The 72,089-nt window shown below is 35.0% G+C and overlaps 3 protein-coding genes across 3 annotated transcripts; all 3 read right to left on the bottom strand.

The window, feature by feature from the left end:
* Positions 1-4,417: 4,417 nt before the first annotated feature.
* Positions 4,418-7,401, bottom strand: LOC109111411 (carboxypeptidase N subunit 2-like). Its single transcript, XM_042726090.1, has 2 exons — positions 7,249-7,401; positions 4,418-6,693 (listed from the first exon to the last, which is right to left on the bottom strand). Exons 1-2 carry the CDS (start codon positions 7,254-7,256, stop codon positions 4,629-4,631), a joined length of 2,073 nt encoding a protein of 690 aa, XP_042582024.1. The 5' UTR covers positions 7,257-7,401; the 3' UTR covers positions 4,418-4,628.
* A 407-nt stretch (positions 7,402-7,808) lies between these two features.
* On the bottom strand, positions 7,809-11,390 carry LOC109111408 (leucine-rich repeat-containing protein 15-like). Its single transcript, XM_019124344.2, has 2 exons — positions 11,143-11,390; positions 7,809-9,922 (listed from the first exon to the last, which is right to left on the bottom strand). Exon 2 carries the CDS (start codon positions 9,914-9,916, stop codon positions 8,189-8,191), a length of 1,728 nt encoding a protein of 575 aa, XP_018979889.1. The 5' UTR covers positions 9,917-9,922; positions 11,143-11,390; the 3' UTR covers positions 7,809-8,188.
* A 23,263-nt stretch (positions 11,391-34,653) lies between these two features.
* Positions 34,654-38,381, bottom strand: rhcgl1 (Rh family, C glycoprotein, like 1). Its single transcript, XM_042726089.1, has 11 exons — positions 37,996-38,381; positions 37,689-37,878; positions 37,321-37,471; positions 37,092-37,239; positions 36,576-36,742; positions 36,361-36,498; positions 35,985-36,121; positions 35,644-35,768; positions 35,479-35,552; positions 35,274-35,347; positions 34,654-35,129 (listed from the first exon to the last, which is right to left on the bottom strand). The coding sequence occupies exons 1-11, from the start codon at positions 38,180-38,182 to the stop codon at positions 35,108-35,110; spliced, it is 1,413 nt and encodes a 470-aa protein (XP_042582023.1). The 5' UTR covers positions 38,183-38,381; the 3' UTR covers positions 34,654-35,107.
* Between the last annotated feature and the right edge of the window lie 33,708 nt (positions 38,382-72,089).

The raw sequence follows: 72,089 nt of genomic DNA, 5'->3' as shown, positions 1-72,089 counted from the left end.
CAATGCACTTAAAAGTTTGAAAATACAACTAAAATTACCTTTTAATTAATTTTTGGTGGGAAAAAACGAAATAACTTAGAATAACTGACTTTATCTTAACTATACATTCAGTTTTTCAGGACTTTATTTTATAAAAAGGAAATAACTTATCGTAATAACTTTTATCACGGCACATTCAACTGTGAAGCAAAGAAGTCGTTTATTGTGAAACTGATCAAAATGAAGTAAGCTTATGAATAAAACTAGGGCAAATATTTGCTAATAAGTTCAGAATAACTGACTTTTGCTTAACCATACATTCAGTTTTTTCAGTTGTGAAACTTTTTATATTGAGTTAATATTTTTTTTTATTTAGTTGTTTTTTTTTTTGTATTGGAAAACAAAAATACTAAGAATATTTTTTTTTTGTTCAATGCATGCAACATTTAATGCCATGACTTTATGAATTTAAGACTTCCGCTCTGATTTATAACCTTTTTAAGGGTTAAATTGTGGAAGGGTGAATTAAGACTTTTTAAGACCTGACCTGCAGAAACCCTCATTACAGGTTATTATCAAGTCTGCCAGTGCCATTTCCATCTTCTTCATCTTATTCTACCCCATGAAATCATTCTGACCACACACTTTATGATCTGACCCCAGAGTTACAATATAATAGACTTCAAAACGAGCCTTCTTACCCCAGATCAGAGCCTTCTGCTTCAGTCATGGCTCTGAGGGGCTGTCACTGGTGATGTACTGCCGTGAAGCCTGCACCCTGACCCCACATAACAAGTACATTAACCTCTTCAGAGATGCACCACTCCAGCCCTAAAACCTCTGACCCTAAAGCCCCTCTTGTGGCCACAGGAGGTCCTTCGGTATCCCTCCACACTCTGCATGATCACTGCATTGTCTGCCCCTGTTCTTTGTGTACGTTGCCAAATAATGTTCCTTTAGCTCTCTATGATGCTGCTACCCCCTTCCAGTCGGGACACAGGGAGAGAGTGCTCTGTTGTGCCCAGCGTGAGTGCTCTCCCTGCGGGATGGTGAGGGCAGCTCGACTGGGGTCTGCAGGTACTTTTCATCCCGCCTGGCAGGCGAGTCCCAGCGCCCTGCTGCTGGAAATTAGTCGTCGACTGGCCTCTCTTTCTGCTGTTGTCAGACATGGGCCCCTGATGAGAGATTTGTTGATATGATAACTTGATTAGGTCTCGGGAATGGTTGTTGAGAATGAGAGAGACACTGCTCTTTTTCCTTAACCTCTCCTCAGGAGACTGCAATTAGGCCTGGTAATTGGTTAATTGGGTATAGTGTTTCAAATACACTTCTTTTTAATTTTTTTCTTCTTTTGGCCTTGGTAAACAAATGCTAAATTTTTGGTGTTCAATGATATATTTTATTTATTCAACATGCTTTTGTTTTATATGAATATATATATATTTTTCCAGTTGTTCAATGTTCTTTTTTAAAGCCCGTTCACACTAAGCATGGTAACTATAAAGTTTTAATAATCATTCTAATTCTATGGGACTAAAGAAGGCCACACCACAATGATACCTACAATTACACAGAGGAACAATGTTGTTGGAATCACTGTCAAAACTTTTTTTGTTCAGCTGAAAATTAGGTAAAAGCACTGACAGCCAATCAGAATCCATCCTACTTTAAAGAGATTGAGCATTTACAGTGGAAGATGAGATAAATGCAGCGCGTGCCTATAATTAACAGAACATTATTGTGCGTTGGCATGCTAATCATTATAGTAGTTATTGTTCTTGATGTGAATGGACTAAATGATCAAGATATTGTTGGAAATAAATTCTTAATTTTACTAAATTAAAAAAAGGAGAACACAAAAATTGAAGCAAATAAAAAAAGTCTTTAAAATCCTAGTTATCACAAGGTTCTTCTCTGACTATGTAGAAGTCCTCCTGAGAGATTCTGAAGGCTTCATTCCTTTCCTTTAAATCTAAACCTCAGAAATAATTCAATTAATCAATTTATGCTTTGCCTCTGAAATACTTCTTTGTCAATGTGATTTGCATCATAAAAAAACTAAACTCTGGTGCAGCTGAGACTTTAAAGCTTTTTTTTCTTTTCATTTCATTTCACCATGGCTAGATAAAATATATGCATTATATAGCCATCACCATGGCTGCAAAATACCACCATACATCACCATGGCAATTCTATATGGTCTCTCTGGAACTGGAACTGGAACAGCGTCACTGAATGTAATGTTCCCCCTCTCAGTCTATGAGAACTCATGGCTGTGATTACACCCTCAAATATCTAACTTTTCATTTTAGTACCATCCCAGAAGACAGACAACTGCCTTAAGCACAGTACAAATCTACATTAAAAATATTTTGGTTTTGTGTATCATGGGCAAGCCACAAAAATAATTAGAAAAAATTATTTAAGGCACTTAAACAGCTCAAAACAAGTCACCAGTTAAATAGGCAATTCAAGTATAAACAGAACAGTACAAAGACCAAATATGCATGTTCATTATGCAATGAATCACTGAAAATCCCATATTGGTAAAACACTTTTCTATAATATAGCTATATATTTGGGGGTTCCTAGTTATGTGTTTTATACAGTTCATACCTTTTTATATCTTCAGCTTTTTTCTTTTTTAAACACTTTTATTAATAGTTATTATGAAATCAATGTTCTTAACATTTCTGACATGAGGCAGAAAATCACTGGCTTAAAATATGAAACATTCAGTCATGATAAATAGTGCATTTGCAAGCAAGTTTTGTTGTAATTGTATGAATACTCACCAGTCTCACATCCAAAGAATCACTTTTTTATATAGCCTATTTCAGAAGTTCAATCATGCAGGTGTTGAGTTTGCTTTGTAAACAATGATAGCATCATGGCCTTTTCTCTCTTAGATTCTTTACTTTTTCCCCCTATAATTTGAGGAGGGTTTAGCTTTAAATAACTGGATTAAAGAAACGAATAAAAGATGTGATGGCAGTCGTGGTGCCGAAGCTGTGGTGAATGGCTGAGCATTTACAAACCAATGTTTTCAGTCCACCATACACAAATTTTGCTCTGTATGTCACGTCACTCACTCACAAATGGACATTTGGTCAGATCGCCATCTAGTGGTGCGTTTGATAAAACATTATAAGAATATACTTTGACCACAGATATACCTCTCTATTTCCTTTGCATTAAGTCTTCTTTGGTCTTAAAATTATCGCAATGATGACGACGACGACATAGGCTAGAATATAGGTTAACATCGAAAACGTCTTACACAGAAACAAACTATTTATTTTTTTCGTTGTGTTTAGGTCGACGTTTTGTACGTGTTTGTGGGTTTTCTATTTGTGTTCCACTGTCAAATATGTACACTACACTTAGGTCAATAGTTCTTAGGTCAATAGGTCATTTTTTTAAAGGACATTGTGTGCAGGTTGTTATGTATGCGAGTTTATAAATCACTGTTTGGACAAGAGGTACTGGAAATAATTGGACAAAACAAAATAAATGCGCCTACACTGACACCTAGTGCTTGACATTGGGAAAGACATGCACTCATATCAGTTTTGAAGAATAACATTTTGCTTCCTGACTAAAAATTCGCCCCAGAAAATATTTACATGCTAAAAAAATAAAAATAAAATAAAAATAATAAATAAATAAATAAATATAAAGCTAGATGAATATTTAAATTCTGTGTAAATGAGGCCTATGGCAACTCTTTGATTAGCCTCTTGTTTTTATGACCCATTCCAAAAGCACCTGGTCACAATAGCATTATTTTTCTCTCTAATACTATGTGACCAAGAACTTACGCCTACACAGCTTTTCTTCAAAGGATAATTCATCAAGACTGCTGACATTTGATAAATGAATTGCACATAATTGTTTATAGTAGCCAGCAGATGCCCCAACCTGCAGTTCAAGAGTTGTGACCGAATTCACAAGAAACCTTTTTCAAATGACCCGTTCCAAACAAACAAACAAACAAACAAACAAAAAATGTAAACATGCTACATCACATGATTATTGCTAGATAAATTTTCAATGATTTTGAGTAGATAAAAAATACAAACATGAAACCACTTGAAATGTATGTTTGTGCTCTGTTTTAAAATATGTAGGCTGAAAGTTAAAGGTTTGGACATACGTTAAGGGATAGTTCATCCAAAAATGAAAACTCTTTCTTTGTTTACGGACGCTTATAAGACTTTGGTATAATCTTCACAACACACATTAACATATATTTAATGGAATCTGAGAAGTTTCTGAAAATGCAAAAAGGTTTAATCCAATTCTTGTGCATATGATCTCTTAATATGATGAACAGATTTAATTTAAGAATTGTTATGCCAATATATATATATATATATATAGGCTATATATATATATTCCAATATATATATAATAGGCTATATATTATGTAATTATATAACATAGAAGTATTTTATTAGAAAAACACAAACAGTGGATTCAGACTTGTGGACCCTACTGTACATGGTCATGAAATGAAAGCATAAAGCGCCATTGAGCATCAATTATATATGCAGTTTGGAAAATCATTCCTTTAAGGAAGAGTCAACTCTTATAAGTGACCACCACCAGGTGCTACTCAAAGTTTCAGGAGAAAAAAAAAAAAGCCATCAAAGAGCTACAGACTCTGTCTCATCAAATGGTCTGAATTCAAAGGACTTATTATAGGAGAAGTTAGTCAAGTTGACCTGGATGTGCAGTCTCTCCCTTTGCTCCTTTGAGCAGTATAATGCATATGTGAATTTGGCCAGCACCAGAGTACAACAGATTTCCACCAGCAGCATTGTAGTATAATATATCATCAATTCCTTGCATGATGAATACTTGTTAGTGCTAGTGGGTGTTGAGAAAGTTGGTTGAGGAGAGCCAGCACAGATGAAACTATGTGTGGTGAGAAAAGGTGTTGTTGTAGTCATGCTGGGAGGTAAGGTAGTTGATGTTGTCTCTTGACTTGTAATAGGAGCGGGGGTTAATATAGTTGTAGTCTCTAAAGTAGTTGCAGTTGTTGTTTGTACTGTCGTTGTTGGTGTGGTGGAAATCATTGTAGTTGTCAGGAGGACAGTTGTTGGTTGTAGTGTAGTTGTTGATACCTTGGTTGGGACTGTTGTGGTTGTTGGAGCTGTAGTTGTAGCAGTGGTGGTAGGCAGTCTGGTTGTGGTTAATAGCAAGGTTGTGAGATGAGTAGTTGGTGCTGTGGTGATGACTTGTGTGCTTGTCTGTGCTGTAGGTAGTTGAGTTGTTGTTCGAGTAGTTGTGGTTGCCGTTGTTGTGTGTAGTGTGGTCATGGGAAGGGTACTTGTAAGGAGAGGGGTGGAAGTTGGTGAAGTTGTGAGGCATAGTTGTTCTTCTGTTAAAGAGATGATTGATTGATTTTGCAGATTTTTCGGAGACTCACAAACTTCTGGAGGTTTTGATTTAATCTTTTCCTCATTGTTCTTCATCCATTCAAAGAATGACAACAGGTTACAGTCACACCGCCATGGGTTCTTGTTCAGGTAGAGTTTACTGAGTTTTGGAAGAGCATCAAAAACATCACCAGGAAGGCTTTGTAGTTTATTTTTTCCCAGTTTGAGTGATGAAAGAGACTGAAGTTTTTCAAAGTCCTCTTGTTTTATTGACTCTATATTGTTATCTTGAAGATTCAGATCAGTCAGTTTCTCAAGACCATCAAAAAATTCTGCAGATATCGTTGAAAACTGGTTTGAGGAAAGGTCTAACTTATTGAGCTTCTTAAGTGGACCAAAAACTCCAGTTGGTATGTGAGTGAGATTGTTATGGCTTAGACTTAATTGGGTTATTTTAGGCGTTTCTCCAAAAAGGATGTCAGGAAGACTGATGAGTTGATTGTTGTGCAGAGTTAGAGTTGTTAATGAAGAGAAACCAACAAATAGATCTTGCTGCAGTTCTGTCAAAAGATTATGGTCCAAAGAGAGTTTTGTTAATTTACTTTTGTGTGGAAATAAATTTGGCTGTATAAGGGAGATTTGGTTGTCATGCAAGGCTATCTCTGCCAAATCAGGAAGATGATCAAAAATCCCATCAGGTAGAGCAGTCAGCTGGTTCCCATAAAGCCTGAAAATGGTCAAGCCCTTAAGTTTAGAAAAAAGAGATGTCGATACAGAAATAAGGTTGTTTTTTCCAAGATGAAGAAGTGAGAGTTTCTCTAAATTGTCAAACGTCCCCTCCTCAATAGAGCTGATCTCATTCATATGTAGATGTAATTCTTGAAGTTTTTTTAAATCATCGAATAACCCGTTTTCAAGGTTATGGATTTTGTTGCTTTTTAGAACAAGTTTTTGAAGGTTGTGGAGATCCTTAAAAACACCCACAGGTAATGACGTCACGTTTGTGCCAGATATCTCAATGGTCGTGATATCAGGCAAACCCTCAAAGGCTCCAACCTCTACAGAGTGAGTAGAAGTACTGAGAAATTCAATTTTCTTTATTTGAGGGTTTTTAGAAAGAACCCCTTTTGGTATCACAGGAATCTGACTGTTTACAAAAAATATTTCATTGGCTCCATCTTTGAATTTTTTAGGGATTGCTGTCACAGATCTGTCATACACGTCTTGATTTTTGCAGTCATCACTTGGTTGACATATATCTACAGTGCAACTCCAGTGCAAGTGCACAAGAATGAAAATTAATACAAGTGCAATTTTTAAATGTATATGCCTGTTGAAGAATAAAACAATAAAAGCAAATTGAGTTCCCATGACTTTCTAATATTAAAAGACTTTAATAATAAATAATACTAAAAATATAAATAAATAAATGTCTTTATATCTTGTGCATACCACACAGTGCAAGTAATTGTATTTACACAAAATCTAAATGATTGATAAATGAATAATAATTCATGAACAATGGTGGAAAAAATGAAGAGTTCAGATGCAAAAGCCTCTAAGTACCATTTGAAATTTTCTTATAAAATGAGCATTTTTGTCAGGCTCCTATGTTTATTTTCAGTTATTTCACTTTAATGGCAATGAAAAGAACCTTTTAATTGCCATTAAAGTGAAATCACTGAACTTACACATAGGAGCCTGAGAAAAAAAAAAAATGCTAATTTTAGAAGAAAATTTCAAATGGCACTTTGAGGCTTTCGAATCTGAACTCTTCAAATATTTGTAATATCTCCTCCACAATACTGAAAACAAGCAAACAGTTGTTTTCCTTGTATGTTCCTGACCTGCATTTGTCTCATTAAATGTCAATAATTACTCTTACCTGCTCATCTCAGTCGCAGCTTAATGACCATTTAGAATGATGTTCCTAAAAGCAAATGTAAGGATGTATGTAGTGCAAATGTGGAGGAACATACGTAGTGCACTACTCTTATCTACATATCCCAAGTGTTTACTGCATGTACGTAAGGCATTAGAAAGGGTGTGGACAGTTTGTTTTCTGTTTGAAGAGATAAAAAATTGCCGACTCACTTTAAAAAATGTCTTATGTACACATATTTAGGGATTCTTTAAGTTTAATTAATTCTTTTCTAGTTTTTTTTTTTTTTGTCTTTAATACATAATAATTTTGTGAGCAGTTAGGCTGTTCTAGTTTTCTCGTTTATGTCTCTGTTAAGTGTGTGTAGAGTGTTTTAAAAGGTGAAATACAGAGTACAGGTCCCCTAGTAGTATTTTACAAACAAAAACATTTTAAAGAACTAAATTAATAGGCGGACTCATAATGTCATGTTGTTAATGCCTGAATTAGACACATTGATTGGAATATATGCAAAGCAGATGTAGCTGTGTAGTAGATATTGAAAAAAACACAAGCACTGAAAATACTTTGAAATGGAACCAAGGTGCCAAAATATATCATATAACACCTTGTTGGTCCATGGTTTATTGTTAATATAGAAGGTCTTGCTTACTATATAAAAGTGGTTTTGCTATGAGGAAAAAAATGTTTAACACAGAACTGCAGAAAGTGTATAACCATTGACAGTGGCAAGAAATCAAAATACAGTACATTTCTTCATATGTGACAACATTCAAATCATATATAATTAGCAATGATTTTTCTATTTTAATACATCAGCAACTAAGAAAGAAAGAAAGAAAATATCAATAACAATCCTTTGTTAAAATAAATTTGCCAAATAAAAAAAGAATGTTCTTCATAAATCCATTGAAGACTGTTAAATGTGGAATTAATAGACATTTTAGATAACTGAGTTTGTTTTTCTTTTTCTTTGACGTCCCAAGTCTTGACTTCCTCGCTTATTCCTCCTCCATAACACACAAGTAATGATACCCACAATGACAGCAGTACAGACAATGGCTAGAATGATAATGAGTTTGTCTTTGGACAGCCCTTGACCAACAGCATTACCTCCACTTGTGTCCTCTATCTCCTTTGAGACTGTTGTAGAGTCTGAAGGTTTGGTTGGGGAAGTGTGCGGTAGATGTCTTTCTGTAGGTTCACTGTACGCCTGTGTACTTTCTGGTGAAATATCAACCGTTGTCTCAGCTGCTGTTTGGCTGACCATGAGGTCATCCTCCTTCAGCTCTCTTATATTTCTACCATTCAAGGCCGGAGGAGCATAGCACATCAGAGAAGTAATGTTCTTCACTTTCTCTGAATACTGTCCAAGCCAATCCCGAAAAGGTATTATGTTATGGTCACACCTCCAGGGATTTTGATGAACCATAATATTATCGACTATGGACAAAGAGTCTAGAAATTGTTTCGGCAAGTTTGGTAGGGAATTGTTTTGAAGCTCCAGGAGATGTAAACGGGACACACCATCCAAGAGTTGTATGGGTATGTGCTGTATTAGATTGTTCTCTATAGATATGTTAGCTAACTTTGGAAGACCTTTAAATATCCCTGCCTCAATACTGGTGAGCCGATTAGTGTGAAGAGAGATCTCCTCTAGTTCCATCAAGCCATTGAAAGCACCTGGAGAAATGTGCTGAATCCGGTTCCTACTAAGCACCAAAAGGCGAATCTCAGTTAAGTTGTGAAACACATTCTCCTCGAGGTGGGTTAACATGTTGTCGTATAGCCAGAGCTCCTGGAGGGCCATTGGACCAAAAGTCCCAGGCATTAACCTACTGAGTTGGTTCTCATACAATGAAATATGAGTAAGGTTGGGAAGATTTAAAAAGATTGCACTGGGAAGCAATGATAACCTGTTATTGGAGAGGTAGAGTTTCTTCAGCATTGGCAAGTTTGAGAAGAGATTTGCTGGTAGCTGTGTGATTTTGTTGTCTTGAAGATGCAATACCTCAAGATTTACCAGGTCATCAAAGATGCCTGCTGGTATATCTGTTAGATTATTTTGCTGCAGAAACAGGGATTTGAGATGACTGAGTCCTTGAAAAGTACTGCTGTAAAGCTTTCTGATTGCGTTTCTCTGCAACATGAGCTGCCCCAGCTTTTCTAAACCCTGAAAAGCATCTTCTGGCAGAGAGGTTAGAAGGTTTCTGCTTAGGTCTAATGTGTACAAATCTACAAGAGGGGTTAGAAGAGATGGTTGGAGAACTTCTAGTTTGTTGTTAGTCAGCGTTAGAGTTGATAATGCTTTTAGATTTTGAAACAGATCCTGTGGCAGAGAGGTTAGCATTGTCCCACTGAAACCTAAGGCAACGAGATTTCTGGTTTGGTCAAATGTATGAGGTTCCACCACAGCTATTCTTGAATTCTTGGCTACAAACATAGTGAGGGTCTCTGAGAAAGTCTCAAAATCAGCTGGTTTTAATGATTCTATGCTGGTGTTGGAGATAAAGAGGGTTTTGGTGGTTGCTGGGATGGAGGGTGGAAATTCTTTTATTATAAAGCCTTGGCAAATGATTTTGCTTGGCTTACACTGGCAGTTCTCTGGACACGCAGAGGCAATGTCGTTCATGGCACACATGCCAATAATTATGAACCACACCAGATCCATTGACTCCTACAAAGAAAGCACAAACAATGCCATTATTCTCGACACTACTAAGAAGAGCCTTGTCAAATTCTGTTCTTTTTATTATTACTTTTTTGTTACCTCATTTTCACCAAAAAATAGGACTCATGAAAACTCAAAGCCACACAAAAAGCCTGACTGCAAAAAATGACTGCAAATCTGTCATATAGAAACGAGAGAGAGAGAGAGAGAGAGAGAGAGAGAGAGAGAGAGAGAGAAAGCGGATGGTCACTAATTGTGACAAAGCCTCTTGGGTAACCTTCCTGTTGTGACATAAATCATTCCTCCACCCATATGACACAAATATTTGGTTCTGTAAAAGGCATACAGTGGTTGTAACTACACTTTAGGCTTTACTCACACCTCACACTTACATCACAACAAATACTTTTCTAAAGGTTGTTTTCTCTTCTCTCTTTATCTACACATACACCCCCCCACAGCCACACCCACACACCCCCACACACACACACACACACACACACACACACACATATATTTCTCTTCTTTGTTTTAAAAACAGATTACCACATTTGCAGTATTCACAGCATTGTACTTCAAAATGTATTAAAAACAGAAATAATAATAATAATAATAATAATAATAATAACAATAATAATAAATACTCATTTTAAAGAAAATGCTTTTTAAAGAAATGTCTCCTTGCACAGACATTTAATGGAAACAAGTATTCATGCAAGCATGCAATTTTCAGTCAGGACAAAGTTGAAAAGCACATGGAAAATGTTTTGTGACCAAAACCAAAAACCAAGCCACACTCTGCGAGAGCTGGAACATTTAACTGTGTAGTCTTTCAAATAAATCCAGCTATTATTTGCTGTAATTTCTCTTGTTTTATCCAAAAGTTTGTCTAATTAGTTTTTGTCTCTTTATATTCTAACTTTGTAGACTGGTGAATTTGTTATCGAATGTATTTAAAAAAAAAAAAAAAAAAAACAGGAAATTTGATTTTAAAATTAGGCATTTACTACCCATTTATTTTTGAAAGTGTATGTTTTAGCCAAATATGTTGTAAAGGCATGACTGTCAGTTATTTAAAATTAAGTACATTCATTATTATTACTAACTATAGTTTACTTCACTATACTCTTTTTCTTCTTTCTTTCTTTTTTCTTTTTATTTTTTTACCCTTTATAAAATCAGTTTAAACTAACAGCCAGATCAAATGACTTAACAAAGTATCTTACCCTTGAAGTAGAAGATGAATTGTCAGAGATATCGGTGCTTTGCTCTCCCCGTTGCACAAGAGCGTTTCCAGTTCTCTTTTAAACAGCTGCAATGTTTTCTTTGTCAGATTCCTTTCTGTCTCCTCATGTCTTTCTGGTTATCCTCTTTACAGTCAACCGTTGACTTCACTGCTTTGTACAAAAGCTCTCATATACTCACCCACATTTTTGGAAATGAGTTGGTGGGGAAATGCTGGTTTGGGGCCACACCCTTGTGCTGCTCTTTAAAGGGGCAGGAAGCTTGTGGGTATTCAAGTACATAAACCGTTTTTTTTTTTTTGATGGTGTGACTTTAGAATGAATTAACTCTTATTACATTGTTTTAGCTATATTTATGAAGTTGGGCACACAATATGTAGAAAATGTCTTTCTTGGGCATATCATATATGCACGGGACCAGATTTTAGACATATTGCTCCAATTACAGATCACACTAATAAAAGTCAAAGGACACATGTTACCAATTACAAAAGGTGTTCAGTTCAGTTAAAGTTCTGCTGTTCCAAGGCCAAGGATGATAAGAAGTGACTTTATTAAAGCAACAACTATATAGAAAATTATCATGAATTATCATGAATGTGGGGCCCACCCTTCCTTTTTTTTTTTTTGCAAGTGCTGCTCAAGTGCTGCTCATTTTGCTGAAGTGAAACGTCCTCCATCTATGGTTAATATATACATATGAATCACTGTCTGTGTGTGCATGCTGTCTAATCTCCCATATTATATGCCAATAGACTGATTACATTTATCCAATAAAGTAGCCCTTTTAACAGTGCTTTATACAACAGGTTGTTTCAAAGCGGCTTCACAGAATTAAATATAGGAAAATAACAGAATTTGTGATTTTGCTGTAAAGCAGCTCTAACACAACAACTGTGTCATTATTTGTCATCAGTCAGTTCAGTGTTCCGTTCAATAACTGTGTAAAGTTCATAAATTATGAAACCAGTTCAATTCAGGAATAAGCAGCTCAACTGAAGAAAAAAGTGTTGTTATTCAGCTTGAGCCAGTTCAATGTTGATTCAGTTTAGTTCATTTATGAACAAATTTGATTCAGCTATAAAGCAGTTCTACAAAAGACAATATTCAATTCAAGAAAATGGAGGGAAAAAGAAACCAGGTTCATGCACTCATATACTCAAAACCAAAATATAAGAAGTCACCACCACTACAGTGTATTTATCACACCTCTCGTTTCTGTCTGTTCTCTGTTGCAAATCAACTCTTTGCATCCACAGGAGGAGAAGAACTCGTCAACTGGATTCAGAATTTAAGAGTATTAGTAGGATGTGGGTGACTTTCAGAACACTCCTGCACACTGGACTGACACTGTACATCAACACAAGATATAAGAAATAGTTTGTGCTATCTGCATCTCCTCTGGAAAGAGGATAAGGAATATTCTTTGAAAACAAATAAGTCTTGCTATATATTGCCTTGGGCTCCAAGAAAAAAAAAGCATATAGAAGAGGATCATGTAGGTCTGGTCTTCCACTCAGGAATTTTAACAGGCAACTAAGAATGTACAATAATAAAAACAAAAACAAACTTTGGATTTACTTTCCTCAAGGCCAAGATTGTAGGAGATTTATCAGTTGTTCCTGTATACAGTACATGTCCTTTCGCCTCCAATATCTCTTTTCTAACACCAGACTCAGGTCAGTGAAAGTTCACCTAGAATGTTAATTCACCATACATTACGTACTCTTTTATTTATTAATTTATATTATGTTCATTTTAAATGTCAGAGTGTGACTTGTGCTAATCCCAACAGTGTCACTTGTGCTAATTCTAACAGAGAAGATCATAACAAGGATGTGAGTGATTAGGAAAGTTTTCTAGCTTTTCTTTGGCACTTAATTGCTTCCTGTACTGTACACAAATGATATGTGACCCCTTGAGACATTGAATCCTTTTCAGTAAAAAATCCAACTGATAGTTATTTCCACCGTTTAGAGAGAGAGAGAAAAAAAATGTTTTGGTCTGGGCATTTACGGTAAGGGAAACTGAAAAAACAAACAAACAACTACTTACTGTTTTCTGTACCCACAACTCTCACACTCTTCCTGCTAGATTCCTCTATGTTTGTATGTTTGTATTTTCAATCAGATCAACAAAAGGAAAATAAACATTAATAATAATAATAATAATAATAATAATAAATAGAAAAAGTAGGGTATGTGTAAGTTTAAAGGGATAGTTTAGATCCATAGTATGTCTATATTTATTTATTTTCATACTATGTAGGTCAATGGCTACCTTCAACTTTATTTTTCAAAATATCTTCCTGCTCAGAAGAAGAAAGAAATGAATACAGGTTTGGAATGACATAGAAGTTGCTGAAAGAACTATCCTCTTTAGCTGTCTTCAATAGTAATCTCTAATAAGTTTTTCTAAAACTGTTGTATTGGGTAGTATAACTGGAAGAAAGTTAATATGGAATTGTTTATATGAGTATAATATGATTAAAGATTAGCAGATAGATTAGCAGATCCTTATTCATTCATTCATTCATTCATTCATTCATTCATTCTTTGGATTTGGCTCAGAGTTAAGTGTACTGCGCTTGTTTTAGAATTAAACAAGCCACCTCCATTGATTATACATTAACAGATGGGCTATTAAAAGTTGTGCCATGTCTTACAGCACTCTGAAAATATGTTCACTCTTCAGCTGTAAATGTTTACATATTTTTTTCTCTTTGCGTCTTTGCAACTAGAGTGGATCTAAAACCTCAAGTAGTCTCCTTCCAATGCATTCTTAAAAACCCCTAGATCAGGGTTCCTCAAATTTAAATGAATATATTGTTTTCTGTGAATGAGTGAACAGGATAATTTTCACATCATTTTGAAGCAAAAACTCTAGGCTACAAGATCCAGTTCTCATTCAAAAATATTGTGGACAAATGTTCTGTATGTGTTTTATGGCCTTATTACAGTTACTTCAAAATTTTAGTTCCTCTTCAGGAACTCGACCCTTACCAAAAAGTAGTATACTTCAAGTTCATTTTATTAAGTATACTCAAGTAAAGTTCAAGTATATTTTTAAGTATACTTTATGTAGCAAGTATACAAATATCAGTATTCTAGTAGTATACTTGTAAGTATACTGTTTCAGTACTTATTGGGACTGAATTGGCCCACTTTCTAGTATATAAAAGTATATTTTTAAGTATACTTTAAGTATAAAAGTAGCAAATTTGAGTAGTCAAGTCAAGTCAAGTCACCTTTATTTATATAGCGCTTTAAACAAAAAAGATTGCGTCAAAGCAACTGAACAACATTAATTAGGAAAACAGTGTGTCAATAATGCAAAATAACAATTAAAAGCAGTTCATCATTGAATTCAGTGACGTCATCATGCAGCTCAGTTCAGTTTAAATAGTATCTGTGCAATAATTTACAATCAAGTCAACGATATTGCTGTAAAATATACACAACTAGTTTACCTCTATGTTTGTAATTTGTACTGCAATTATACTAAAAGTGAACTTATAGGTATACTGATAGTTTACTAATTAAATACTTTGTACACTTTGAAGTATAGTCTCAGTAATCTACTAGTTTAGTAGTTTTATACTGCAAGTACACTCATAAGTTTTCTTTAAGTGAACTTTACATCATACTTTAAGTATACTACTATGTCCCTATTTAGGTTTTAATTTGTATATATTTCGTTATATGAATATCTGAACATACAAAACATCCAAAGAAAGAACAGGGTATCTGGTTGTAAACAATTCTTTTTATTCTAGCTTCATGCATTCTTTTTTTTTTTTTTTTTTTTTTTTTTTACACTTTAATGCGGGTAAGTTTCATAAAAAATATAGAAATAACATTTTGAACAAAAAGTTGAAAAAAGACTATGAATTGGATTCAGAATGATAATCAAAATGTAGATGGGGTCTATCAACACCCCAAAGCTTGAGTATAATTATTACCTCTTTATCGGTCGAAATTTTATTCCATAACGTTACAGTTTTGATGCTGTTTCATGTCAGATGATCGTGTTACATGTGTTAGTATCTGTTGTTTCTCCTTCTTCTTCACTTGTGTTTTTTGGAAATTCTGTGCAAAAGAAAACACGGATTCTAGGAGCACAAGTATAGCTCAAATATATTTAGACTTTTTGTAAGTATAAGTCAAGTATACTTAAAAGTAATTTTAGTTATATTTCTGAGGAGTACATAAAACCCATTTCTGAGAAGTACATAAAAATTTAATTAAAAGCATACTTTCCTATTTTTAGTTTAAAAGAAGTATACTAATAGCACACTTGTATAAACTTCTTTTTCGTAAGGGGAGCTGCGTCGTTAAACGCTTTGGGAATGCCTTCAGCGTGACCGGCTCTGAATCATGTGTGAAATCAGACCAATGAATGGGCGAGATGTCATAGGCAGGTGACATCAGAGACCAGGAAGCTTAAAAGCACATTCGGTGAAACTGGCATTAGCTTTCTGTCTTTAAGCAAGCGCTCTGTGTGTGTCTGTACCATTTTCGTTTGTGAGTCTTATTTAGTGTTGTTTGTCCCTCCCAACACAATGTCAAAAGCACCTCAAAAGAAAAAACACAAACTGGGCGAGGACAGGCAGCAATTTAGCCCTCCGAGAAAAAGGCTGAACTGCAGAAAAGCAAGTTGGATGAGCGTTTTCTGCGAACTAATACGCCACCTCCACGCGGGAGTCTGCCATTTTTCCCCGATTTGCACACCGAGGTGTGTAAATCGTGGACAAAGCCATTCTCGGCCCGCCTCTTCATTCCCGCTTCATATCACTACAGCAACATAGCGGGATGATTGAGCGCGGTTATAAGACAATGCCCTGGGTTGAACAGATGCTCGCAAGCTATCTGTCTCCCGGCGCAGCATCGTCTTTAAAGGCTCCAGCGCTGCCCTCCAAGCTGCTGCGTACAACTTCAGTGCTGGTGGGCAAAGGGTACTTGGCAGTGGGTCAGGATGGTGTGTTTCTACACACCATGGCAGTGTTACAGGCATACCAAGCCGACCTGCTAAAGGAATTAGATGAGCAGGAGCATGTGAAATCAGAGGATATCACGGAGCTCAGGAGGACCACTGATTTGTCTCTCCGTGCTACCAAGGAGACCGCCCATGCCACTGGGCGGTCCATGACAGCTATGGTGGCTGCGAAGAGACATTTGTGGCTGACCCTGTCCGATATGATGGACAAAGTCAGGGTCTGCCTCATGGAAGCCCTGCTTGTGTCATCTGGCCTGTTCGCCAACGCTGTTAATTCCGTCGTCAACAGGTACCAGGAGGCTTGCAAGCAGGTGGCAGCGTTCCAGCGGTTCCTCCCTCGTCACTCTCTAATTCCAGAGGCTGCCGGGCGGGAGTACCAGCTCCTCATACATGGAGGCACAAAAACAGAGCGTTGCCTCACGTGCTCCCCCGTCTCGGGACCGTGGGTCGAAGTGGCTCCCTGGGTCGGGGGCCTCTAAGCCTAAGCTGGATCTGCGGACCGTCCTTAAAGCTAAGAGGTCCTCGGCCAAAAAGCACTGACGCCACTGGCCCAGGGCTTATGAGGACAGTCCCCTCTGGGGTGCAGCAGGTTACACCGCATTACACGGTGTCCATCTCGCCTCAGTGCCCTCAGGTGATTGTCTTGCCAACCCTGACGGAGTTACAGGGCACACTGGTCTCCCGCGAGCAACACGTAGCGGTGCTGAGTGGCACGCCACCTCCGTGGAGGTCTCTAGAATAGCTAGTTCGGCCGTCTCCTGCGGGTCCGCCATTACAGGGCACCGAACTAGCTGCTCTGATTACACCAGAGGTCAGTCTCGAGAGGCTGATTCCCTTAGTAGACCATTTGGCAGCGTGGAAACTACTGCCAAATGTATCTCAATGGGTCCTGCACATTGTAGAGAGAGGCTACAGAATCCAATTTGGTTCTCCTCTGCCTTGTTTCAACGGGGTTATCCCCATTCTGGTGGGTCCCGAGCAGGCTCTGGTTATGGAACAGGAAGTAAATGATCTCCTGAGGAAGGAGGCCATCGAGGTGGTCCCTCCTCACGACAGAGAGTCCGGGGTCTACAGCCGGTACTTCATAGTTCCAAAGAAGGATGGAGGGTTGCGTCCCATTTTAGATCTGCGTCAGTTGAACTGCTCAGTCAAGCGACTGAAGTTCAGGATGCTTACTCTCAAACAGGTCATGTCTCAGATCAGGTCCGCGGACTGGTTTGTCACGAACGATCAAAAATACGCATACTTCCATGTCTGCATGCTTCCCACTCACAGGAAGTTCCTGAGGTTTGCTTTTGGGGGCAAAGTGTACCAATATTGGGTCCTTCCCTTAGGCCTTGCACTCTCACCCCGCACTTTCACGAAGTGTGTGGATGCAGCTCTGGCTCTACTGTGACTCACGGGCATCCGCATACTGAACTATATTGACTGGTTGATTTTAGCTCAATCAGAGCAGATGGTGGTTCGACATCGAGATGTTGTTCTCGCCCATATGAAAGAGCTGGGGTTAAAACTAAATGCCAAGAGAAGTGTGCTTTCTCCATTACAGAGGACCACTTATCTGGGTGTGGTGTGGGATTTGACCACGATGCAGGCACGAATGTCACCAGCTCGGATCGAGTCGATCCTCGCCGCAGTGGTGAGAGTGAGAGAAGGCCAGTCACTCACTGTCAAGCAGTTTCAAAGAATGCTGCGTCTGATGGCAGCTGTGTCCAATGTGATACCTCTTGGCCTGCTGTACATGAGACCCCTACAGTGATGGCTCAAGACCAAGGTTTTTTTTCCGGTCTCTCATCTTGTTGAGACCATCCTCCAATCCAGAGCTCCCTCTATGAGGAAACTGTACGCCTTGAGGTGGAAACTTTTCACTTCTTGGTGCGGAGACCGCCAGCTTGACCCAGTTAACTGCCCGCTTGGTACAGTGCTGGAGTTCCGGCAGGCCCGTTTCTGCACCGGGTTGACCCACTCCACCCTGAAGGTCTACAAGGTGGCCATTGTGGCCTACCACATCCCTCTCGGTGGCCAGTCAGTGGGCAGACACCCCCTGGTTACATGTTTTCTCCATGGTGCGCTGAGGCTGAGGCCTCCGGTACGTTCTCGTGTCCCCACGTGGGACCTGCCTGTGGTACTGGAAGCTCTCTGTAGGCCTCTCTTTGAGTCTATCGAGGAGATCTCTGATCGGCACCTCATTATAAAGACTGCTTTTCTGCTAGCGATATCTTCTCTTAAGAGATTTTAGGACCTACAGGCCCCGTCCTGTTTAGACTTTGTGCCCAGTCTGGCCAAAGCTTTTCTTTACCCTCGAGTGGGGTATGTTCCTAAGGTCCCCTCTTCTACACCACGGCCTGTCGTACTTCAGGCCTTCAGTCCTCCTTCCTTCAGGGAGCCAGACTAGAAGAAGCTTAATTGCATACATCCACAGACCTGCCCTTTGGAGAAGGGCGGACCAGTTATTCGTTTGCTATTGTACCCCTAAGAGAGGTCTCCCCGCTACTAAACAGACCCTCAGTCCTCTGGCCTCCCCTCTCCCCTGGGGGTCAAGGCTCACTCCACCAGAGGTGTGGTGGCCTCCAATGCCTTCTTAGCGGGTGTCTCTATGTGAGACATCTATGATGCTGCGGGTTGGTCCACACCCTTAACCTTTGTCAAGTTCTATGGACTAGATATGCGAGACACTCCAGGCTCTTCTGTTCTCTCGCCCTTGCTGTGCAGTTTCCCACACTAGGCAGAGATTTGTAAGTCTGGCGGCGTGGGCATTCTCGTTCCCAAAGCGTTTTACGACGCAGCTCGAGTTCCTGAAGAGGAACATCTCAGGTTACGTATGTAACCATGGTTCCTCGAGGGAACGAGACACTGCGTTGCAGTGCCACACTTCCGGCATCTCTGCCGGCGCTTGCTTCATTCCTAGAGACTAATGCCTGTTTCACCGCACGTGCTTTTAAACAGAACAGCAAGAATTATAGCAATTTATTCCAACAGCATATGTTTTGTGACTAAATCTAATTTTTATTTCCTGATAGGATTAGATGTGTCTATATAGAAATACACAACCATTTGAAAGGTCGGTAAAATAAAAAAAATCTTTTTTTGGTTTGTTTGTTTTAAGAAATAATTACTTTTGTTCATTAAAGGCACATTTAATTGATTAAAAAGAATAGTAACAACATTTATAATGATACAAAATATTTCTATTTACAAAAACTTTTGAACTTTCTATTAATCAAATAATCATTTAGGGTTTCCACAAAAAAGAAGAAAAAAAAACTTTTCAATAATATTAATTAAAAAGTTAAATCCTTTATGATTCTAAACTTTTGATCAATTGGATAATTCTGGGAAAATAACTGATAATTCTGGGAAAATAACTTCATCCACCATATGGGAAAAATAAAATAAATAAAATAAAATAAATTAATTTTTTTAAAATGTATATTTTCTGAACATAAATAAAATCCAGCCAGTCAATTAGACAAATTACATCTAGTAATAAAAATAGTCTATGAATGAAACAAAAGACAGGTATACTGATAAGTTACTCATCTAAAGCAAGAGTGAGCAGAAGGAGCATATGTAGAATTAGTATGAAAGAGGAAGACTATGCCACTTAAAGAACTTAAAAACTCTGACCAACCCCAATCACCAAGCCCATGTTGAATGTTTTTACTTAAAGTAGAATAATATTATGACTGTGTTTTTAAAACTGTCACCACAATAAGGGGAAGCTCACCTGATACTGAACTACATGCAGAGATATTACAGGCATTTTAGAATAATAATTTGTATAAATAGTCTAACATAGAATATCCTCTTGCAGTGGAAAAGAACTGTGTTGTTGATAAGATTGGATGTTTTTTTCTGCATGTGTTGTCACTTTCTTATCGTATTTCCACTCATCTCATTTTCTCCTCTTCTTGAGCTTCCAGGCTTGTAAGCAATTCTGTGTTATCATATGCAAGGGCTCTTTTTGGTAGCACTATGAGCCTATAAAGGATAAATCAAATACGTTCAAAGAAAATTTGAAATAGTCTAGGTAAACAGCTAAAACCTCAGTAAGCTATCAAGACAACAATGCTCAAGAGACAGACTTATGATAGTTTATGAGCAAAGATAGATTGATAGAGTAAGTGAGTCATGGTTCAGACAAGAACAGAGAAGAAGAAAAATTAAAATTTTGCTGAAAATTTTTACTCAGCCTCAGGGCATCCAAGATGAGTTTGTTTCTTCATCAGAACAGATTTGGAAAAATATAAAATTACATCACTTGAACACCAATGGATCCTCTGCAGTGAATGGGTGCCATAGGAATAAGAGTCCAAATAGCTGATAAAAACATCACAATAATCCCCAAGTGGTCCACACAACTCAGCTAAAAGCAAAACAAATCATTATTTGACCTTACTTGATGGACTGGATTTATGTGGATTACTTGTGGATTATTGTGATGGTGAGCAAGTAATGTAATTGTGAATTATTGTGATGGTGAGAAAGTAACATAATGCTAGATCTCTCCAAATTTGTTCCAGTTAACATCTTGGATGGCCTGAGGGTGAATACATTCCTTGAACTATTCCTTGAAGACTGGAAAAGACCAAATAATGGGTGAGTAGAACAACTAAACTGATAAAATGGCAATGGGAACAAAACTATATTAAAGTAAGAATCCAAATAGAACATAAACATGACAGATAGATCATTTTGGTTTTTACAGCATGGGCCAATGGTAAGTATACACAATAACAGGAGAGAACAGGGTTTTTTTTATGTCAACAGAAGGTGTCATCTAGGTATGTGATTTGAGCCAGAGGAACTTATTAGCAACACTTCCTGTGTATCTGAAACTACTCTTCTTTTCGGTGAGTCATCCTCTGGTCAGCCCTGAACTGCAAATGGGTTTGGAAATTGCTGATGTGTGTTCTGCTTTCCTGTGTTACAATAGATAATAATGCGTGAAGTGCAATGACAGCACTGAATCACAGCTCCCCTTTCAGAACCTGAACAGTAGCAGCCTATTAAAATACTTTTAGAGTGGTATAACAACAATCTAAACTGAAAATCAGTAGTAGTTTTTAAATAGTTTAACTACACTTGTTAGTATTTCAAATATGACTTGTTTATTCTTGCCCCTTTCATACAAATGAACTCCTTGCCTATAAATTTTTCATTGACTTCCTAGGTATTGAAATTTGGGCAAAGGTTGTACATCTGTAATTTGAGTCGAAAGTCCAGTTGCATAAATGTTGAATATAGAAGTATCTTTTTTTGTTTTTTGTTTAAACTCTCATTATATTTATGAATTCTATCCTTTTAAATTTCCAAATAAAATGATTCAAAAAATAAAACTTTTAAATAATTTAAATATAAATATCTTGAATATAATATAATATAATATAATATAATATAATATAATATAATATAATATAATATAATATAATAATGATGATAATTTGATGTTATAAAGTGATATTATTATTATTACCTGTGAATATTTTAATATTACCTGCTATATTGTAATACAATTAATATAAATAATATTGCAATTTATTATAATATTATTATCTAATAAATGTACACTTTATTATATTATATTATATTATATTATATTATATTATATTATATTATATTATATTATATTGATAGTCCACTTAAGACATTCTACTAGCTATAAGTAACTTTTCAACTACATGTCAACTAATTCTGATTAGATTATTCGTGGGGTAGGGTTATAGTTAGTAGAATAAGTTGACGTACTTGAAAAGTTACTTATAGTCAGTAAAATGTCTAAAAATGTAAGAAGATATTAAGCAGACAGGCTACTACAGTGACTGATAGACGACATAGCTGCAAAGTTAGAATGTCTAAAATGGACTATCAAAATGAAGTGTTACCTATAATATAACCAAGCTGTTACAATCTGGTCTACTGTTTTCATTTTCATTATTACTCTTCTACCACTAGAGGGCCCTATTTGATTGAATTTCCTCTGGTACACTTGCTATATTTCTCATTTCAGTCTGAGCTTATGCCTGTCTGGATTTTGAGCATTGTTACAGATATATGATAAGGTTACATCACTGTCATCATTAGTATGAGAGAGAGGCAATAATGTCACGTTGCCTGTAACTGATAGTTGAGATCTGAGAAGGGAAGACAGGGGGAGGACATTTTGAGACAGTAAGGTGGATATTTCGGACAGTTGTAGGGAGAGCAAGGAGACAGGCATTGAGATATTCAGGGCTTTTCGAATATAGTTTTTTCAGAAAGTCATGTCATATCTTTCCACTGTCTGTGCATCGTTGACTCACAAAATAAATATAGGAATAAATGTTTATTATTATTATTTTAGTTTGTTGAATCACTAGTAAAGGAGTGACTTATGACAGATATTTGGATAAAAACGAACCATTCTTCCACTATACAAGTAAAAATGTTATGTGACTGCTACTGCTGGCTGAGTCTAATCTATGAGGTATGTTCACACAGCCACAGCTGGGACCACAAACCATTTCTGGTGTGCAGTGGCGGCACAGCAGTCTTATCTTTACTGGGTCCCTTGGAGGAACATTTTGTTTAGACCTACAGACCTGGAATAACCTACTTCTCTCCATCCTCCTAAAATTATTTACAATATACTACAAACTAGATAAGATCACCTCTGACCCGCTTCTGTTCCTCTATGTGACTCGATGAGAAATATAAAATTGCTGCATAATTCTTTTTAGAATTTAGATTATAGGTTTATCTCTTATCAACATAAACTGACCCTTGTGTCTTTCCCATTCTGTTTGGCAAATTGGTCTTATGTAAGCATAATATTTTTTGTTGCATTGGCTGTATCAGTAGGCCACACAGATGAAGAAAAACATGGATTAATAAATGCTAAAGTTAATACAATGCTGAACATGTTTCTGCAGACAACATTCTGAGGGAGTCTTTGTTCAACAAGGGAATGTGCAGATTTCTGTTTTAGAGAAATGCCTTGTGCATCCTAATTAAGGACCAGATGAAATCCCTATTTAATATAACAAGGTATTATGTATAGCAGATTACATAAATGTGGCAGTGTTTTTCCTTCAATTTTCTACTTTCACATTTATATTACCGTTTTAAATGTAGTATCAACATGCCTAATCTCAGTGAGTTTTTGTACTTTTCTCGCCTTATACAAGCACATAGGAACAGATGGGTTGAATTGTGTACCCCCCTGCTATTTGGCAAGAACATAAGCGGCACATAGGCTTAACGTTATCAACAGTCTGCAAGGCCATCGCAGAATCAAACTCCCAAATGCTATTTGTTTTATTATACTGTTCCACATTCACATGAAATCTGGCAATTATGCAGTCCATTTCATTTACGCTAGATGAGAACGACCGGAATCAAATGCAGTGGTGATAGTTGATGGCATATTTGGTTAGTTATATAGTAAAATGTAAAATTCTCATAACAGCTGTCCAAATGTTTCCGTTCATTTTTAATGATTCAAATGAATGATGAAACAGAAAACCACTCCCAGCTGGGCTAAAAGGTGTCAGAACAAGTTGAGGGAAATGCTTAAGCTGAAGGCCCTGAGAAGCACAGTGGGTCTCGACGTTCCTCCTCAGTTCAGACTATAATTGCTTGATGCACAATAGTGCACCTGAAACACGGCCAGAACACATTTACAACACCAGCAGTTACATACTGTATTTTTCAGCCAAAGAAATAGCCTTACCTGAGCAGTATTTTAACAGGAATGGTTCCAAAAAGAACATCCTGAGGGATCCATGGGAGGCAAGAGGTGGAATATCAAAAACAGGAAGCAGGATTTAGATAACTTATGGTGAAACTCACCAATTCTCTGTGGTTCATAATGTGTGGATATGATGTGTCAGTTCATGATAAACAAATATGTCATCTTATCTCATTTTACTGGACTGGACAGAAACTAAAAACAGGGTCTTAAATATAGTTTTCCATCGCTTGTTTATAGACTGGGGTTTTGTTACTGTTTTTATACCGTACAGTTGTAGGCAATGTGGAAAGAGCAGTGTGTCCGAATAGGCTGCACCTGAAATTGCATACTTCCCTTTGATATAGTATGCAAAAAATAATAAAGTATGTGAAAAGAATAGTACATGCAAATTAACAGTATTCACAAAACGGTAAGCAAATATGATGTGAGAGATGCTGTAGGTCACATGACATTATACACATTCATACTATACAGAATCAATACATTCTCACTTCGTTACATATTGATGCTTGGTCAGGACACTTTGGTGTCACTTTTTGAGAATGTGACAGAACATACTTTTCTCTTGGATGCAAACAATTAGTTATTCAAAAGTAGTACCTTCTCAGAGATTATGTGATTTTGGATGATATTTGCACCGACAAATATAGTAGTCGTCTTGGAGTTATACTGACACTTAGTGGTGTGGATGTAATATGTAAATGCAAACATTTCAGTTGCCAGTGCTACTGTATTAACAAAAACGTATAAACAATTAAATAAATATACAGAACAAAATAAAATAAACCATCCGCAAAGTGAAAGTGTTGATCTTACCGAGATACATGTGTAATTCTTCGTAAATGCTCTAAACTGTCTCTGTGGTATCTGATCTAAAGAAATACAGAAAAGAGGTGTGCTAAGATCCATCAGCATGACCTGTGAATTCCTTCACTTGGTCAGAGGAAATACCACACATGCTGGCCCAATGAAACCCCAAGATTTTCTAACAGCGACAGAAGAAGGTACCACAGAGGATAAACAAAGAGAAAAAGATTATCTTTTTCAGTGGGGAGGTTTAAAAAGACTCAGTAGGATGTGTTGCCAGGGGAACAGGCTGCCTTGAGTTGCACTGAGTAAGATAAGGGAATGCAACATCAGGGCAAGACAAAGTCCTTGGCCTCCGTTGATTTTTGGCTGATTGTGCTGAGGAGGCCATCTGAATTCTAATCACAGAACAAAATACAACAGGAATAAACAACAACTGGTCAACATATCTTTATTTTTTGCTTTTTCTTTAGTCTCAACTTATAAGCATCTTAGGACTCCAATATAAGTTATTATACAGTAATATAATACTTTATTTATTTATTTAAAGTAGTATAAAATAGATGCATGCAAGATAAATACATATACCATCATGCCCTGTTAAAAAGTGTACACATCACTAGTATAAAACTTAATTTTATATGATATTTGTGTTTCTTATGATTAATTTACATAACTTGACAAATAATTGGCTAGTAATTTTTTTTTTTATTTTTTTTTTTATTTTTTTTATTCAAAGAGTGATAGGAAGCACATCCAATCTGGTGTAACTGAAAATGCTGTCATAGGCCTTTTTGTGCTCAGCTGCTTGTTTCCAGAATGCTTAGCCTAGTTATAGATCCATGCAGGTGCTTAATTTTTCACTGCTCTTTTGGGAGAACAAACAAACACAGAAGTGTGTGCACCTACATTACTCATGCTAATTGCTTTACATAAATCACTGTGGGGAAACTGACAGTAATCAACAAAAGACAAAATATGTGCTTTGGCGACCCAGCTTTCCTTTCCCTATTTCCTGCAGTTTTATGCCACATATCTGTGCTATCTTCTCAACTAAAGTCTTAAAGGAGCATTTTTCCTCTATTAAGTCATGAATTTCCAAGATTTATTGCACTAGGAAATAAGAAGTAAAGGGCAAAGGCTGCCAAGACTATTTCCATAAATGCAATTACTGAGAGGGAGAGGGAGAGGCCAAACCTCTGCCCTTTAACCACCTTCAAACAGAGCCACACACATTCTTAAATATACACACAGATAGATAGAGAGAGAGAGAGAGAGAGAGAGAGAGAGAGAGAGAGAGAGAGATGCTGCATGTGAAATGAAAATCATACAGACCCCATCGTCTGTGGACTTTGCACATGCTATTCATATCTCTTTGGTCAGGTATCTGCCCAATAAATACAGATGATGACTCTCATGGAATTTCTCTGCACATCTTAAATTAAAGGTGGAAATAAAATCTCTCATCTTTTTTTCTGTATACTAAATCACCCAGCTGGACTAACCATCCAAGCTATTGGGTCACTGACAACCAAGTATTAGAAACAGAAAACCATCTTATCTATGTAAGTGTAGTATATGGTACAGTAACTGCTAAAGCAATGGCTCTCAGCCAGTTGGTTGAGACCAAAAATCACCCAGTTAGACTAACCATCCAATCTACTGGGTCACTGCACTGACAACCAAGTCAGCGAGTCAATATATGTAAATATCAAAATATAATAAAATAAAATAAATAGTTACGATAAAAAGTCTAAATTAATAACAAATAATTAAATAAATAAGCACAGTTTTGATTTATATCATCCTTGTACATAAACACAGTTAATCATACTTGTCTGTTTATGAGAAGATCTCACCATGAAGCTCTGTGGGATTAACATCATTTGCAAAAGTCAACAGTGGGCTGAGGTTCGTTTGAGATTGTGAACTCCACATTGACTCGCATATAGCTTAAACATATTTCTGACATGGAAAAATGTATAATTGAATCAGAGCCGCATGGTTAAATTCCAATGTCAAAGGCATGCAAAATACTTCATAATGATTTGCCCTTCTCAGTTTGCGTTCAGATGAAAAAGCAATACAGTGTTTATTCTGAAGCTACTCAGGTACTTGAAATCAAATTAATTTCATATTTCAATGTATGAATCTGTAGCATAACAAAATGCACATAAATCTCAAATCAGTGACATCTGGTATGCATCACCCTCTTTTGATGTGTAACTGATGAAAAGAATTAGTATTAAACCGAGATGCCAGCAGACAGAGATTATGTCAAACCTTTTGATCATATAACGTCAAAGCTTGACAAAAAATGTAAAACTTTTTTTTGAATGTTTGTGAACATACTGTATTAGAACTTAACTATTCATACAGTATAAGAGAGGATAACAATATTGTATTGCATTAGGTTGCAGCAGATTTTAGAATAACCACAAATCTTGTTAAACTTCAATCCCATCCACATTTCTAATTCCAAGGAAGTAAGTCTGGGTAGACCATTCATAAATATTTAATCTTCTCTCATTCAAATGTAATTTAACACAAACAAAAAGATAGCGTATGCGTATTTGGTATGTATTATTAAAAACAGGCTGAAAATTTTGATAGTTTTCCAAATGATGATGTTTATTTCTCATCACAATCCTTATCTCCCTTGTATCCCAGAGGCAGGTTCATCAAAATACTGAGCATGTGAAATATTTTATGCTCAGAGCACTTCACTATCCCACACAAGACTGCACAAACATATTGGCAGAAGACTGCAGGTGACTCATTTTTTATATTTATTTGTAATGTGTGTTTTTTAAACAATGTGTGAATGATGCATTGATTTATTAGGACAATCTTTCATACTCTTCATAATGAACCTCTTATTTATCTATCGCAAACCTTGAGACTGGAAATAACCAATTGGGAGGTTTAAGTGTGGGCCGCGGGAATGCATGATGACAGAAGGAATGGCACAATAGCGTGCAAAAGAAGGCTATCTGTCCACCCCACTTATGCACTTGACGTGATTTGTGAGTCAGCTGCGAAGAACCTGCGCAGCTCATGTAGAAAAAACCCCGAACAGGTGTTGTAAAAGACCGATGCAGCTGGGATTTGCTTGTGAAGCAAACAGCTCAGCTGGGGATTGGATTTCTGAACAAAAATCTGTCCGACTTGAACATTGCCAAGCATTAATCAATACGACTAATAATTGGTCCACATGCGCTCCTTTATTTTTTTTTTGTGCCTTGGTGCTGCGCTCCAACTGTTATGAGTATATTTGCACTGTGAAATCTTGGAACATGAACTTGGTGAAGCCATTTCTCATGAGGTCTTTCAACTGTTTAAATTATTCACTTTCTAGTTAGGAGTGAGGGGAAGCAAATTTGTGATGTCACTGTTACAAGAATAATCTGCGTGTATAACAAGCGATGACAGGGACAACAGATGGCACGCACAATGCTTAAATATCTTGTCAGATGTTTACAGGCTTGATTGAAGTCTTTTTGATGTGATGTTGGGATGCTAGTGAACATATCCCACAGATCTGAAAATAGATTTTGAAATAAGCAGATAGCTGCATCAAATTTTCACTGAGCTGGCTGAAGATAAGACCACAAGTCTTACATAAAAGGTATATGGCTTCCTTTGAGTGGGGTTACTAATGCATTCATGCATGCAAGTTGTATATTAGCCAAATGAGCAAACTAAGAAACAGTTATTGAGTTATCTCGTGTCTATGTGAAAGTTTATAAATAAAGGGTAATGTACAATCAGCTGGTCACTGCTAAATAAATTAGTACATACAATAGTCTTGCAATATATTGGAGTTTAAATTGTTTCATTATTTTACGAGGAGCTTATATTATCTTCAAGCTTTCTCTAAGAAAAAAAGATAAAAAAAAATACTGATTCTAAAGTCCTCTGAGGTCATTTTAAATACAGTCAAGAACAGACGCAAGACTGCACCAGTTGCACTTGAAACAAGAAAGCAGTGCTACCTAGTGATTGGACGATCAGATGATTTCACTGATTGGATTTTAAATCTTGATCATCGAAAATGAACTAGTCTTTATTCAATGTCTTTTTGTGAATATTCATTTGAGGAGAGTTTAATTGGCCTAGTTCAGCCCATAATAAATATTCTATCATCATTTACTCACCCTCTACTTGTTCCAAACCTGTATGAGTAATAATAATTTTAAAGAATTTTGGTGCCCAAACATTTGACGGCAACCACCGACTTAAGGATGAGTAAATGATGACCTTTAAAACCACAGCTTTTTGAGAATAAATAATAAAACACACACACACACACACACACACAAACACACACACAAAAACATTGGTTTTGTGAATTTTGTTGGTTTCAATCTTATATTTAAACGTGGAAAAGACTGGACACAATTTAACTTGGATTAATTTTTTTTACATCTCAAAGCACTGCTATTTAAACAGGGGTTTGTAAACTTTTTATACAGACTGTTTTTTCAATAACCAGTTCAGATCTTTTATTATATTCTAAATTAGAAAACCATTAGCCAGAAAGCCAGAAATTCCCCTCCCATGTCCCTACTTATTTGGATCAAAATCATTAATTCATGAACAAAAGGATGTTCAAAAGGACAATCAAAGTTATATGAAATATTCAATCAATTTTTTTTTGTTTATTTTTTTAAAATTGTTTATTGGATATACATTTCTGGTTATTTTGTTATAGTTATGAATTTCGCAATTGACCAAAAGTATTCCAAAGAGCCATGTAATAAGGGAAAAATAAACAGCCCTGAGCATAAACGTTCACAGGTAAATGTCAGTTTTAAGGAAGCCTTTTAAAGGCATATTAGTCAATGAAAATATCCAGGGAAACTAGGCTGACACTGTAGGTAAACACTATGTATACATCCGCATATTTGCATAGACGATTGGGCCTCCCTAAAGTAATTGAGTTAGGTTTTTCCACAGGCAATCCTGATTTGAATAACCGGCACCAAACTCATTGCATACTGAATGGGTAATGCAGCGTTCTCATTTGTAAGAAAAACACAAAGTAGATTTTTTTTTGCTTGTCTTTAGGGAATGTGGGGGAGAGTTGAATGAGTGTGCTGAATAGAATGATTATTTTCTTAATTAACTTTTTGTTATGACAGGAGCTGGATTGGGAGCTCCATATCTAAATCATCTCATTTACATCCGCCTCTTCGCTCATTAACATACAAAAAAGATTCCTGTTTCGATGAGAAAGTTTGGATTCCACCCTCACCACAATACCATCATAGTCTGATTGACCTGATAGGCAGGAATCCCCTGAGTCTTTGCAAGCACAAAGGAAGGCAGTCAACGCAGCTGGCTTCTCACAAGTTTGATTTCGATAAAAAACATATTGGTTTCAAAGATAAACAAAATGATTTATTTCGTTGCATGGTGTTTAAGACCATTGTGCTAATGCCTTATCTACATTATTTATCAAATTTTACATATTATTCCAACAGCCTTAGGATTTATTTCACTTTATCCCACAGGCATCATTGGTCATTCAAAATCAAGTAAAAAATCAATGAAAATATTATAAATTATATATATAAGAGCTTAAGCTTAAAGGACAACTGGGCAAAAACATCCAAGTTCAGCATCTGTTTTGATGTACTGTGAATATTGTTGTTTTTCCAAACCGCGTTTTTCACTGACATGCTCAAATGACTATATGGCCATTCAACACTTTCAACAGCCACTGCATTAACAACATGGACAAATACACAAATCCCTGGAATTATAATTCCGCCAATACACGTTAATGCATTTGAAAGCAGTAGTATTAATCAGCAATTTAATAAAACACACACAATGTGCAGGTGTCTTGCACTGTATTCCATTTCAGATACAAATAGATGGGCAAAAATATAAATACAAATATAGATATCACTTAGTTCATAGGAATTTCATTCCAAGTGGAATGTGAAGCACAAGGGAATGACATGATTATAAATTCATTATTAGTCATAATTGGTCTTTTCAACCATAAAGTGTAATGCAACAACAACAACAATTATAATTCTTCCATCAATTTTTTTTTTTTCAAGAAAGTGTAACATGCGGATTCATCTTTAAAAACATGCAGCACAAATCCATCATGTACTTGTGTACACTTTCCTCATTAAGTGGAAGCATGTGTTTTCTCCCTCTGTGTGTATGTTGAATTCTTACCACAGCGTGGAGCTCTCTCTCTATCTAGCTGATTGTTCTCATTTACCAATAAGTAGTGGAAAGAGGCTCAGATGGATGTTCCTCATTTAAAAACACAGCTGGATTGCAGTCGCCCCCTGGACCACTGCTCTGAGACCGGAGTCTTTCACTCACAGCTGCTGAAACACCTCAAGTATTACAGGGCTAACCTTGAAATTCAGGTGCATGGGGTTTTGTCTTCATCGGCATGGGAATAAAAATATTGAACTAACCCCTTGTGTTGCAACTTTCAGCCCATTTACAAAACATTCAGAGATTTCTTCCCAAAATGAAGGACTTGGGCGTTAACTACTGTGTTCTTCATGGCTGCAGCTCTTTGGTTATTAAGCATATTTGCATATTTTAGTGCTCCTGTGTTAGCTCTGTTGTAGATACAATGATGTAAACAAAGCCCGTTGGCTTCAGGATATCCTCCTCAACCATCCACAGAGGCTTTTGTTTATGTAATCCTCTTTGCTCTCAGCTGTTACAAAACAAGGGACCACAATCAGGTCTCATTGCGACTAGCATGTGTAGGTCTACAACAAAGAAGACACATTATAAAGGGACCATCCTTCTTGCTCTGTATATCCAAGTCTACATAATAATTATAAATGATTACCCCCATTTGTTTCCCCTGAAATAATTCAAATGAATTTTAATTATTTACACTAATCAAGCATCTCATTTGCACTTGCAATAGTGTTGTTTTCATAACTTCTGCACAACAGCTTATTAAATTCTCTAGCATAAATGTAATTGTTCTTCTGGGTTTCAATACTATTTTTCATTATTTAAAAATATGAGTCCCCCTTCAACTTAAGTAATAAAAAATGCCCCATATTCTGTTAATATTGATACATGGTCTTAGTAATTTATTTTTAAGGTGGTCTGATGCACATAACTTATTGTTGTGACAAATCCAATTCTGAGAGAAATATTTTACTGTTAATACATTCTGACTGCTGACTGACTACTGATTTCTCAGATGGTAACTTACTCATGGCTGCATGGGGACCGACGTAGCTTCCAGTAACTTTCCATGACTGGATATACCTGCACAACCAGAAACCATCTGCTTTGGGAACAAATAATGCATGGTTTGCACTATAACTCATTTGTTTCTTAATACTGTACATGACAAACAGTCTCATGCAAAATGATGCTCAGCATCTACAGGTAGCTATGAAAATATATACACAATAGTGCATCTGATATTATCAAAAGGGGAGTGACTAGAAGAAAACCGCATTATTTACTTTGTAACTATTTTCCCTCAGAAATTGTTAGTAAACTGGTTGGACTTTATTTTACAGTACATGTACTTACCTAAGAAAGTACTTTAATATAAGGTAACTACATGGATAAGGTTAGGTTTAGGGGTAGGTTCAGGGTTAAGTACATAGTTATTACTTAGTTATTGTTATTACTGTAAAAATTACATAGTATGCACATGCGGAACAGGACTGTAAAATAAAGGGCTACCAGTATATGTTACAAATAATTACAAATAAACTACAAGTAACAAGTAGTTTATATTGAACACAAACAAGGATGTACTTTTGAGCAATTTCCTTCACTGCTGAATCCCTAAAAATCTATTAGCAGTAATATACATGTTATTCAGGTGCTTACATAGTAACTAAACATACCTTAATATTTATTATTAGGCTTCTGGAATAAGCAGTTTAAGCAGCTGCAATGAATAAAATACGTATAATGTAAGACTTAAAAAAATAGATATTTAAATATATTATACATGAGTTTTAGTCATCTCAGCCACTAGTAAGCAAACATTGCATAACCTACTGCAGATACATCATCGATTACCCGAGAAGCACCGCAAAATCCTGATACACTACTTGAGAATGGACACTAGTACAGGATAACGAGAAGTGGAGTATGACTCACAAAGTTTACAAAGAAAACACTATTTATAAAGGTTATAGTGCCATGAAGTTAGACTGATTAGGTTAAAGGAGGGAGGTTTCAGTTTCAAACACTTTGAAGACTTGCAGCTCTGATATATACAGTAATCATATAATGTTGTCTTAAGGGGGAATCATTATCTGTGAGAGCCTTTGATCAGAGTAGAAGTTTATCAACAACCAGTCAGCCACTTATAGTACTTTCTGACCATGTGTAAGCAACCCTTGCAGTAAAGTAAACTGACTATAATGTTATTACCATAATACTGCAGATAATGATGATTATGTTAAAAATAATGAAACTTCACATCTGAAAAAAGAAAGTGTAAAAACTATAGATAGGTTATGTAGAAAATAGGAAGACTGATAAATGATTTCATGTTAGCGAAATAGCTATTGATTCAGTAAACAAGTAAAACATAGTAAAAATAAAATAAATGGTGTCTGTTGTTTTTGTTAAAGGGTTAGTTCACCCAAAAAATGGAAATTCTATCATTGATTACTCACCCTCATGTTGTTCCAAACCAGTAAGACCTTCGTTCATCTTTGGAACACAAATTAATTATTTTAATCAATATTTTGATGGAATCTGAGAGCTCTCTGACCCTCCATAGACAGCAAGGATATTGGTAAAAATAGTGACATCACCAGTTTAAGCGTAATTTTATGAAGCTACGAGAATACTTTTTGTGTGCAAAGAAAACAATAATAACATAATTTATTCAACAATTCTTCTGCCCAAGTCACCATCTTCCACCATTTTGGAGAGTACCCCAGAATATAATCAACTTAATTAGCATTGTTTACATTCAGTAGATTGTGCACATGCTGAACGTAAAAAAAACAACAAAAAAAAAAAACAAAACGCCTGATTACATTGATTACGTACAGATTTATCATTTTTGGGTGAACTAACTATTTAAAAACTGTACAATAACATGTAGCCTACAGTAGCCTATTTGAATGTCTGTTACAATTGCTTGAAATATTTTTATTTAATTATGAAAACATCTTAGAGCAGTCTTTTTGGATTTAGTTTGAAGCTGTATCAGTCAATTTGGAGGGCAGACATCAACACATTATCTAGTCACAGAGCATTGACTCAAAAGTCAATGCACAGAGCATTGACTTTTACCAATGTACAACTAAAAATCTAAAGCTAAAAATGCTGCCTCACTTGTTACCTCCTCCCACCCTAGTTACCACTTTTCTAAGCGCTTCCTTTAAGGCAAAAAGTTTAGGTCAATTAGAGCAAAAAACACCAGCTGTGTAGCTAATCTGGTCCACAGAGTCTGTTCTCTTTTCTCAGTTTTATGTTCTGCAATGATTTTTTGTTTGCTTGTTTTTGCACCATCCCTAATTTTATCCATGACAACTTTCAAAGAAATGTCATAAACATTCATTTCTCTGGTGTGTAAAAAAAGTTTAATTTCTTGCCTATGCTAGAAAGGTTTATTGTTAACAAAAAGACAAGGGACAAGGGAAAACACAAGATACTATCCATGTTAGTACGATTTTAGTGACAATAATTGGAAAGAATGATTCCAAGATATCTTCTATGGAGATCTGATGCTGTCTAATGGTAATGATCACTTATTATTTTAATGAACTGGACTTTTGCCCATACAGTTTTGATGAATATGTAGCTCTCAACATTCCAGACAGTATTAAGTTTCTTTGCTCACAGAGTGTTCCTTCAAATAAAGGCCTCAGGCAAATATGCAAATTCACCTGTCAAAGCCAATTACATTGTAGCGTCAATGTCCTTCAGTGCTCAAAACAACAACAACAAAACTGATATATGATAACAAAAAATAAAAAATAAATAATTGACTTTATTAGGGAGGTCAAATAACATGGGTAGTTAACTTTTCATAGGCTATAGCTTAAACAAGTCAATCTTGTTTTATTCTGTAGATCAATTATTATAAGTTGTAATGCAAAAAGATGCAAAGAAAGATACGAAAGTTTCACATCATTGGTGTAGGAATATAAAGCATTTAAAAAGGAAATAAACACGTTTGGATTTTTTTTTTTTTTTTTTTTTTTTTTTGGAAGTAGCAGTGGCAGCACTGGTTAGTCAGGTGCTACAGACAAAATGCTTTAGGATTATGACATTGTACAACCCACAGCACATGACAGACTTAAAAATTTCCATTGAGTAACTTATCTTGTCTCAGTCTGTAAACCCTTTATCATTCTTATTCAAACATCATTCACAGCTGAAGTTCTACAGGAAGTGGAGTTTTTCAGGGTGTTTTTTTTTTTCTTACACATGACTCCGTTGATATCTGTGTACATAAGAGATTCCAACAGTTTTAAAGAAAGTATTTACATTAAATATTTTTTTAAACAGCAATTTCTTAATCTCTTAACTGCAACTTGATTTTAATTTAATATCAAGTGACTTTAAACTTAACAAGAGATATACTCACGCATCTGGCATGCCTCTTGCGTGGTTCATGTTTGGGTGACTAGAGAGCATATTCTCATCCTCATCCTCAGGAACCTAGAAATAAACAACACAAATTCTATTTGCCCCCATTCATAAACCAAGCAGTTGTTTGACAAAGAAATACTCAAATTTATCAGTTCTGTTTAACTTAATACCATGTAGTTCATCTAAAACACTTTTCTTACCTCCCAGTAAACTTCATCATCAAAACAGTTGGCGTCTGCTGGGTCTCCCCAGATTGGCAGCTTTAATATCCCACCTGGGAAATTACACAACATAAAATACCAGCTCTAATGCATATTTATAAAACATCTAAATTAGTTTACCTGTATAACTTTATTTGCACTCACCAACCAAAGCTCCACCTACAAGGCCAAATGCTATTGCTACAAAAAGACCAGCTGCCTGGTAACCACCCTGAATGTTGGCTGTCCTGTTAGCAACGGCTTCCTTGAAGTCGAAAGTGTTAATCAACCTGAACAGAAACCACAGTAAGACACGTCATGCAATAGTTTCCTTTCCTTTTATTTTATCTACCGCAACAGTACAAACAGAAGCCAACTGAGACTGTGTGTGCGTGTGTGTGTGTGTGTATATATATATGTACATATATATATATATATATATATATATATATATATATATATATATATATATATATATATATATATATACACACATATATAATTACCCTTCTTGTCCATAAACTGATTCACTGGCAGAGGCTGCAGTAATTGCGCCAACGATACCACCTATAACTCCAGGCATTGCATGTAGGTTATGTATTCCACACGTGTCTTGTATCTTGAGAGTTTTTTCCATAAAAGGCTAATAAAGAAAAAAAATTAAATAAATAATAAGAAAGTGATTTCTTAATCACTTATGCTTATACAATCTTCAATTTAGATTTTAAATTAGTTTGGACATTTTAAAAAATGTATGACAATTAAAAAGTGCATTATAAAGTACATTTCAATCCATTTCACTTGTGAATAAATAATATGCGTATTGTACTTCAACATGTTATTTTGAATATTTTCAGTACTATAAAACACAGCAAAACTCACAGTCAGAAAGATATATCCAAATGTGGAAATAATGCTCGAGCAGAATCCCACTATCAGAGAGCCGTAAGGGGTTATCATGAACTCTGAAGCTGTTCCCATTGCAACACCACCAGCCAAGGTAGCATTCTGAATATGTACCTAAATAATTTCCAAAGGTTATTTTATGAATGAAAAATTAAAGATCAACTCAGATTTTCAACCAGAGATTCGGTTACCATGTCAAGCTTTCCATGTTTCTGTGAGATACTTGAAATGGCAAAGGTAGTGAGAACTGAGGCAGCAAGTGCGAGGTAGGTATTTATAACAGCTCTGTGCTGGCCATCTCCATGATCTGCAATAGCAGAATTAAAACTGGGCCAGTACATCCAAAGAAAGAGAGTGCCTGTTAAAGGAAGAGGGACAAAAATAGGAATTATTCTGAACATTTTAATAACCTATACAACAGGAAAAGGCCTCTGAGGCGAAGGGAACTTTTGCTCTTATTTTCTTCCAAAACACTAAATTAGCAACAAATAGCAACCCAGCGCTTTTCGTCATTGCCAAAAGGGTGACATTTGATTCAAACTCAATTTATTTTTTTATTTTTTTATTTATTTTTTTTAAACTGGTTTGACTGACAGATGGGGAAATGCAGAATTTATATTTATATTATTTATTTAGGGGAGCTTTTGTTATACCCTACTTGATGCAATGAAGAAAAGCTTCTTTCACTATTCTTTCACTATACTCACCAATCATTGCAAACACATCAGAGTGGTAAACAGATCCCTGTAAATGTTTGCTTTGCGATAGCATTGGTCGATATAAGACCCAAGATATGGTCAAACCATAATATGCTCCAAAAGTGTGGATGACCATGGAACCACCAGGATCTTTTGCCTATGCAAGTATGAAATAATAAAAAATTACAAATTCCTTCTCCTATGTTGGTAATAAGACAATAAGAGGATTTAAACTTACATGTAGGAGTTCAAGAATTATATACTCCTCAACAGCAAACAGGGTGACTCCAAACAGAGTAAGAACCATCAGTTGCACTGGGCTGACTTTTCCAAGGCAAGCGCCGTATGCAATGAGACAGCCGGCCACACAGAAATCTGCATTAATGAGGCTGAATTGAAAAATGACAGTTAAATTCTACATATAGAGATTAAAGGTGTATATATTAAGCATCGCTTCAAAAATGGAACATGAAATCAGTATCCTACAGAAAGCATGTCAGTCAAGTGACACTATAGAGTAAAGGGTGCCTAAACATTAAGGGGAACATATCAATGATGTTTCATAATGTCGTAATTCATAAAGTAGAATACAAAAAAATCAATTACTTCTCAACCCCAATTTTTATCTTCCCATCATCATCAAGGTAATGAAACCAGCCTTGCATCAGCAGAGCCCACTGAATTCCAAAAGCTGCGATGAGAAAATTGAAGCCAACTCCTCCAAAACTATAACGCTTCAGAAAGGTCATTAGAAATCCAAAACCAACAAAGATCATCACATGCACATCCTGAAAACCTACAGAAAAAAAGAAAGTAGAGAAAATTAGTGCTTCAAAATGTATACTATTAAACAATGCTATAGCAATAAATATAGAATGTTGCAGTAAAACATTGTGGTATGTTAGTTACTTACTTGGATATCTATAGTAAAAGTCATTCTCTAAATTTGTGGAAATATTTTTTCTTCTTCTGTGTTCGATCCAGCGAGTGTCAGACTCCTCATTATAACGGACGAACACACCAAACAGGATAATCATTGCAATCTGCCAGACAAAGCAGACTGCTGGGAGACTGATTCGAATATTGGTGTTTTTGGCCATTTAAATTCTTGCAGATTTTCCCGAAGAGAAGTTCTGGAGATGTCTGCCAATTTCTCTTCTTCGTAATTTGGTCGGTTGCTTTCAATAGGAACATGTGACTCACCTTTTGTCAAAAAGTTTTTATAGTGCTGTCTTGAGGTGTGTCATTACATCATGAAGCAGCACCTCCTACAAAGAAATACAGTACACACGCACATACTTATGACAAAAAGTTTGTTGTTTGTTAAGGAAAGACAGTATCTGGGTTCTTATGTAATGATTATGTTTTGTGGTGACTTTGCTACAAAATAAGCAAGCACATTGCAAAGACGTTCAAACATACATACATACATGCATAAACACACACACACACACACACACACACACACACACACACACACACATACTTGCATTTGTGGTTTACAGGGACTCTACATGGATAGTTAATAAATATATAAAATAAAATAAAAAATCCCACGGCATACTGAAGCCCTGAGATATATGGGGGGAAGATAGAAAGAGATTTTTTTTTTCAGTAAACACTGCATCATCAGAGTTGGTATTGTGGTTTTATCAGACACTTGATTTTAAGATTTTGTGTTGTGGCTTTGAAATATAGGTTAAAAATGTTTTTGACCAGTGAATGATAGAGACAGAGTGTTTTGTTTGCAATTAGAACTGCTGACTGTATCTGTGGCTGTAACTGCATTGCATTACGCTTTTATCAATTAACTTAAAGGTTATAACATTTATTGTAGCTATATGGGTGCTTAGTTTTTCTTGTTGTTTAATACACTTGTCCAAAATTCAACGCTATCTCACGACCAATTCGTACGTATTTTACAAGGTGGCTAATTCCTATGAATTAGTTTGGATAATGTTCCACGGCACACCTGACTGGGCTAGGATATGCCATACTCTGCCATATGGAAGTGCCACCCCTGGATTCTACTACTAGTCCTTGATGCATCCTGGCCTCATTCTGATCAAGGGTTTTAAGAAAGCTTATCAAATAGGCTGCTTCCAGTGATCAGCTGATAATATTGGTAGATTTATTTATAAATATTTTATTAGTAGGCCTACTTTTATCTGCTCAAAGTATTAGTTAAGAAGATATAAGCAACCAGTTGAGTAAACCAACCAATTAATCACTGCTTATATTTCTATTGCCAAAAAACTTATTTGCTGATAAATTGAGTTTTAAACTCTTATTTCATGGACTACATGGTTTATCTGATTGTAAACAATGTTTCCCTAGCAGGTTTACAAAAGGACACATAGTGTTTTATTATCTGAGGGCACATTGTATGTCAGTTTCCTTGTATCTGATGAGATGCAAAAACAAAAGCAAAATCCTCTCAGATATAGATATTTGTTTATCTTTTTTACTCAGCGTAAGCAGGGGTGTATTCCAGAAAAGAGGTTCAACAAACTCTGAGTTGACTTACCCTGAGATGGGAAAATCTGAGTTTTTGGTTTCTGAACAGCTTAACTGAATCTGTGATCTGAGGAACATTACTATTCAGAATTACTGACTCCCAGAATGCATTGCGCCATTAATAAATTGCTTTGTTTTACAGTTGTTGTTTTTATTTTTTCTATTTTATTTGCTGCCTTGTGTCAGTAGTAGCACAACAACAATAGCAAATAAAATGGTTGGTACAATTAGTAAAAATAAATGAAACTGAATTGTTACCATTGTTGTGATTTGTGTCTTGAATGTTGAAGTCTGTGTGTGACTTCAGCATATTACCAAAAATATGAAAGGATTATGTCAACCTAATAAAAGCCTTCTTAAGGTTTTCATGAAAACAATGAAATTGCAAACAATCATTAATAATCACAAAACAATACAATAATGATTTAATTCAAATATAGATCTCTTTCTAAAAGCAATCTATTTATTACTTCTCTTGCCTTGAAGTTAAATAACTCCAATTTCATGCTGCACTGCTACATCAATAGAAAGAAAACTATAAAAATGCAAACAAAGTTCCAAGTGCCCAACCAAAGAGAATGCTAATCACTGTAATGGTGAGTTTAAAAAAATAAAATAAAATAAAATAAAATGTTGATGTTCTCTCAAATATTTCAGTTGTATTGAAAATTCAACATTCAACATTACTTTGGGAGACGAGTGAATCCAACTAGTGAAAGATAACTGCAGACATGGAGGAAATGGGTGAAAAGTCTATTAAGACTCTTTTTCTTTTCTTCTTCTTCTGTTGTTATGTTGCACATTAGAAACATATTACTGCACTGCTGCCTCTCACTGGTTTATTAATGTCATTGGTTCCTTTGTAGTTACTTGAATATTTTAAGTAAGCACCACTCAAAAAAGAAAGTTAATTGTTTTTTTGTTTTTTGTTTTTTGCCTTGAAAGTAGCTGTAACTTAATAAAACCTAGTAAGTATAATAACTAAGTAAAGTGGAACCGACCTTTAATCCAACAAACTAGATGCTCTTAACTACTGTTTACTAAAGTTGTTTAGTTTAACTATTGCATCCACTGAAAGTTCACATAACACAGTGTAATTAAGTAAATTCAATAAATTTGTAAAAAAAAATCAGTTATGTTTACTCGCTTTTCTTAAGTAGATTCAGTGATTACTTTTTACAGTATAAAGCTTCAAGTGTAAAAGGTTTATGGATGTAGGCTACATGACTTTACAAACATTTGACATATTCAATATATATCCTCCAGTGTTTATTTCAGTGTGAAGTGGCTTTTTCCATAGTCTAATGCTCTTTTCACATAGGCTAATTAAATGTTCTCTAATCCAACATACAATTCTTAATTAGGGTAATGAAATAAACATTTGACTTCTATTCAGCCAACAGCAAGAAGGCAGAGACTTTAAATGGGGGGGGGGGGGGGTGCACCTGCATCACTGAGAGATGAAGAGGAGATGGCCACAATACCAATATTAAAATCCAACAGGGAAAAGAATAAGTGTTACATTTTAATTTGTAGGAAATAAAGATGGTGGTGGTTACAGCATATATCTCAAACAACCCCTCTAATTGGCCCGAAAGTTAATGCAGCCTCCTCATCTACAATATCCCATGTAAAAAGACATGCCAATTTTGTGACACTTACAGTGTCTGCATGATGAGATGGAAGTGGTGCGGTGAGAAAAATAATCTTATTGCCATTTGCATAGACATGCCAATTTTGTGACAATTGGAGTGTATTTTTGATTATTTTGAAGTGGTGAGGTGGACTAAATATTGTATTATATTATTTATTTATTTATTTATTTGTTTGTTTGTTTGTAATTAAATGCCCTTTTGTGAAGGCCTGCACAATCTAGCTATTAGTAAAATTAATGAATAATAATTTAGCCGTAAATAATATGATTTGCATGATGACCTTTCACCTGATGATTTCATCTGGACAATCCCTCACGTTCAGACACCTTTAGTAATTGAGCACTATCAGATAATTTCAATAATGTCCGCAGCTGCAGGTAAGCGGAGTTTTCAGAGGAGCAGTGTGGTTGTTTACTTATTAAATTAATATTATTTTACAAGAACGACGTGACGAGAGCATGCATAGCTGTTGTTATATTGCTGTATGTAACGTTAGCTGCAGTAAGCGGCTATAATATTTTTGCTCAATATTTTCCTAATGACAATTTTATGTTTGGTTTATAAAGGCTACTACGAACACCTTTTCCCCATTTTTATCACATAATAAGGCAGGAAATATATTTTATAGTTTCTATACTAAATTATATGTCAATCAGTACTGCATCATTCATATAGTTTATTTATTTATTATCTGGAGATAACTTCAAAAACACACATAAACCATATATTTTCACAATCATGTGTTTATTGTCTTCACATTTCATCAGTAAAAAGTTTCTGCTTTTTATTCAGCTCAGCTACAGCAATAGCCAGATGTTTTGTCCATATTAGGGATTTCCTGCACGTCATAAGTTATTACTTCTATATGGGTCTGTTTTGGACTTTCTGTGCAAGAGCACCCTCTGGCTTCCAGTACAAATTAAACAGGCACTGCATGAGACCGTTCAGTGCTCCATGATGTTCACATCTCCTTATTTTGGATACGTATAAAACGTCAGGTCATGCATAGACTATCGATAATGTCTCTTTGAATTTAAATGTATATTTAAATCTATAAATCTCTACATGAACACACCTGCCCAAAAGAAGTGCAGGTGGAACGAATTTACATTTTATTAAAATTAAATATTTATTAAATATAAAAAATGCAGCTAACGTTGTTCTACACACAGCAATATAAACAAAGGTGCCTGTTCTCTCTCTTTTTTGCTGTTTGTTTAAACGGCGTTGAGGAGTGTTGTCTTATTTTTAGTTATTTGATTAAAAACTATTACTATTACTACAGGACATCTTCCTCAAACTCTGCAAAAGCAGAGCTGTTAAAATCAGTAAGGACTCGAACCACCCTGGTAAATGTCTTTTCATTTTACTGCCATCTGGTATGCGCTTCCATAGCCTGATGGCAAAAACTGAGAGACTTAGGAGGAGATTCCTCCCACAGGCCATCAGGCTCCTAAACTCAAACTCAGTCTCTTAACTTCTGCATGACTTCACTTAATTATCAGTAAGATACTTAACATACTGACATTGTCACTAGCACACAGCATTTTCTATAATTATTTATTTTTATTTATTTATTTATTTTTTACTGCCTCTATTGCTGCTATGTAAATACCCTGTACAACCTGTTTGCACATTCTTCTCTTGTACATTCCTGCTCATCTTAATATTAAGTCTACAAAATACTGTCCTGCACTTTTTATTTTATTCTTTTTTTTTTATCTTACTTTTTCCATACCATATTAATATATTATTTTCTTGTGTTTGTATTCTTTAATAATTGAACTGTCCATGGAGTGGACCTGACTTACATTTCACTGCTGGTCATATACTTTCCCTGTAACCATGTATGTGACAAATAAAAATCTTGAATCTTGAATCTGGAACAAGATTCAAGACTAACAAGGAGGCTAAAGACTGCAGCCACTAGCATCAACCACCAGTGCGTCTCTTGAGATCAGGGGAGTGAGGTTTACCTGAACAGCACCTACCCGCTGGCCTCCATTACACTCAACCCCCCAAACCTCACTCCCACCTGGGTCACGGCACCAATGTAACCCCTCTCTCCCCGGTCCTACTCAGCCCCGCTCCGAGCGGTACTCAAACCTGGGTCTCCTGCATTGGAGGCGGGCACACTAACAAGGAGGCTAAAGACTGCAGCCACTAGCATCAGTCGCTAGTGTGCCTCTTGAGATCAACGGAGTGAGGTTTACCTGCACAGCACCTACCCGATGGCCTCCGTAACACTTGTACTAATATATTTACATCTATATGTGTCTACAGATAATTCTAGAAATTAACTATTCTAGAAATTTCCTCAGCCCCCTTTAAATTAAAAAAAAAATAGTATATTGCTCTTCATCAATCAACACCACAGTGACTAATATTACTGATGGTGTTATTTCATTCATTCAATTAACAGTACACTGAAATCTTTTGTTCCCACTGATGGTTTTATTGTATTAAAAAAAGTGTTTTAATTATATTTATTTGCAAAGTAAAAATGCAGAACTACATATTAAACAAGCAGTCAGAAGAATAGTGCCTAAGTAAAACAATATTTATAGCACTTTGTTCTTTGATAAAAAAAAAAAAAAAAATTCGATGAAGATGTCTTTTATCTCCACCAAAGAAATGAATGTCAGACTATTATGTTAGGTGTTATGTACACCATTAGTCTACATATTTTCTGTTCAGGGCCAGGCCACTGCGTTTACAGGATGTATTCTCTGATGCTGCATTCCAGTAATTCTTTAAGAGCAAGATCAGTAACGATGAAAGTGACAACCCATTAGTGATAACAGACTCCCTTAGACCACACCATTACAACCATTTTTTTTTTTTTTTTGGCATTGCACATTCTTATCAGAGGATTGAAATTTCTGCATTTATGTAATGTGACCTCATTATTTTTATTATGGTTACAATATTATTAATTGTAAATGCCAACTTAGCCTTGTAATAATGATCAAGTCAATATAAAACCAGTTCCTATAAAACTTTGGCACGGTATTGCACTGCTTTTAGTCTTTAAAGTACTGGTGGAAGTTTGATTTGTTTTTGATTGGCAAGAAGATAGTAGTTTATTGACTCTTCCTTGATCCTTCTAGCTTGTTAGGGAGGTTTGTCTTGAAAAGGGTGATCATATACTTGCCTTCATGTTGTTAGATACTCATATGATTGATCATTTACAGGCGCGCACACACACACAGTACATTGTTTTCCGCAAACAAGAGTCAACAAGAACAGGGGCTATCAAGCTCCAACAAGGACAAATGATGTACTGATAAAGTAGTCTATACTATCAATCTACTCTCTTCGAAATCTTCCAAAGCATGTGATATCTTTGTATGAGTGAGAGGCCAAGACGAAGAAATTATTAACTGAAAATCATGCTTCCTGTCTGTTTTAATATATAGTGTTCTGAATATTTCAGATTATGTTATTGTTTTTATTGTTTTATTACAAATATTGCTCTCTTCCTCAAAGTGTTTTTTTTTTAAAACAGATTTTTTTTGAACAGATATGAAAACAGTCATTGAGGTATAAACATAAAAAATAAAAAAATAAAAAAGAGCATAAATTATTTTTTTTTGTTTACAAAACAAAACAATGTTTACCTGGTCTGCACATAAGCCAAAAAAAAAAAAGTGTTCTTCCACACTGACACCAAAGCAAAACCTCTCTAAACTGAAAGGGAAAATACCAACCTAGACTTGTGAGAAGCTGTAATGTTCATAGGGGATGGTGGATTTGTCTGTATCTGTACAAGCTGGGTCATACAACATATAAACCAAGACTAAAGCTGAGAATAAAGTAGGGAAAAAAAGCCCTATAAAGGTCACATGCGTTGATACAATGTCATCATCTCTCAAGTTAACATGAAAGCATGTAAGGAAATACACTATGACCTGTAGACTCTGGAATGCATCTCACCTTAAGTCATGTAACAGAAAATTATAAATTGGAACCACAAAGCCTCTCCCAAAACCAAAGGAGTTGAACTTGCTGGTACCTGTCAGTGTTACAAAATAAATGTGCAGTATATTGGACTCTAGTGTATCTTCAACCAGGAACCATAACAGCTTCTAGAAAAGATAAACTGAGTACTCTTTTCTATTAATCATTTATTAAGATGGTCTAAAGTGTCAGCCAATGTACAGAGCTTGGATATATGACTTCTCCCTTTCAGTAGCATGTGAAGAATACATTTGTAAAGCTAAGGTGCTATTGAGAGACTTATCATGGTGTTGCGATGCTCACCCAACCATTAACCTGACAAAATCGAGAAATTTTGTCTGTACCTAATGACATTGTTGAGAGGTATATTATTTCTCTGGAGACTCTGCACGAACCAGTCCCAAAATACTTGGAAATTGGCAGATAACAATCACAACAACTGAAATCAAGTGAGTAGCAGTTTAGTAAAATCAATTATTTGCATTGGCAAACAGCAAAAGTAAGGACTAAGTACATTTATACTAAGCAGAGGCATCTAAGTGACATGTAATTTATTTCAAAGGGTATCAACACAAGGGTATACACAAGGTGTATATGTTTTAGGATTAAGTACTCAAGAAAATTAGAGGCTATCATGTTAAACTGTCTATTGCATTGCATAACCTGTCATGGTTAAAAAAAAATAAACCCAACTTCATTAACAATGCAACTTTGACAAGATGATTGTTTGGATTTTGCATTCAAGTAGGTGCATCATCTGGTAACACAGGTTTGTCAGGTACTGCATGGACATGCTGAGTGCACATTATTGGGGAGGGTAGAACTTTTTACATGAAAGTTTTCAATGGTTGGTATTGTTGGGCTGCAAGTTTGACAGTTTATCAGCTATTAATTTCTTGTCCACTGGTTTGGACAAGATTGTGGGCTGGTAGGATAATGGCCTTGATCTTCAGATCAACTATGTACTTGTAAGATGTATTTCAGGGCTGAGAGTTTGGAGAATGTTTTATGATACCTGGCAGCATCTGTGAAAAAGAAAAGAAAACAGTAGTAAAAAGTAGGAGAGCAGGGCTATTTCTAGAAAAACAAGGATGTTAAAATTGAAACACGTGTACTGTTACTGAATTCAAGCAACTGACCAAACCACTCTTCTGTCAATACAATCTATAATACAATGCATAGTGGTGTAAGTGAGGTAAGAGGAGCTAAAAAATATTGCAGTTTGGGTGTGTTTCACTGCTAAACCTACAATAAATTATTTAAAATTCATCTTTACATTCAGCCGTGACGAAGTTTCTGTGTTTCATATATAAACATGTTTCTGAAGAATGTTATATAAGTTTTTTTTTTTTTTTTTTTTTTTAAAACATTGTTATATCATACATTCCCCTCCCAAGAGCCAAGTCACCCAAGAGAATCTTAAAACTAAGCATTTTAGTAGACATAAATTAGTTTATAGAACATTCTTTTTGGACTTGGAAAGAGGTTTTGCATTCTAAAAATTGCAGTATATGTGCAATGAACTCTTTTACTGTAAGATCAAGGAAAAAAAAAAATTCTCACAATATGACTTCTTTAACGTTACTAAACTTGTGTGTATATATTGCATTCTAAAAATTGCAGTATATGTGCAATGATATATATATATATATATATATATATACTTAAGATACACTATCTCTTTTTCTTTTGCTTTGTGTTGTAGGCAAGTAACGTTTTTTCTTGTAAACAACAAAAAACATCTGATAAATCTAAAAAATAAACAAATAATTATATAATTAGCTACAGTATTGTATTATTTCAAATGGTACTTTGGCTAATTAATTTTCTAACAAATTAAAAACTTTTAATAGCCTATCTATTTAAAATACATTTTATAAAGTGATAAAAATCCATTTTATGGATACATTACTATCTGGGCTGGTAATCCAGTGGCCTTAGTTTCATGGAGCTTATCCATTAACTGGAGAGCTACTGAGTTTCTATAAACAAAACACTTGACCCCAGGTTACTCCTGAGAGACCATTCCTGTAGTAAGTGCTTGCCAAATAACCAAATAACATGGGTACTATGGCAGCATTTCTTTAATGAGAGTGTTTCTTTCCATGTAAGAACCTTCTTCTTTCCTTCTGCATAAGGCCCCTGGCATAGGCGGAGTTTAGGGGGGGCTAGGGGGGGTAATGCCCCCCCAGACGAGAGCCAGTAATTATTTTTTATGGGGTATAAATGAATTATAAAAAATTAAATAATTAACATTTTCTCCTCATTTCATTTGTATTATTTTATTATTTTTTAGTGGTTAGAATAAGTACGTTTTGGGTTAAATGAATTATTTAAGTCCCATATCCTCCCGAGTCGCGGATGGTTCTTAACTTGAGAGGACATGAGAGGACTCTCATTTCGTTATTTTCCAGCTTTAGCAAGTTAACAAATATTCGTTGTTTTCTTTATAAACTCGCTAATAAAAATATGGTGGACTGAGTCATTTCTGGCTGAATTGGACAGGCGATTTGAAGCGATGGCCTTGAGTGTGGCGCGTGATTCAGTTAAAGCACATACACAAGGCTTATTCACCCTTGGCTAGTGACAGCTGAAGTGGATCTTGTGAAATGTGCGATAGCATCGTCGATTACTCTTTAGAAACTTAAAGATGACTGTGCATACCATGAGCGCTTAGACTGACCTGAGATTTGCCCCGCAAACATTTCAGCAGTTATTATAGGCCCGTGTGTCCCGCATTTCTGTCGACTGAACCAGCCATGCCATTAATTATGAATTTATCAGTCTTTTGCATGCCAAAGTAAATTTCTGCATATACATATTACGCCAAATAGAAGCAGAAAACCGCGCTATATTTCATCATGAGATCGGGTTAGCCCGCAACAATTAATTTGTTGGCTATTTTACAAATGGGAATACAAATAATTCATGACAATATTTAAAATTCAAGCTGCCCATAAAATTTATAGTGAAAAGTACTTTAAAAGCATCTGGAATGCAATAAAGTGTTTTTTAAAGCTGGTTTTTAAAGCATTTGCTGAATGGATAATATTTTTTTTTTTAAATAGGATAATTTTTAATTCATATATCAGACAAAATTGTGTTGCAGCAAGTCCTTTAAATTTTAAGGTATTCAGAACAGAGCAACATAAAAATCAGAAGAAATTTTTTTTTTTATATAATTTTCTATACAATTACAGGACAAAGTTTTACATATGCCATATGTATGTTTTTTTTATTTTTTATTTTTATTGTACAGAATTATAAAATAAAATGCAAATTATAATCGGGCCTGTTTTAGGCTTTTCCTTATTTTTAGATTTTAGACATCCATCAATTATGGTTATGAAAAAAATTACTCGCCATCTCATTGGATGTGCCTTTAGAGAGAAATGCACGGATTACACAATGAAAGAGTTTCTATTTTCAATTTGAATTATTTCATTTTAAAGAAGTAATTTAAAGCTTTCTATATATTTTTTTTTATCATTTCTGTGAGGCAATTCACTGAGTTTAGGTTCATCATTGAACCTAAGAAAAAAAAATCATTGTGAAGTACTCCTGTTCAAGACCGAGACGGCAGAAAGCGTTTGTTTTCTTTATTTTATAAAACACAACGTGTTGTTGATATTGTGAGTGCACACAAACAAAACTAGACCCTTTATAGTTTAAAATGATGTATTCCTCTTACCTTTATGAGCAAAAATGACTGCGTATTTTAAGTTGTTTCCACTGCTAGAAAAAAATACTATTGATCGCGCTGGCGCCTCCATGTCCTGCGGCTTCCACTCTCCACACAAACGACTGGATAAGCGTCTAACAGCGCACATTTATCTAGGTTAAACATTTAAACTAACATTGTAATATGCTTCAACTGTTATAAATATAGATTTATATATAAGATGTGATGATTTGAGAAGGCTAAATTGATTAAACATATATGCTATGATCAATTCACTGTCTGCCGCTGGCCGCTTACATTTAAGGAACAAAAAAATGCTCCAAACGTTTATCTAAATTAAATTATAAAAAACTAAACGAAATATATTCACTTTTCCATTACATACAAAACTGAACTACTTTAATAGCTGAAAGAGTAGTATAAGCTGTTTTGGGGAAATGGGGAAAAAAGACTGGCTAGGGCCTATATTTGAGGGCCCTGCAGGGCTCTAATCCACTTCATCCAATGCTGTTTTGTTCTCTGTTTTCATCTGTGAGCATGCTCTTGATATATGTATTTTACCATTTAGTTGAGTTTGAAACGTGTGGCACATTCGTTTTGCTCTCACTGATCATTTGGTCCTCCATAAAAAAATAAATAAAAAAAAAAACTCTGTGCCTACCCTCGGGAAAAATGTTTTATTTATTTATTTATTTATTTATTTATTTATTATGTATTTTACTGTCGAATATATATTATAAAAAATATATGAAATATAGAACAAATAAAAAAAAAAGTGTTCGTGGCTCATCTGCCAGTGGGTGCCCCCCCAAGCATAAAAGTGAAACTCCGCCTATGGCCCCTGGAAAATAGGTAAGGATAGTTATGGCATAAACAGGGAGACTGTTAATTAACCATAAATAAAAGAAATAACATTTTAATGAACCTATCAATATCATTTTCTTCTGTGAATGTTAAAGCACTTGTGAAAGTATCAATGTAGTACCAATTTACAAAATGCATATTTTAGCAAAGAGGTATGTAAAAATTGCTCTTGTAAATAGGTTTGTTGAAGACAAAGGTAGGATTGGGTACTTTGTCAATGTGCATTTGATTTATTGGGAAACGTAGATATTAAATTAACTCAGAAAAACTACAGAGTCAGACATAATTGATTTGTTATTCTGCATTACATGCTAAGTAACCCTGATTATCATTTCATGCCAAAAATAGCTCATGTAAATTTACAGATAAAAAGGATTGCAGTGGTCTTCATAAAAGGCCTTAACAATGAGAGAAGAAAGCAAAGGACCTCTCCTTTCCTTAGTTCTGTGTGCCCTACATACTAAATCTTGATTTCTTTGTCAGGGGATGAAAGTTTCAGACCTGTAGGTCACTTTGATTCCAGTAATGCTTCCGCTGGCTTGCACAGTAGGCCATCCATGAACTGAATTGTTATTAAGGTTCACATGGACCCCAAAGTGTTTAAGTCAGGTTTACTTATGTGACCTAAATCCCAGTGCCGGCTTTTCTCTGCAAATATGCAAAGCTTTTTCACTCCTACCTTTGCTTACAATGACCAAATCTTTCATTATAACAAATCTTTAATGAATGTATCCCCTGTGTTCTGAACATTACCACATATTTTAAAAGTGTCACACTCGGGAAACAGAAACAATATGGTATCTGAATGCAAATGTTAAAAAGTACAGCAATGCACATTATAGTACGTATATAATATATCAATGCTAAGATATAATGAGTTATGTTTATCTTGGGGGCAAGGAAACACATGCTTTCTGATGTGATATTGCTCATTTCAGGCCATGCATTTACATCATCACTCATTCTCGACACACTGTGCTCAGCCTGTTCGCAGTGTGTTCTCCCATGGGCTCTGACTGTACTCTCCAGTTGAAGTAAAGGTGAGAATGAAAATGTCTAACAGTTCAATAGCAGCTCCACCAGCTAATGAGAGTCTAAGCTAATGTAGTATCTCTAGTGTTTTCACCCTTAAGACTGCAGTATATGAAAATGGAAAAGATTGATAGCAAATGAAGCTCTACTTCGATTTTCTCTGTTGGCCAGTGAACAATAAAAATAAACTTACTTTTAAAAATAAGTTTAAACTTTTGTTAAGAGATTTTGCTAGCATTTTGGTTCCTGCAGTTAATCTGTTTTTCATCATGTTTTAAGTTGCTTAGAGTATCAGATGTTTGAACATTGTTTCTCCTACAACATTTAATGAAACGCATGATTTGTTATGTGTTGTATATTCTTACTATTGAAAAACCATTATACAGAATTTGGTTAAATACAATGGCCTTCACATTGATGCCAACCTTCACCCATCATTAAAAAACATTAAAGGAACAGTTCTCACCCCAAAATGAAAATTTGCTGAAAATTTACTTACCCTTACTAAGAAAAATCGTTTCTTCTTTAGAACAGATTTTGAGAAATTTAGCATTACATCACTTGTATAAAAAAATGATCTTCTGCAGTGAATGGGTGCCATCAGAATGACAGTCCAAATAGCTGTTTATAACATCACAATAATCTACAAGTAATCAACACAACACTGGTCTATCAGTTGACATCTTGTGAAGTGAAAAGCTGTGCGCTTGTAAGAAAAATAGCTTCCGGCTATAATGTAAGTCCTTTAATATTTATTTCTGCAGTGAAAATATCATCTAGTCTAATTCAAGAGAAAAATATGCACAGATCAAGCACTTTTTACAAGTGAAAACAATCCAAAACAGTTCTAAATGACTCTGTCAGTACATTTTGATGTAAGGACAACAGGGACTGGACTTTTTTCCCGCAGTATGAAGCTTATGGATTATGAACCTTTTTACTTTTGGCCAGAAGCAACAGTTTAAGTTAACACGGCTTAATGATGGATTTGTTTAAATTTCAATAATAACAGTAATTTTATATTAATAACATTATTTTTTTGAATGGTAATGTTAAATGCTGATTCATTTTACCATGTTACCTAGAGTGCGTCTCAATCTGCTCCCTAGTTCAGCAGTACACTGCCCAGGGAATTTGTGGGAATCTAGTCATGTCCCAATGTCAAATATTTTTTTTTCTTCTGTGCACTGAAATGCTCACTCTCTTTCCAGAATGTATCATTAACAATAAATCTAAAAAAAATATGTATGTTTTTTTTTTCAGTCTTTGACAATTGCTAGTTTTGCACAACCTTGGCATTTTTGCTTTAATAAAAGTCAGAATCAGAGGACAAGTGCATATTTCAAAGCAGCTCTGTAATTTTAACAGCTTAGTGGATACACAAAACCCCCCAAAACAAACAAAGGATATTGGTCATGGCGTGTTATATAGCTAGATTTTAACGAGTGACCTTGTAGTTGTGTTGCAGGTAATTGAATCATCAGTGTCCAAGTTTTTAGTGGATGTAGTGGCCAAATTCGTGTTCACAATACTGAATCACATCATAGGTGACTAGGGAGTGGAATGAGGTACAGGCCTAGACATCCTGTGGATTCAGTGGTTGTATTTTGTTTTATAATGTTCTGTCACACTGCTGACAGGCTGGAAAAGATAAAATCAATTTGTCTTCCATACCGTAGGGGAATGCAGATGTTGCTCAACTGTGAGACAAATCTGAGTCTGACTCTGCCAGAAATGGAAGCAACTCTGTCTCATGCATGAACTTCCTAAATCAATTTACCCACACTGCTACCTCCAGCCAGTATAGGATATTATTAAAACACACCCAGTCTGTTTGCACAGACTGCCATTTTCTCTATATCAGTGAGGAAAACCTGAAGAGAGCTACAGCAGCAGGCGAAATGCTGGTTGGCCTACTTCACATAACTACGCTGGTGGGCTGTTTATAAAAAAAAAGTATCCAGTGAAAAGGAATCTAAGTGTACTTGTGGCCAGAAGTGAATGTTACAGTGCTGTTAAAATATAGAACTTAGAAAAAGTGTCAATAGCATAAACATAAATAAATACTATTTATTTTGTAACATTTAAATTAATTAATTAATTAATTTTTTAACATATAATTTATTATTTTGTTTGTATTGTTTTGTTTAATTTAATTAATGTTTTGGTTTAGATTTAATTTGAGTGGTGTGCTGTGATGCATTTCGTACACTCTGGTTGGCTAAATAAAATATGGTTTATACTACAGAACTAGTTCTTATTGGACCTGGTCATTTTGACAATGATCTCCCTATATGATAGATTGTTTAAGATATGTGCCCATGGCCCATAGATTTTGTCCTGCTGGAGTAGATGCCCTAACTCAAGCAAATGAAGCAAACAGTCAGACAGACTCCAGGCTACACACTCGCCCAAATATTCTTTGTACACATGCTCCATTCAGTCATATTACCTCAACTGAGAAACATAACCTTGTTTCCACTGTAGTAGCTTCATTATTGATATAGCTGAGCAATTGCTTTTTGGGAAGCATGGAAAATACTGATATTTACTACTATTTACTGTAAAGAGCTATTTGTTAAACCATCGCTATATATCAAGATCAGTTAGTGCATAATGGAGTCTGTTTATCTAAAGATAATTCAATCTTGTGTCATTTTTCAGATTCCCAAAAAGAATTAGCTTATATCTGATATGTGGCGTAATGTATTTTCAAACAGTAATGTATATACATGCATTTAATATGTATGCACATCCAATAGATATATTCATATATAAGCTGTAAATCTCTAGTGAGCTTACTGAAAGGTACCAGAAAAATCAATGTCAAGCTCCAACAATTTAGCACAGCACAGAGTAATTGAAATTGCTTTGATTATTTTGCCAACGTGCCTTTCTCTATTAGTTTAGACTATTCCCCTGTGCCTTAAAAAAAAGGAAGCAAACTGTTGCCTGTATGTTTTTAATTTATTTTCAAAACAAATCTGCGTGCTTATAAACTCCGGTAAAGAAAATCCAAGGGTTCTTTTTATTTTATTTTATATATATTGTAACATAAAATGACAGTGACTGATGATATGGCTGGTACACCTAATTCTCGAGTTCAGCGAGAGAGACGTATTCTGTACAACCTTCATGTGTCCTTTACACCAATCAAAGAATTCTATTTCTTTTACCATAGCAAATTGCAGCCAGAGACTTCAGTCCCACAGTGAACTAGCTAATGCTGAATGTCTGTCTCATACTCCTCGAAGACAGTTGTTTCCTCTGTATTAAATCCGTAATGCACAAGGAAAAACTCAGTTTGACAGCAGGCAAGATGGGGGATAAATATAGGCACAATCCAGAAGCGGTACATTGTGCTTTCCAAATAAAAACTTCCAGTGACAAATAGCAGTGGACATGTAATGGCACACACAAATATGGACTACTGCATAATTACATATTCTTTTTGTTGTCAAGATTATGGGAATATTTGTAAAAATAGATGCAATTTAATGCATTTTGTTCAAGAAAAATGTCACAATAGGCACATTTAAGAACATCGTGACTGGTTAAGTCATGTGATATACAGTCATCCTGCATTCTTTGTTATGCAAGGGAGGCCTGCATCTGTGTCTAAGTCTACAAGAATTTATTTTCACCTGAGGCTGAATTGGTTTGTCTGTAGTAACCGTAACCAGTTCTGTGTATTTTGTCTGTTTAAAGAAAAAAAAAATCTTTAAAATCATATGCAGAAAAAGGTTATTTTCATCAAAAGGATGAACAAAGTGAAGAGAAATTGATCCCTGAATAAACACAGTAGTAACACTAGAGCAATACATACTATACAAAAAGTAAACTAAAACTGATTTAGAGATTTTGTTCTAAAGAGATGATGAAACACCTAAGTTTGCCTCTGACATCTCTGTTGTGCAGGCAGGTTGTTGCTGTCAGGCCCAATGCTTCTGTTTGTTAGACTGGAAAATCTCAAACTGCCAAACTGTTTATTCAAATTGACTTCTTTTGCTCAATAGGACTAGGAAATGTGCCAAATAGCAATCAGTAGTGCGTCATACATTAGATCATGTGAACGACACGGTTACACATTCCAGTTTACTGATAAGAAAAATATGAAGATTTGGCTAAGGGCCATTCCATTTCCTTAGTCTGAAATTTAGAATTGACGTCTGAAATTGAGGCAAATACATACAGAATTATGCGCACAAACATCTCCCAAAATTATTATTTTTTAAATTAATAATTAAATTTCCAACAGTTTTATGTGATCAAATGCTTTCCAGGAATTTATGCTGTTTATAACATTATTTGTATTATATCCCTACTTAAATGCAATTTACATTATTAATTATTATTATCATTATTGGATAAAAAAGCTGAAAAAAAAACTATGTGTAGACAAATCAGATCAGAAATCAGCAAATGAATAAATGCAGTTTCAAACATTTTAATTATGAATAAAATAAATAAATTAATGTATTAGCAGTGAAGTATTACAGTGATGGCAGTTTGAAGTGTGCTCAATTTTTACTGTACAGTACTAGGCAGTATTTTACATTATTGCACATTAAAGAAGTGTGCATCATGCTGTATAAAATAATAATATTTTAAAAAAGACAGAAAAAAAATGATTATTCTGAATGAGAATGTTATTATTGATAACTGAAAAGTTTTACAAACAATTACAAAGAAATGGTAAAACATTGGATTAAACATTAAATTTTTAAGTAGAAAGACTGAAATAGTGTGTTCTTATTTTATTTACAACTTTGAAAAATTATTGTTTACAGTGCAATGACATGCTGAATGTTGCACTACAAGAGGTGTCAGCCTCACAAGAAATCATCTGTTAAACCGTTAATATGTTGTTGACACTCAAGTCACTTCAACTTCACCGATGTGAAAGTTAAAATGTGAGTAAGGCCTGTAGATAGACCAAGTGTCCCTAAAAGTTATAGTTTGGGATAGCAGGGTGATAAGTCAGTTAGCCCTAGGCTTGCTGATGCACGGCCCAGCAACACCATTTGTCAAGTCTGACTGCAAGCACCTGGAGGCCATTGGAGATGGGTTGGAATTCTCTAAGGGAGGCCATGGTTGACGGGTAAAATCATTGCTAATATCCATTCTGAGTCTTATTAGTCCTGAGGATCAAAGTGACAACATTAGGCTGGTAAAAAGAAGTGCAGTTTGTTTGTGCAATGGTCCTGCAGTGCACAAAACAAAGGCAGTAGGTAAGGAAACAAATCTTGATGACATATATTTAGAGAGGTTAAACTTTCTGAAAGATGCTGCATTTCCATTAATTTATTTTAATTCAATTCAATTCAATTAAATTCAATTCAAGTTTATTTGTATAGCGCTTTTTACGATACAAATCATTGCAAAGCAACTTTACAGGAATTTAAGTTTCTACTATGTTTATTAGTAGCTTATCAGTGGTGACTGTCAGTTTATGTGCATACGGCAGGAATGTTCAGAAAAATCAATAAAAGACGTAAACAAACAGACGATTAACACTATTAACAGCAATTATGCAATCAAACTTATAGCAAAATGTGATAGTTCTGTACAGTATGTTGTCTCTGGGTTAGCATCATCTGAGGTCCTTTTATTATTATTTTTTTTTTATTAAGATTTGCTTACACAGTATTTTGCTTGTCTTCTAGTATAAATATCTAAACATACTTAAGCAGTAATTTCAGATTAGACTCATTCCTTCTCTAGAGGTTTGTCCATTTTGAATGAATTGCAAGATCTTTGCAAATATTTCGTTTATCTGTGCTTTTGTGATAAATTTGTATTTTTTCTTAATGTTTCAGCATGACAAGTGTGCAAGTATATACACTGCAAATAAATAAATAAATCTTACTCAATATTTTTTGTCGTTTTTTTTTTCAGTAAAATCCCTCTTTACTTAAAAAAATTGCATCTATATTGCATAATGTTGCATTATAATAAGACTTTAATTTTTTGTTAAAATTAAATTTTAATGAAAATGAAATGTTACATTTGTTCTGATGACATGTTTTGGTCACATTTTCTATATATATATATATATATTTGCATTGTGTTATGGGGTAAGGTTAAAGTATGAATTGAGTGAGGAGAGTATTTTATGGGGAAAAAAGAGAGAGAAAAGTCTAAGAAAAAAAAAAGTGCATTTACGTGAGTAGAATTTTTTTCATTGCTTATCCTCCACTTTATCCTTTATAATGACCCTTCCAAGTGCTCTAAGGTTTCTGGTACAATCACGGTTAAAAAAAAAAAAAAAAAAAAAAAAAAAAAAATTCTTTCAAAGCAGTTAAAATGTCAAACTACAATTCAAGGATCTCATTCGAATTCCCGTAATTAAGCTGTCGGACATTTAATGAAGGGCTATGCAGCAGACCATCTAGCCAGTGGAAGGCATTTGGACAAGCTGTCATTTTGACAAGAACTTCTAGCTGCCACTGCATGTTGGCGATCTTTTCTATTCTATAAGACTGTCAAATTAATCAGATTTTAAAGCTCCTTGCATCTCAATATATACAATTAATGCTTTTATTTTGCTAATTTAATCTTTTTTTTTCATCTCAAAATCTAACTACCCAAAATCAAACCTTAAGTTTGAATTACCAATAACACTTTACAATATGGTCTGATTAGTTATGCATTGACTAATGATAACTATACAGCTTTTAATTTTAATAATATATTAGTGAATCACAGAATTAACATTAACTAAGAATAATAATTAACTAACGTGCTACTAAATGAAACCTTATTGTAAAGTGTTACCAAAGTACTATAAGGTGCAGTATGCTCCCACACGTTACAGTACTCGTCACATAGCAGTACACAAACACAGCAAGAGAAATAATATTCTGTCATATTGACTTCTCGGGGAGAAGAAACCAAGCTGGCAAGGTAATAGTGCCCTCATATTCCCTAAATGTCTCTGTTATGAAGAAATGTTACGGTTACGCCCTTGAGGTGCTAAGATTCATCTCTGAGATATTGGAAAACACATGTCACACATGTGCCTCCTTTTATTGGCTCTGTGCCAACAAAGATGCCTGGACGCTTTGATCGATCTCTTATATAATGTGCACAGCATTATATAGCTTCACATCCAACTCTAAGTTGTTGAAACACTTCACATTACTGGAAATATGACAAGATACTCTCTGTTGACTAATTGGCAGCCGTTTACCCTGCTAACAATGTAGTTTACCTACTTTTGAAGGGATCTTAAATCTAGAACATTCGGTTTGTTTTGAAAGATTATGTAAGTGACATTTAGCATAACATATGTTTCATTTATACATTTTGCATTACTGCACAACCTAGGTTTGAAGCGTACCAGATGGCTTCCTAGAGAGGCCAATAATTTGCCTCCCCCACTTGAAGGTTCTCACATTGATTTATATGGTCTATATCACATTTTAAATCTCTCATCTGAAGCTGAGTAATGTTTTATAATCACTGTCTTGAGTGAGGGGGAAGCAGCATTGAGAACATACACACTGATTGCAGCATCTTACAGATGAAGTAGGTTACTAACTTTGTCACCTCTGAAGCTGCGCTTGTAATCAGGAAAACAGCATGTACCAGCACTGCTTAGCTATGGGTAGGCTATCTCTTAATATGATAACCACTTAGAACGATGTACACAAACTTAGTCTAAAAAGTGATTTGCCATTAGGCTGAAATGAGATGAGACTATCACATTAGAGATATTTAAACAAAGCTAGAATTATTGTATTTAGTATTTTTTAAACATAATTCCCTCATATGCATTGTATACTGTTATAAGCAGTTTTTAAATCACTAAGAAAAAGCACATTACGCACACTGAGAAGTGTTTGGGTGGATGTGACTCATTTTGTGTTCTGTGAGCCTAGCCAATTCAGTGATTCACATAACACACTCCACCAAATTATTGGTCATTAGGTGCTAAACTAAGTACGTTAATGCCAAAATAGTCACATTAAGCTCATTATTTTGTGCCACTGAGTCCTGATTGCATTCCATAGACACACTTTAGAAACACTTTAGCATGTTTTTTTTTTTTTTTAAACGGTACTTATTAAGGAAATAATACACATTAAAAGAATAGACTTAAGTGTGTGTGTGTGTGTGTGTGTGTGTGTGTGTGTGTGTGTTTTTTTTTTTGCGGGTGTGTGTGTGTGCGTCTTTTTTATATGAAGTTTCAGTTTATATAATCATATTAACTTAATATTGTAATATCGAAAAGCTTACTACAGTTCAAGTACTATACATGTATTTTAGAATGTAAGTTAACACAACAAAATAATAATCACTTCTTTAAAGCCTGGCGAAGGATTATTAAAAGATTACTGATTTAAAATATACTTGTAAAATATATACTTGTAAAATATAAAATGAAGTTTAATGTTTAATTTGACCTTATTACAAAATGCACTTTAATGCACTTTTAAAGAAATATAGCCATGAAAGTGTGATCTCTCTAAGTGGCCTTTTATTTAATTAATATTATATTATCTGCATTATTTTTTTTATATATACTTTCTAAGATTTGAAGTACTACATTCAGTATTATTATTTTTTCCCCCACAAGGCAGCTAACCTTGAGCACATAATGCTTCAAAAACATTAGGTGTTTGTTGCCAAAGATACTGGCTTTGGTAAGTACAGAATAACATGTTAACACAGCGCTGTTATGCATCTAGTATTTTAATGAGGCAGTTATTTATATCAGACAGCCATTCATGTTCACCTCAGACATGCAAATGAAACTCTTTTGCCAAATAGGATTTGACTCCTTTATCAAAGACAGTAATGGTTTGCATCTAAACATGAGAAAAATTAAGCCACATATAATTGTCCAAAGTGTCAAACTTCAAAGCATAATAGAGGATTCACAGGAGGAATCCAAACTGAACTTGACATTATTTGATTGACTTTATTTTAGACAAGAACGTTGCGCTCTTGGCGTAATTTTGGTAGGCCGGCCACTCCTGGGAAGGTTCACCACTGTTCCAAGTTTTCTCCATTTGTAGATAATGGCTCTGACCGTGGTTCGCTGGAGTCTCAAAGCATTAGGCCCCGTTTACACTAGTGCGTTTTCGTTTTAAAACATAACTTTTGCTACACTTACGCCTATCTTTTACACTACTCTGGCATTTTCAAGGTCAAAAATGGAGACTTTTGAAAATGATGCCGTTGCTGCCCACATTCTCTCTGCGTATACTTGACAACCGTGTAAACAATGACATCATACTCATTGTTGTACCCATAGATGTGTATAGGTAGATTCCCCATTCGACCACTCCAAGCACGTAGATGCATCCGCCATCTAAATAATAGGGATCTACCTGTACATTTCTATGGTTGTACCTGCATGAATGTCCTGTGTCATGCGTTTTCGGTTGTGTAGTGAAGACGGAGATCATTTCTGAAATGCAGCGGAAACGCCAGTGTAGATGAGGATCGTTTTCATTCTAAACACCATTTTAAAACGATTTAGAACTGATGTAGATGTGGTGTTTTTGGGTGGTTTGATATGGCTTTATAGGGTTTTGAAGTTTAGTTCAGCGTTCTAAAATTATGTGGTTAATCAAAGTTCTTTAACAGGAGATGGCAATTAATTTTTCACGTAGGGCCAGGCAGGTTTGGACAGCTTTTTTTCCCTTAATAAATTTCATTTAAAAACTGAATTTTGTATTTATCTGAATCTTTTAAGATTGGAAAATATGCAATAAATAAATAAATAAATAAATAAAATAATAATAATAAAAAATCTAATTATAAAAAAAATGGGAAGGGAGCAAAAACCTTTTCACGGCACTGAATATATGCACCTCAGGATGCACAGCAAGTGCTGTGATTGTTAGATCTGATGTCAGATCAGTTCAGTCAGAGACATTACAGCCAACACCTGAGGACTTGACCCTTAGCCTTCATCTCAGCAAAGCAAACTCTCATTATCACGAGACTCAAAAGCCTGAGGGTGGATCAGTAATTGCTTATGATATGAGAATTGCTGCCCCCATGACTTTCTCTAAGTTAACACTTTATAACAAGTTTCATTAATAATATTAATAAACATTATTACAATATATCAGTGGTTCTTAAAGCATGTAAGATATTAAATAGTGACTGCACTTGTTCACTGTCAAATCCAACTTCACATCTGCACATTAAAACCTGCCTACCTCTGTTTTAAAGCCCATTTCTGTCATTAAAAAAGTTATATGAATTCAGAAACTACACACACACACACACCAAAATAAAATAAAATATTAAAAACTATAATAGTATCTCAATATTACTATAACAACACTAGAACCACTGCAGTATACTGTATAATGATTAAAAAAAAAAAAGGGAAGAGTCGTGACTTGAGGAAGAGGAAGAGTCATGACTTGAAACTTCATAGTCACATTCTAAACATAAATGTTATCTGGACTACTGTTAAAAAGTTTTATTAATTTAATTTTGTCCAACAATGCTACATGAACATCAAAAATAATGCCATGAAAAAGCAGGTGATCTTTAATCAAGATCTTATGTCCAGCTGTAAGGAGGCACAAACTAAGTTTTGTTTTGCTTATATTGCATACCTTGTTCAGTGACCTTATGTTCCGAATTCACTTTCTGAGTAGACTTTTATCTTTACAATGCACTTTCTCTATTGGAGGATCTACCAGATTTTTTTTTTTTTTTTTTTTTTTAACTCATTGTTACAAGCCAGCATTCACACTTTACCACCATTTGTCCTAGATACAAAGAGCGGCATGGTTCAGGGATTCAGATAGGATTTGACTCTCATCAATAACCAAGGCAGCCACTAAACACCATGTCCCTGCAGTGGAGAGGTTAGCCTCTTCACACAGGTGGTACGATCCTGAAAGCATAGCGGCTCTGTATGCATCTCCACTTCCTCCACTTTCTAGGTCACTTGCAGAAAGAAATGAGGTGTCAGGGTAATGGATAGATCCCAAATGCCAGAGCAAAGTTTGAAGAGCTTGAGGGATTTAACTGTCAACACATTAAGATCTAACAGCACAAAGATTTTGGCTTGCAATGATAAAAGTGGATTTGGGTTATGCACTGATGAGGCTTCGTAATTTACAGGCCTTCATACTACATATTTGCTGCTGACACTTTTTATTACAAATTGGTGATGAAAAAAAAGTCACAATTTACAAGTTTCTTGGAAGCAGTCTTCAAGCTATAGTAAAATATTATTACAAAACAAGATAATTAATAAAAAAAAAAAATAATAAAAAAAGCCAATGGGGTCAGTTTTAAAGTGTTTTATTAGATTAGAATAGAAAACATGTGACCACTATTTTCAAAATGTTTCAAAAATGGTGATATAGTTATCGCCCAACCTGTTAACACAGCGTTATTACTGTTAAATTATTAACTCATTGACATGCAACATATTACATGAAATATGTAACACTCAAGGTTTCTATAAACCCTTTTCCACTCAAATTGGTATTGAAATAGTATTATTCAAATTTGATATAGGTTATTTTCAGATTTACAAAATGCACTCAGAAAGGCAATTAGATGTTAAGAGAGTGTACACTCATTGATTTTAATATATATATATATATATATATGTATATATATATATATATATATACACACCCACACACACACACACACACACACGCAGAACAACATTGCCACCCTGCTGCAAAGGCTGCCAGGCTGCATTTCAGTCTCAAATTGAGTACTTATATTAAATTGCTGGACTAGTCCAGTCTGGAGCTTTTCTTGCGTTGACAAGATTCATCAGTCTCGCTTGACAGGGCCTTAGGATTAAATAGCAGGGCAATGCAAGTGGGAGTATCTGGTGAATATACCTGGCAGCGGCCAAGTTCAGCAATTATGGAAATGAGAGCAGTGCTCCTGTGTGAACTAAAAGCTGTTTTTACTGTAACCTCTCATACATGCATATCTACAGTGCTAAGACAACATTATTCCAAAGTAATGAGGCTGATGCCTTTGTAAATTAATACACAGTTTTGTCTAGACATTAAACAGTAGCTGTCTGTGCATAATAGATATTCTCAGTAGACTTGACAGGAATCTTGGTCTCAATGCTTTTAGCATGCTGAATGCATAATTATTTATATGTATGTACCTGTGTACTGTTATACAGTAGCTATAAATGTACATTATCCCTCCCAGTCGTCTAAGTGATCTATTACCGACGCATATGTGGTCTAATTCTATTGCAGTGATTGAGTGATGTGGCTTTAAAGAGGCCCAGACAGCTCACTTAAAACATGTCCATAAACCTGCCACGCTCTCTTGGATCATCAACATCACCTGCCAATAGTGATGAATTCTCCTATCCAATGCTCTGACTTAAGATATAGTATATATACAAATCTGGTGCAGCCTAGCTGATCGATAAGCATCTCTTCTAAGTTTTCCAACCTTAATTTGGCTTTCTGAAGTCAATTTGAATATTTTTGCACCAGTCGACCCTTTGGCAAGTGAAAATTATGAGTATTGAGTCTCAAGTCACTGAGCTGGAGCAGTTGTTATGCACTATTCCTTCATATAATTAAAAACTTTATGTTTGTTTTATTTTTAGGCAATGTGCAAATTTAATTTTATATCACTTTGGTTGGTTTCCTCCAGGACACGTAAACATATGTTGACAAGATGGTTGGTTGGGGGAAAAGCTAGTAGTGGATATTCCTTTCTCTGCAGTTCAAAATCATTTCATTGTGTCTTGAGGATATGGACTATGTTAATAGGATTAATTCCTTATTAAAAGTATCATGTGACTCCCCTGTAACACGATAACAAAACAATACTCCCACATATCCGCCTGAGTGAATCTGAGTGGTGACATAATGACACAACAGATTCATTTTCTCAGCCCCCAGAGTGTCAGCTTGAAAAGGAAGCTGTAGTTAACTTCATTTTTAGAGCTTAATTCGCTATCCTGAGATATCAGTTGAAATATGTCCGAGTATTGGGAGAAAGACTTTATCAAAACATTGGCTTAGAATGAAACAAGAAACTAAATTTACTCATGTCTGAACATGAATGCGATTCTTTATCCTACAGAACCCAAAAAAGACATTTTGAAGAATGTTGGGGTGCAAACAACATAGAAGCCAAAAAGTAAGCCATGTTTGGAACAACATGAGGGTGAATAAGTGGTAAAAAAAGTGAACTTTAAATATATATACTTAGTTATCGCTTTCTAACTCTCTACCCTTTAACACTCTACCTATGACCTCAGAACATATCTCTGCCTGCTTCTCAGACATTTTGGCCCAGATGCAGCCATCAATCGACCACTGTATCACTTTACAGCTTGGCTCAACAGCACAAAGATCTGCTAGGTCAGCCAGGAACCTGTGGGTGTTTGACGCTAAACTTCACTGACCTATCTCAACTGCTGCCTAGTCATGCAAATTTACACCTTTCAAGAGAAGAAAAATCAGACCATGCTTGTCCGAATACACTCTAAAGCTTCCGTGGTCTTAATTTTCAAGACTCTGAGAAATAAGTAAGAACACTGTTCTACATTTTATACTATAATATAATTAAAAAAATATTAAAACATTGCTAATTTAGTTGTAGATGTTGACTTGAAAGTCATGAAGATGAAGATATTGAAATGTAATCTAATTTATGGAATTATTAAATAATAAAACCATTAATAAAATGAGCATTGATTTAAAAAGAAATTATAATAAAATAATAATAATAAAAAAAGATGCAGTGCATACAAACATGGTATATTTGTTATTTTATGTAAAGTTAAAAGCATCTGCTAAATGAAGCATCTGCTCAAAACAACAACCTCAGTAATGTCTACCTTGAATGATTTGTTTTCCTTAATATTTCTTTGTGAGCTTTATAATGATGTTAGTGCATTGTCTGTGCAACATAAAAGACTTACTTGTGGAAAAAAATACTTTAATTGCACAATTCTAATGGCTTTGTCCTTGTTCAACAATAGGTTGAAAATATTGAATTTGGCGTGCATACAAATTCTACCCTCTTTTACTGCTGCAGGTAATGCTCATTGATCTGTGAAATTATGAGCTACCATTAAAAAGGGACTGGTTACCACATAATTCAAGACGGTCTGATCTGCTTTCCTCTAACCTATTCATCTGAAAACACGCAGACTCAGATGCCATTTTCATTAGAATGTACCATAATTACCTACAGTATATAGGGAGATACAATTGTCTCTTTTCTGGCTACGGAAATTGTTCAATAGCCAGAAACTCAGCAAATGAGTTTGTTCTGTACTTACTTAATGGTTGAAGTTTTTAATCCAGATAAGGAAAAAGAAAGTTCTATTTTGACTTTATAAAGCACTTGTACAGTACTTGTGAATAGAGGAGTTTTAAGTTGGTCTGGGATCCATATGTTAGCCTAAGGACATATTTTCAAGGAACATATCTATATATTGATGCATTAAGATGTTTATCAAGATGGCATTTAATCAATACAAGCTAAAATCATGGTACATTTGCACATATATAAAAAAGCTTGTATAAAACACAACATTTTGTGCAACAATGCCTGTCTGTTTCAGCAGTTTAAGCCCCAAAGGCTTTATCTTATTCTAACAAAACAAAATATACTGGCAGATGCAGTCAGTGTCTGAATAAGATAAGATGGGAATGATGGCTGGTTCTTATTGTCATCATGAGCTAGGTTAAAAAACACTGACTACTTTTTATTGGTAAATACTGCACTGTAAAAAAAAGTCTGTAGTTTTTACAAAATAGTTTTGGCAGCTGTGGTTGCCAGAATACTTTTGTAAAAAATACAGAAAAACTGTAAACACAATTATGGCCAAAAACTGTAAATTTTACAGTATAAAACTGTTATTTACAAACAAGAAAATTTGAATGTAAACCAGTAAATTCAACAACGCACACTGCTATTAAAATCTGTTTTTTACCTTTAACATACTGACAACCACCATAATAATGCAGGTGGGGGTAAAAGAGAAAGCCACATGAAGAATCGAAGTTCATCACAAGTAGCTTCGCCACAAGCAGAAGTTTATATTAATATATAGAAGGTGCACAAAGTCATTCATGCAAACACAAAACACCATCATGGTGACACACGATACTTAAACAATTCAATAAACTTTCATTAAACAGCAGAAGATGTAACATAAAGCCCAAATGTACAACTGATAACAAAAAACTATTAAAAAACATGATTATTTAAACAAAATACTTTCAAATGTGGAGCGTCACACAGGGAATTCTGGGAATATCAGTTTACAGTTTTTGACTGTAAATTATACATTGATTTGTTCTTTTTTTATTTCTAAAAACTGTAAAATTAACAGCATTTTACTGTAAAATTACATGAAATGTCTGGTTAGATCTTTTACAGTTTTTCCCTGTATATAGTACAGGAACTTACTGTTAACCTATTAACACTTTTTTTTTGTAGCGTTTTTACAAAATTGTACAGTTAAAATGACACTTATTTTTTACAGTGTGGTAAACCACAGAGCAAGTGTATGAACAAGTCAGACAAGTCTACTTCTGAAGGAACAATAAGAACCTGGGTGAAATGAAACCTATCCAACTGGAGAAGAAAGTTCTATTCAAGAGATAAAACTTCAGTGTATAGCACCACAGCAAATCCCGGTAGTAGAGCTGATAGCATCAAAAAAAAAAAAAAAAATAAATAAATAAAAAACCCATGCACAATAACACAGGGATGAGGAGAAAGAATTCTGCTTAAAGGTCTTGCCTGCACTATTCAATGCTACAATGCCCTCATCCACCCTCTGCTGCTGTCTTCCACCTGTGGAGTGATAAGACTCAGTGATCTATGAAGCACAACAGCAACATAAAAGATCATCCGCAACTGTCTGTTCAAGAAACAAACAGCTGCTTTTCTGCCCTTTCAAAATAAAACAGAGGTCAGAAGGTGCTGCTTTAAGGTCTTACCTCCACTATCCTGACTATACAAGAAGACTTGAACATCACTTGTTATCATCTGTCATTACAAGATCATCTTGCTGCCAGATAAAGGGAAGGATTTCGTAGCTCATATGATTTTTTATAACATTAATGCAATAAGTATTTAACTTTTTTTTTTGAAACAACAGGTCCATGAAAAATATTGTACTGGATAAGTTAGATGAGTGATACACTACAACATCATTGAGTTACTGAATTTATGGATCAGCCTAGCTATGCAATACTTAAAAAGGAATAATTCACCAAAAATGAAAATTAGCTGAAAATCAACTTAGCCTCCGGCTATCCAAGATGAGTTAGTATCTTTATCAGAACAAATCTAAAAAAAAAAAAAAAAAAAAAAAAAAAAACATCACTTGCTCTCCAATGGATCATCTGCAGTAAATGGTTGCCATCAGATTTAGAGTCCAAACAGCTAATAAAAAAACATCACAATGATAACACAAGTGACCCACACAACTCCAGTCAATTAATAGCTTGTGAAGCATGATCTGGAAATGTCATGCCCCTTGCCATTGCCGCTTGTGATCTGCAGTGTAACTATTAAGTCAAAATCAAATCAATTTGAGCATGATTTAAACCAGGATGGTAGTAATCACTCTAAGTTTGTCTGCCTTGGGAAAGCTAGCGTGTCTCCGACATAGTGATAACACTCGTTGCCTTCTCTAGTGCAGCTCAATGAGGTCTTATCACAAATCCTGGAAAATATGAGTTGTAGTCCAAACGAGTCATTTGTTGTAGTTTTTAAAAAAGTGATTTCCATTAAATAAAACATCTCCTTTTGAACTGGACTTTGAGCTTCGTAACTTTGCAGATCTTTTTTTTATGCTCAAACAGCAACATTTCAGACTAACTTAAGTTGAAAAAGTGAAAAAGCATAATAAGACCCATTTAAAGTTAAAACACCTGAATGAATTATTTGCTTATTACAAAAACATGGCTTTTCACTTCACAAGATGTTAATTGAGTGACTTGAGTCGTGTGGATTTTTGTGATGTTTTTATCGGCTGTTTGGACTCTCATTCTGATGGCACCCATTCACTGCAGAGAATCTGTCGAAGAGCAAGTGATGTAATGCTACATTTCTCCATATAAACATAAACTCATCAATATCATACTCATCTTGGATGGCCTGAGGGTGAGAAAACTTTGAGCCTTTTTTTTAATTAATTAATTAATTTGTTTATTTGGTGAACTATTCCTTAAACAAATTAAAAGAATATGTTACAGCATGTAACTCATGATTTTAGAATTACATAGCACAAACTTAATGCACACCAGCATATGGTAACTTAAAACGGTTTATTGATGACTAATAATTAATTAAAAAATGCATCATTAATATGCCGTTACATGGTATCACTGGGGCAACTGGCATCCAATGTTTGCCAAACAGTGAACCTTTTGTTAACACTTTAGAATACTGTTCTGTCGTTAATGAATAACTACATGGGAACAAATTAAAATGCAGCATTAACATTGTAGTAACTACTATTACCTAACAAGAAACTCTGATTGATTTTTGAGTATGGTAGTTTTGTTTTTTTTATTCAATAACTACTATTTTTCATATATCCTGGAGATATGATATGATGTATTGTGTTTAGTTTTTAATGTGAATCATGCATAATGAATAATTAATATTAAAATGAAGATCATGGTAACCTACTAATGACTCAGGTATTGCCAAATCATTCTAAAGGAACTACTAATTACTTGGATCAGTATTCTAAAGTAAAAATCATCAGAACTGCCTAATATTGACTGACATCAGTTTAAGCATTGTAAGGTTTTGGATAGTAATGACACAAGTGTTATTACATCCTTCTGACGAAACTACTAATTATTTGGATCAGTTTTCTAAAGTGAAGATCACGGTAACCCATTAGTAATGATTTAAATGTTACCAAATCTAGCAAAATGAATTACTAACCACAAAAGTTTACAATGACTTCAGTAATTACTAGGGAGTTATCACAATCTTCACTTTAGAATAACACCATACCCCCCAACAGACACACAATAAAAAAAATACAAATCTTTTAGAAGAATGTAGTAACACCTGAATAACTACTGTCCAGTATTTTACAAAACCCTCAAAAGCTTACAGTTATTAATAGGGATTAATCCTGATCTTCACTTTAGAATACTGATCCAAATAATTAGTAATTTGTGTATTTATTCATTAATGACCTTTTTAACTCAGAAATGTTTAAATAAACACATTTATTTATATTGACTTTAACACGAGTGAGATTAAAAGGAAGCCACTTATTGCAAAATGCTGTTTTTGCTTGTATTTTTTTTCCCCATTGCAATATCTTGAATCACGTCTCTTGCCTTTTTCAAGAGTTTAAAGGAAATGTTACACAATTCAAAACATTACCATAAGAAATATAAACACAATATGTCATACTCTCACCTTTTAATCTCTTGATTATTTTTGTTGCATTATCACGTACATTATAAATTATGAAATGTTATGGTTATGATGTATATCAGTTTCACTATGCATTATTTGTCATCACAGTTAATGCCTTTAGAAGAGAGCATTAATATGAAGTCTTATTGACTGTTGTAGTAGACCTCAGACTGTCAGGAGTGAGTCCATCCCCATGTTGACGGCAACTGCTGTTAAATGACCCAACATAAGAAGTCTTTCTAGTATTTGGCCAAGACATGACCATATACTGAACTGACATCTAAAGGTCAGTCTTTCAAAGACAGTAAAAAAAGGTCAGGTGGTTTGAAAGAGGAATAAAGGTAGTCATTTAATCCAGCTTCTTTTGTTAAAAAAAGTCTAGTGGATGATTGAAAGATTTCACAGATTTTAAAAAAAAAAGTGATACATTTGTTCAAATAGCAAGATGGTAACTTAAAAAATTAAATAAAATAAATAATAATAATAATAATAATATTGTGGACAATTTAAAGCAATAGCCAACAGAAAAATCGATTATGTAAACATTTTCACACTGTTGTTCATATCCATGGAAACCAAAAATAAACCAAAACTTCCTAGACCCATTTTCAACCACCAATAAATAAATAAATAAAATTTCACATAAAAGTATAAAAACAGCTGTATAAAGTAGCTTTGTGTGGTTAATAAAATGGATTAAATTAAATTATTAGTGTAATTTTTTCTTTGAAAATGCTGCAGGCTTAACATGTTACACCAGAATGCTTTATCTTCATTTTATCTTTTTATTTTATTTTATGTTAATATTAAAATAAGTATGTTAATATATGACAGAACATGCAACAACCGTAAGTATCTTTTGATGACAAATATATATAAAAAATATATAATTTTCTTTTGCATTTATCAAACAGCAGTTACACTGCAAACCTTACTGCAGCATCACTAACACAGATTTCATGAATTGTGAATAGTTTAGCCATAATTCATGATAAAATGTTTTCTGTGTACAGATGTTGGAGCTTTCTCTTAATATAGTTTGTTTTAAAGTTCAGAAGTACTTTGATATGACATTCTCCTCACACTATGTCTGCTCACTGATCAAGAGATAAGGTCAAAACACAGAGAATTTATTTACCAATCTGCTTTCTTTGATGCTTTGAACAATGAATGTTTTCTCACAGGTATGGATGAAATATTTCTATTTACTGTAAATCAGATTAGAGAATCTGCATCACTTAAGAATCTTCACTTAGGACAACTATTTTGTATTGCTTGGTTCTATATACAGTGTAATGTGATGTAGGAGAGATATTCAGAACCAGAGATCTGAGTAACAATAAGGACAGATAGCATGGTTAGTGCAGTCTCTGTAGTGGGCCATTTGATAAATGAAAAGCAAGTGAGTAGTGGCAGATCGCCACAATAAACACAAAACAAATACTTATACAAATACTTAGATGTTGTGGAAGTAGAGCAAATAAATATATCCAAGTACTGATTTTTCTTGGGGGCCAATCGTATTATGACAGCAATCTTTCTGAAGCATGTAGTCAAGAGAGAGAGAGAAAGTGAGAAAATAAGAACTAGAGAAAGGAAAAAAGACACAGAGATGGGATCACATTCCAGTGTTACTGGATGGTAATTCTAAAGTATTCTTACTGAGAAAAAAAAAATAGTTGTTTAATAAAGTTCAGCAAAATGAGATAATATGATGCAGACCAGAAGCAAACCCTTGTCTCTAGAGCTAATTTTACAAGCTTAAATATTACAACTTTTTTTCTTAATATTTTCAAGTTGAAACACGCAATAACATTTACATACAGAACCACAATAGAGACATGAAGATGGAGGAAAAAAAGAGATGCATTTCCCCAAGAAACACTGCTGTTCTCTTGAAAATAATTTACAAATATGTGTACTCTAGTGTTCAAGGAAGAAAGAAAATCATATGGAACAATAAGAAGCTCAATAAATTATGACAGAATTCTCATTTTCAAATTAACCATCCCATTGAGATGATAAATGTATATATATATATATATATATATATATATATATATATATATATATATATATATATATATATATATATATATATAAACCAGTCAGGCATAACATTATGATCACTGACAGGTGAAGTGAATAGCACTGATTATATCTTCATCACGGCACCTGTTAGTGGGTGGGATATATTAGACAGCAAGTGAACATTTTGTCCTCAAAGTTGATGGGTTAGAGCAGGGAAAATGGGCAAGCGTAAGGATTTGAGTGAGTTTGACAAGGGCCAAATTGTGCTGGCTAGATGACTAGGGCAGAGCATCTCTAAAACCTCAGCTCTTGTGGGCTGTTCTTGGTTTGCAGTGGTCAGTATCTATCAAAAGTGGTCCAAGGAAGAAACAGTGGTCAACCAGCGACAGGATCACTGAGACTCATTGATGCATGTGGGGAGCAAAGGCTGGCTAGTGTGGTCCAATTCATCAGACGAGCTTCTGTAGCTCAAATTGCTCAAGAAGTTATGCCTGCACGGTGTGTATGTGTCCTTTATAAATTGGAATGATTATGTTTAGTTTTATATACTCATTCATGTATCTTTTAGAATCCCATAGACCTTGCAAAAAAAAAAAACAAAAAAAAAAAACGATTTTTTCCCTTAAAATGAATTCTGGTTTTAGCTTAAAATATAATGTGACGTTTGGGGCGGGGCCGAGAGCCGTGGGAACGGAGCGAGGCCAGTGGAGTGATTGGGAAATGAGCGACACCTGCTCCACTCACCGAGTCCCACGGAGGAGATTGGGAGGATACAAAAGAGGAGCGACGACAGTGAAGGACGAGAGAGGACCAGGCCTGGGCTTTATTTTGTGGTTTGGTTTTTGTTTGTGCGCGGCAGTCGACCGT

Source organism: Cyprinus carpio, chromosome B6 (genome assembly GCF_018340385.1).
Source record: "Cyprinus carpio isolate SPL01 chromosome B6, ASM1834038v1, whole genome shotgun sequence".
NCBI classification, from domain to species: Eukaryota; Metazoa; Chordata; class Actinopteri; order Cypriniformes; family Cyprinidae; genus Cyprinus; species Cyprinus carpio.
The sequence above is the reverse complement of the archived record's forward strand: the minus strand, read 5'-3'. Positions and strand labels throughout refer to the sequence as shown.

What these genes read in the sequence shown, in the direction of transcription:
- LOC109111408 (XM_019124344.2), bottom strand. Translation starts at nt 9,916, where the DNA reads ATGGATCTGGTGTGGTTCATAATTATTGGCATGTGTGCCATGAACGAC.
- rhcgl1 (XM_042726089.1), bottom strand. Translation starts at nt 38,182, where the DNA reads ATGGCCAAAAACACCAATATTCGAATCAGTCTCCCAGCAGTCTGCTTT. An exon ending in ATAAAAATTGGGGTTGAGAA is followed by an intron (nt 37,472 to 37,688) that starts GTAATTGATTTT and finishes TTTTCAATTCAG; the next exon opens with CCTCATTAATGCAGATTTCT. An exon ending in TGTAGGTGGAGCTTTGGTTG is followed by an intron (nt 35,553 to 35,643) that starts GTGAGTGCAAAT and finishes GTAATTTCCCAG; the next exon opens with GTGGGATATTAAAGCTGCCA.